A 70,457-nucleotide genomic window follows, 5' to 3' on the forward strand; every position below is an offset into this window, starting at 1 on the left:
TAAAGTTATTAATAAATGAAAATTGACCAATCTAAGCTGTTGGTTCAGTATTCATTTATTTAATTACTTTTTTTCTGACACATAATAACGTGTCAAGGGCTAATTGGCCGGTGTATTTTTAACTTCAAATGGCGGGTTCATTCTCCGCGCGCCACGTACCCCTGCCTTGAAAAGTAGAAAAAATAGGCATCGTACAAAGCGCTTTGCACGTATCTGTGTGCTTGTACTGGCGTGCCCCAATCACAAATCGCCAAGTCATCAACCGTGTGTGCACTGTGTATGCACTGCACGGGAGGTGAACTTACTGTTAGGAGAGAATTCTCTAGAATTTTACAGAAAAGTCCCTCATTAAATATGTGCACGCATATGGACGCCGCCCAAAAGTATATATGTACATGCCCCTGTCGCTTTCTCTCTCCTCCATATTTCCATATAAAATTATAAAAAATCCTTATTAAATTCACTAAAACCCTGAAACTATTTTATTTGTGTCTTTACACCTACATACAAGACTGAGAGCTGTTTTAAAGGCATAATTGCAACAAAATTTTAAGAAAAATCCCTCCCACTTTAGCAATTTCTTTAAAACCCATATTTTCCTTATAAATATATCCTTTTCTGCTTAAAAATTCATTTTCCCTTGGATAAATTACCACAAATTCCAATAAAAAATCAGAAAATTATAAAAAATTCAGTAATTCGTCCCCACATTAATTGACATCAAAATTAAATTTCAAACCTGCCATTTTCATTTAAACAGAATTATTCCAAGCTTCAATAAATTGCATAAAATTCATAAATTAACATAAAATTGGGGGAAAATCAGAATTCACTTGGAAAAATTAATTAACATGAAATATATGATAAAACCCTATTTAAAACTATTTAAACACATAAAACTGTGATTATTGCTTAAAATAAATTCCAAATTTAGGGTGTTATCAGTATTTATATACTTCCCTTTTTTAGAGCACAAAAGTATAGAGTGAGAAAGGGGTCAATCCATAGTGGAGAGTAGACATAAAATCTTAAGTATGATTTATGATGTGTAAGAATGAGAAGGAAGATATGAAATAATAAATAAAAATTAAGCTCCCTAAACCTTATCCTGAAGACTTAGGTCACTAGAGGGATGAATGGGAATGGTAATGGGTCCTTCTGGCTTGATCCTTCTAGAAGGATCAAGACCTAAGGGAAGGATAAGAGGGATGGACTTCCTAAGCATACTTCATCTCTCTCCTCCCCTGGGAAGGGTGACATCTGAAGGGGAAATGTATAGAAAAATCCGACGGGTAAAAATCACTATCTCAAGTCTAAAACATGGTTCTAGACATGGAGAAAAGGATTAATTATTTTTTATATTTTTTATATGTAATATTCAGTGTGTTTATGATCTCTCTAAATACTCTCTCTGAGAGTACTCATATTTCTTCAATGATCAGCATTTCTGCAACAAACTAGAAGAGAATCAAGAAGGGAAGAATAAACTCACCAGAACTAGATAAGGAATACCATAAAATTTTACTTCAAATTTTTTTATGTCCTTCCTGGCCAACTAAAGTTGGGCCATGACCATTCATGAAATCTAAATTTATTTAATCCAACCCAATCATAACTTATCCGTGTGCACTTATTTCACAAAAGGAATCATTATTTACTGTGGGCCGCGTAGCCCACTCTAATTTTAAAATTAAATGTGACTCGGGTTAATTGATATATTATAACACACATTTTTAGTAGGTTAATCTGATAATATTTACGTAATTATTTGCATGAAATAAATTTTATGTGTGCTTTCAAGCTTAAATTAATAAAATCCATTTTTAGACTGAGATTTTGAATATGATGAATTTTAAACTATTTTTAATGGTTTAATGACATCAAACTCTGAAATACAATAATTTTTTGTGTAGGAATATAATTTTTTTCTAAATTTTTATGCATCATATATGTAGAGATATGATTTTTCTAAGTCAAAGTGCATATTTATTTATACTTTTTTGGGCTTACATTTAATTTAATATGAATTTTGGAATATTTTTTAATCATTTATTTCTGCAATGCCATGTTTCATTGTTTGATGCGTCAAATGACCAAACAATGATTAATATTGGTGATTGGCGACATCCAATCAGTATACTTCGTTAGTGATAGGTTGCAGCCAATCAGTAATCACAGACCATTATGGAATTGCGATTAGCGATGTTGTAATGGAATTTATTAACTTTTTAATTTCAAGGTAACATGTCTCAATCAAAAAAAGGAACCCTTTTTTGAAATAAATGAAACACAAAGACCAAGGCTCAATGACTTAATATAATGATTTTCTCCCTTTTTGACCAGTCAAAAATGAGGGTTGCGTCCCACCGTGACACCTAGCGCCACGTGTACACATGGCGTGTAACTTATTTGTATACCTTTAAAGCCACCGCACTAACAAGCCTCTAGGCCAGATGTAACATACTTATTCATAGGTATATTTTAATATTAAACATTTATCATATTTTTTTATATTTTTCTAGAAGCAACACGTGGCATGACGAGAGCTGTTGATCGAGAATGACGTAGGATGATCTCAGCCGATGATTGTGACAATGAGACAAAATTCTAACAGAACCATATGGGGGCACTGATGAAAAGAAGAAAAAAGAATCTTTTGGTTAAATCAATGGCTAGGAACTGCCCAACTTCCAAGCTTGATATCTGGTGATCCAAAAATTTGATTGAGATGAAATTTTAAGGGTAGCTTCATCTTATGTCCTCTATCCATCCATATGGTTGGATCTATAATTGAGAAAATTTATCTTCGTAAAAAATTCTTCAAGCTCACGTCCTCATAGAATCTCAGATTAAAAGAAATTGAAGTATTGAAGGTCCATCAAGTATGTTCTTGGTGTTCTAAGTGCTTAGGGAGAATCAACAGAGAAGTGGGAAGGCTAATCTGCATCAAGAAGATCCCTTGATCTCAGTGGAACATAGGGATCTAAGGTTAGCCTCTTGCCTTACATTGGTCATTCTTTAACTCGTTTAGGTAGATCATCTATCACTCTTATCCATCGTCAGTATCCATTCCCATCCATTCTCATCCCTCATCATCCCTATCAATCGTTATCTACTGTCCACCTCACTTACCACCTTCGTCATCACGATCTTGTCACGTGTCCCCTCTAATTTTGTCTAAGAAAACCTAAAACACTATCTCCCGCCATTGCAATCATCACTCTACACCTATTTCACTACCTTCATTACCATGTCCCACACCATCATCTTCATTCTGTCTCGCCTTCACACCCACTTAATTTTAGTAAACCCTAAAATATAAAATCCTATTCAGATACTTCTTATCAGTGATTATCATCTTGTCTCACTATCACCGCTTCACGTCTTCTTACTCTCTAGTTTCACTCTGATCACAACCGTCACTTGTGTATTATGCATCTCATTCTCCTTAAATAGTAATTATCTTTATCTCTGATCACTGCCGTCATTCTCGCCATTTTTAGTTCACCATATAGAGAGAGCTATCTCCCTAAGATCTGTTCCCTATGGAGAGGACCTTTGCTCATCGCTAATTAATGCAATTATTTTATGAATAAAGGTTTATAAATATTATTGATTAAACTCCAACTCACACTGATGTAATTTTATCCTAATTTAAGGTTATCAATCTCCCCCTGCCATATGTATGTGTGCGATTTCAAGAACACACTATTGGTTAAAACTAAATATGGTTGCCTCATTATTGGTCATTAAGGACCCACGAGGTCAAAACTACGTGGCACGTAATGCTAAAGTATACCAATCATTGGTTAAATGAACTACACAATCAATGATGCATGTTAAAATAACATTTTAGTCCCATTTAACTCATATAATTTATTAAATATTTAAATTAAAAAATAAATATTATTTCCAACTAAAAAAATTATTGATTAGTGAATTAATTGTCAGAAAATTTTAGAAAAATATGGGGAAAACCCTAAAACCAATAAGTTCAGTTAACAATTCGTAGAAATTATTCTATATATCTTGGAGTTACTTATGGCATGGATATAATATCATAATAATTGTTAAAAATACCAAAAAATTCTAGAAAAAGCATAAATTCAAATTGAGGGATATTTTTTATTAATATTAAACATATTAACAAGAAAAAATGGACATTTTGATGCATATAGTTTTATGATGCGTGATATTTATATGCATGTTATCAAAGGAATTTAACTGAATAACCATTCTATATTATATTCCGCATATACCTGGTTACATTGATACAGGGTAATCAATTTCTAAATTAAATTAATGATTTTCTAGAATTTAGATTAACTTAGTATCACTCAAATTAATAAAAGTCTCAGTTTTTGAAAAATTCTGCCTAATTAACCCTGCCCACAACGTACTACATAAACTTACTCTATCACATGAGCTTTGATTTAAAAATAGTGTTTCATTATAGTTAACTATAAGGTATTTTGATTGTTTTACCAATTTTTACTTTGATTTGGTTCTTCCAGTTTTTTTACTAATTAATGAAAATTAAAAGAAAATTGTTATTAATAAATATCAAAGGACTAAAAATATATACCTAATTATTAATTCACCTTTTATTTAGGTTCTAAGTGATAATTATGAATCACATTATTATGATAGATTAATTTATGTGTAATGAACAATAGTATTGGGATTCATCAATAATAAATCTATCCGTAAAGTCAATATATTTATGTGGTCTATTGATGATTCTTAATTTTTATCATCGAGGGTGACTACATAACCTTAAAATAAGTATATGTTGTCATTCACCTGCAAGTATTTCAAAAAAAAAATGTGCTACATTGGACTAAAAAGCCAATGTTCATTTTCATTAATATCATTTGTAGTAGACATAATTGGCAATCATGATAAATGATACATGATTAAACAATTTCTCAACTATCAGTGAGAAACCGATGTGTTATATATAATCTTGATAGTGTTAAACTATTCTTTAAAATTATAATTCTATATTGCTATAAAATTTTGATACATAACAGAATACCAAGATAATGAAAGCACATATTTTAACACAAGGGTTGTTAGTTTATGTTTTGTCATCAAGAAGTTGATTGACTTTCTTTTCATCATAAAAATATCATATGGTTTTATAACCTTTGATTAGATTATCAAAAACTCAAAATTTACTCTAAATTTTAAATTAAGGGGTTTGGATCCATCTCAAGCTGCAGTCCACAGTCAATCTCAAATATTAGTCTTAATTTTAGATTATAATGTAAACCAAACAATATTATCCGTTATCATTCTTTTTTCTGGACTTTTTCAAATACTGGAATCATTTGGATGTTTGGCTCTAGCTTATTGCTAGCTCTATGGATTAGTAAAGCTAATTCCTAGTGGAGTGAAACTACACGCGTAATAGTATTTTAGAAAATAATGCATATTTTATAGAAAATTAAGTGTCTTATGCATAAAACTATTTGTATAAATAAAGTGTAGTAAATAAAATTAAGTGTCTTAGTCATCGGGGTGAAAGATGAATTAGAAGACGTCTAGTTACAGGTAAGCACTCCAAATCTAATCATACTATCTTTAAACTTGATTTTAGAATATGTCCTATATAAAGTATGAATATAAAGTATTCATGAATGTTATGCGCATCAAAATATTATGGATTTAAGCATGAAAATTTGTGAAAAACGATATTTAGGGATTTGTCAGGCACTCTATACAGTGATTTGTTATTTTTTTTCTAGTCTTCTTACAATCAGATATGCTTCCCCAAGCACACTAAAAACTTAGGCTCATTGTGTTTTTCATGGACTTCATCATGATCATATTTCTGTGTATCATCCTGAATAGACTTGATTATTACATTGAAGGATGATTTTGCGAGTATTTCCTAGTTCTTCTGACATATTGAGGAGGTTGAAAATTTAAGATCTGAAACCATGGATTTTAATAACTTAATGTGTCGAATATATCATCCAAGTTTGTCAAAATTTTATGGCCCAAGTCTTAATGATATGACACATTAATGTACGTATTGAAGGGTAAGCTTCTCATGAGACCATTGTGCATATTACACGAGTCTTGGCATTGTTGTGGCATGGGTAGAGAAACTTAGTATAACCAGAGTCTTATGTGATATCAAGTTGTTCATGCAAGTACTAGTATTTAAGCTTTTCCCAGTAACAAGCCCAGTTACAACAGTAGAAAGCTAGGGACGCAGAGAAGCATCTCCCCCAAGTTACAATATACAAGATAGGAAAGAAGCAAAAGAATATATTCATCAAACTTGTTTGATATGGCAAGTTACCATCACTCCATTCAAGTGACAAGAATCTACCAAAAATCATTGGCAACACCTAACTTAATATAAAGCAGATATGTTATGTTCTGTCAGCTATGCTCAAGATTGCACTTGCTAGTTGATCTATGTTTTGCTGTCGAAGGCAAGGGCTGGGTTGGCTTGGGAGTTAGTGCATTGCTGAATGTATTTCTGATCATTGCATACTTTGGAAGTGCTTGTAAGAACAAGGAAGCAGCATTCCATTTGTGGCTAATCTAGGGGATTCACCTCAATGAATACCTACGTCAAAATTCCATTCTCCCTGGCGCCGTCAATTGATAGGCGCTACTTCCACTGAGTTGTAGTTGTAAATTGTGCTTTGTAAATCATTATATTCTCGATCGGTTGACCAAAGAACACCTGCTTGGTCACTATAAACTCTACAATGGTTATTACCTAGAAAAATAAATCAACACCATAATAATGACACGAAAAGTTTTCCGAGTTAAATCAACAAAAATCAGATACGTCACTCATTAAATCAATTCAACCTCCTTTATTGCGGTGTTAAATAACTTGAACCATACCCCCAAAATCACACAGCAATAAAGTGCAGTGCGTTTGGTGAAAAATGTGCCGTAGTACTTGGTATGATCTAGGGGGCACAAGTGAAGCAACTAACGCACCCCAGTTCAAGTTCCTCCTGTTGTTGTCTTTTAAGTTTTTGTTTAATGATAAATGATTCATTATTAATGACTCATGATTCATATGTTACGTTCTGGGGGTCACTTATATATGGTGTTTATTGCTAAGAACTATCCACACATCCCACAGAAGGAAAAGAAGAAAAAAGAAAGAAGCACAGAACCATACCTCCAAGCCAAATTCTTCTTACTCGTGGGCAAGAGCCACTCCTAAACTGGACTAATGATAAATATGCTCCCGCAGATCAATCAAATCCTGCTGCAATCTTTGGGGCCCGTGCTGAGATCATGTACAGAATGGTGGTGGTCTCGTTCAGCCTCCACTGAAAACAATGTAAACTCACTTCAAAAATAAGATTCCGGTAACCCAACTTAAGTAATGATGAAGATTCATGTTATGAAGTAATTGAATGACTTTTAGGCAGTACATTCAAGGGAAAAATTCAATAAATCTTCAGATGCATGTTACAAAGCCTGTGAAGGTTATCAAATAGATCAAAGCTATCCAACAGATAAGTAAATCGAATTGATGATTCATCAGCAGCGAGCATAATGCACACAATCATTCTACAGAACACAAGGAGAAAGGATTAAGGATTAACCCGATGTAACATTGAACAGTAACCCCTTAAGAACCTTTTCCCTTGCTTGATTCTCGAGGTTCGTCATCGACAAGAGGAGGAGAGCCTGCATTCTTGGCCATGGTGCTTTCAACCTCCTGATTTTTCTCGTCACCTTTGGAGGTCAGGAACCGGCCGCCGGATCCCCTTGCCCTCTTGGTGGCATGGAGGTGGCGAGATTCATGGAGATAAGGCTGCAGGGCGAAGAAGATGATGATTAGGGTTTTGGGTCTAGGGTTTAAGGTTATCGATTGAAACATATCGATGATGAGTAAGGAGACCTTGCGGGCCTTAAGAAGCTTGTTCTCCAATTCAGCCTTGGCTCGAGATTGCCTGCGTCGAAGAATGCCATGGTACTGCTTGGCATTGACATAGATCAGACCTTCCATGGCATCTCCTGATGGATGCGCCCCCGCAGGATGGATCCCAATCAGATGAGGAACCATCTGAAGCCATGAAAGAGATCAGGTAATGAGATCTGATCAGGAGGGGTTCATCGGACATACCATAGCTTGTCCTCCATATCCACTGACCGCTGCTCCATGATAGGGATCCAGGTATGGATAGGCCGTGTGAACCTTGCAGGAAAAGGAAGAAGCAAAACTTGGGGTCAGATTCGGCTGAAATTTGTTTTAAACTTAATGATTCTTGCACAGGTATTCATCAGATCCCAGAACAGATTATGATCATGAATCATCTATTGATTATTGTCCAGGAGCACTACTTCTTCCACCTTACATTACATCCAGATGCCCAGGATGGTTTGGTATTCACTACGATAATCGGAAATTAAATAATGCCACATGATTAAAAGATTGTACCATGGATTGCCCCGCATCAAGATAAGACTGGGTCATCACATAATCTGTAGGATGGGGAGCAATAGACGGGGGATGAGGGGGATTGGATTGCCCTTGCTTGTGAGATTCTTCTGATCCACTGTCATCTGTTTCAACACCATTGGGAAGATGTTATTTTCTTTTTGTCGAAGTTCCGGTGATGGAAGTTGCATTGATATGTATAAGAGAAAAATAAGAATTTACTGGAACCGTTTGGCGCTGAAGATGTCATCATGCACTAAATGCTCTTTTTTGAGAACTCTGATATCGTTAAGCAGGTGAGCAAGTTTATCTCAGAGGATCAAAGAATCGACTCCGCTCGATAATTTTTCATGGGCTTGTATTAATTTCCCTAGTAAGGAAAATTCCCTTCTTTTGGATGTAGCCAAATGATACTGCAGGTTTTTCGGCACAAACATAAGGCGAAACTTGCCATTGAAATTTTGATCAGATTTCTAGAATCCACAGTGAAACAGTAAATAATTAAGGAATTGATTTTCTAAAATTGACATCGCTGGTTGAAACCGATGTTCACGTCAACTTGATGAATCGCAAAACTAACCGCAGAGTTGCCCAACAGAGAAGCGATTTATTTTCAAGCAAGACGCAGAAACATTCTCAAGCAATGTATCTAGATTCTATGGTACGAAGATCATCTCATTTCAATCGGCGATGATAGAGAACGAAATTATCTTACCGAGACTAAACTTAGTTTTAAAAGCAGCACAGTTCATCTTGAGCATCACCCAGTGAATGGAGCCGGGGAAAGAACTATTTATGGGCAAATCAAACACGATTGTTCACAACCGCTTACATTTTTTTTTAATATTAAAAAAATGGAGGAATCGTTCACAATTTTCACGAAATCCCCATTCCCCACGAATCGTTCACTATGGGGCGGAAGTAGGAGAGAATATAGAGGGGAACCAAACACTTCCTAATGTCGTTGTCATCAAGCATAAAAAAAAATGTTCGAGGATAACATGAAAAAATCTGACGCCGGATAAATCTTTTAGCACACGAAGTGTCTCACGATACTTAAAATCAAAAACGAAAAGAGAGTAAAACATTTCCGACTTCAGACATCAATGTAGACTCGTAGAGCAACATCATTCCGATAAAGAAAAGGAATTTGCGCCAAACAAGACCAAAGCATGCACTGATCCAACAGTCCAATTTAAATAAGCATTCGAAAGTAAACATCATTTATAAACCCAAGATGAAGCAGTTTCACCACAAGAATTTGAACCGAACCCATTTTCAAAAGGATCAAAACGAATGGCTTCATAACTCAAGATTAAAACTTTCTTTCCGGGGAAGCTTAATTCCAGGTGGGATAAATTATTAGCATTCATCAGGGACATTTTAGCCAGATAAGTTGAGCACCCGAAGGAAAGATAAGATGGGCAGGAAACGAGCATGGTTGTCGGCAAGAAACACCTTAAACCATCTTGAACAAATCACTGAGAATAGGAACTCCACGAAGAACCCAGTAAAAACCCAGAATCGGGGAAGAGCAAAAACATCCAGGGACCGCAAATCTACCAAATCCATCAAGATCCATAACACATCGAAGAGAACAGATCAAACCCAAACACAAACAACGCAAAACGAAGAAACCCATCAAACAATTCGCGTCGACAAATATCCGTTTGCTGCCATTTACCTGGGCCGACCAAGAACCTTTCGATTGGCTGGACAATGAATCGCGTACCCCGATTGGCCGTAAAGAACGCGACAGATACCTTCGATTTTCCGTAAAGGGCTTCGGCAAAGAGAGAGAGATAGAGAGAGAGAGAGAAGAGAGAGAGAGTGTGTGTGTTCCTTCGCAACGAGGCAAGCTCGAGCCGATCTGCAAATACCCAATTGGGATAAATTTTTAAAATACCCAAATTAGATGTCCTGCCACGTGTCCGAACCCCGTCCAGAAACTTCCCCTTTCTGTAAAACGAGCGGCGAAAACCGACCGTCCAGAAGCTTCCACGACGCGAACAGATCTGTAACGCCCGTGGTTCCACCGTATCAGATCCGGCGGTTGGTATTTCTCCACGTGGCAGACAGAGTAGTGTGGTTTGCTCGAGCGATGATAGAGCATCATCCGTTCCGTTCATATCCGACACCCTTTATTGTCGTTCTGTTTGGTTCTTTTTGTGTGAATTTGTGCGATTATTCTTCTGTTTGGTTTTTCGAACGGAACAAAAAACGAATTCGTACATAACATCGCACAGGCCCGTGTGTGGTTCTTTTGTTCGCTTTGTGCGAATTTTTTTAGTTTTGTTCTAATGTACGAATTTGGTTCGAATGTGCGAATTTATGTTCATTTTTAAATAAAAAAGAACAGAACAAAGAACAAGGCCCTATGCGGTTCTTTTGTGCAAATTTTTTGTTTGTTTTAAACGAACAGAACCGAACAACCATGTCTACTGTCCGGTATAGTTCGTGGATCGTGCGGAACATGGATGATGGATGGGCGGAACGAAGATAGTCCCGTTTCGTCTGAAATCAGTGCAGGGACACGGACAGGATGGTTTTTTCATCCCGGGATGAAAAAATCGTCCCATCCGCGTCACGACTTTGCCCGGTTCATTCCGTCCGAAGAAAACCCATCCCCTCGTCCAGGACAACAAAAATCACGTTCTAAAATTTTAAAATACTTTTCTAAGTTTTTTAAAGAAATATGGAGGAGAGAGAGCCGATTGAGAACACCTCAGCCCTTGGGTGTGAGGCCCTTCTTGTTTGGAAGCGCTACCTCAAGCTCGTTCACTCAGCGTTAAGCAAAACCCTTATTTTTACTAGGACTAGTTCAGCATTTAGTCAGAGGGACATATGTACAAATATTTTTGGACAGCCGTCAGTTTGCACGCGCAAAAAAAAGGTATTTTGATGCAAAATGTCAAGGAATTGATTAAGTGATGCCACGTGGCAAGATCTCAACCGTCGGAAGCTAATCCGATGGATTTTTGTGCATCCCTTACCGTCTATCGTCTGAGACCTCTAGAAGGGACAATTTTTTTGTCCTACAATAGGAAAACCGTCCCATTCGTTCATCTTGAGATAAATTTCCATCCCGGTTTTCCAATCTCGCAAACCGGACAATTTTTTCGTCCTGGGATGAGAAAATTGTCCCATCTGGTTCCCTGTTCTATACTGTCCGGACTAGGGTTTGACAATCCCGGTCTGTTCCATAGTTTTTAGCAAGGACCTAAACCTTACCTTAGGATCGGTCCGGTTCCAGTCCAGTCTCATCGTCCTTGGTCCAGTCATGTTGACTAGTCAAAGAACAAAAAGTCAAGACAAAAATGGTTTGGACTTCTCATCAAATAGAAAATTTATTACAAAGTCACTTGTAAAGCCCATCTTGAAAAATGAAAAGAATAATAAAATATAAAAGAGGAAAAGAAAAGAAGATTGATAGAAGAATAATTGAAAAATAATAGAAGTTTTAAAGAAGAAGAAAGGAAGATGAAACGGAAGAAGGTAAAGAAACATAATGAGAAATAAGAAAATCAGGAGAAAGAAGAAGAAGCAAAATAGTAGGAAAAAGGTAATGAAGAAGAAAATGTAAAAAAGACTAGAAAAGGAGAAGACTCAGAGAGTGGGAAAGAGAGAGAATGGGAGAGAGAGAACGGGAGAGAGAGAAGAGAGCGAGAGAGAGAGAGAGAGAACGAGAGAGAGAAGAGAGCATGGGCAAGAGGGAGAAGGGAGAGAGAGAGAGAGTGTGTGTGTGTGTGTGCGAGAAAACGAGAACGAGAGATAGAGAAGAGAGTGCGCGAGAGAGGCAGAACGGGAGAGAGAGAGCGTGCGAGAGAGCAAGAACGGGAGATAGAGAAGAAAGTGTGCGAGAGAGGGAGAACGGGAGGGAGAGAGTCAGCAAGAGAGTGAGAATGGGAGATAGAGAAGAGAGCGTGAAAGAGAGGGAGAACGTGAGAGAGAGAGCATGCGAGAGCGAGAATGGGATATAGAGAAGAGAGCGTGAGAGAGAGAGAGAGAGAACAAGAGAGAGAGAGAGAGAACAGGAGAGAGAGGGAAGAGATCTGGAGAGAGAGAAGAGAGTGTGTGTGAGAGAGAGAGCATGCAAGAGAGAACAAGTACGAGAGAGAGAGAGAGGGAGAGAGCATGAGAGAACAAGAAAGAGAGCACGAGAGAGAGCGAGAGAGAGAGAGAGCACGAGAGAGAAAGTGAGAAGGGAGGGAGAGAAAAAGCAATGGAGCCAGAGGGAGAGCGAGGGGGGAGACGCGGTCGGTGAGAAGGGGGAGCAAGACCAGGCAAGGGGGGAAGAGGGGAAGCACGATCAGTGAGGAGGCGGAGCACAACCGAGGAAGGGGGGGGGAGGGGAGCACAACCAGGGTGAGGGGGAAGAGGGGATAAAAAATAATGCATTTTTTATTTATTATTTAATCCGGTCCCGTTCTGGTTTGACCATCAGACCGGATCCAGCACGACCAACCGGTCCACCCTAAATTGGTCGATGGGCAGTCCCGATTTGGTCCAGTTTGACCGTTCCCCGATCTCAAATGTCAAAGCCTAGTCCGGACTGATGGACGAATGATTGATTACGAAAATGGCGAATAGGATGACTGTCACGTAGGGAAAATTCAAAAATTAAATTAAATTTGAATAATTATACTGTCAAATACATATTCTGAAATATGTTTTAAATATTGAAATGAAAACTGATGTGATCTACAAAAAATAGTCATAGGATGAGGACTGACTATGACGAAGGAGCCATGACTAACACTCTGACAGCAGCATCATTGGTGGGTGGAGGGGGGGTGACTGTCATTGATGACAACAATAACTGCCATTGAGGGTGAGTGGTTTTGACGAGGTCCATGACTATCATTTTTGAGGAAAACTATCATTGATGAGCATGACAACCGTCGTTGACGATGGTGATGACTACCGGTGACTAGAATGATTACGGTTGTTGGTAAGGACGCCGATGCTCGTTGTTGGTAAGTTTTTGGTTTTCCACAACACATTCATCATGCCACATGTTTAAATCACAAATGAAATCACATGACAAATGCAATATAACACAATTATACTTCCAAATTCTAGAAAAGAAACATGACTTTCATGCTTTCAAATTCAAGAAATAATTTTTTAAACACTTTTAATAATTTATGGAATTTTATTGAAGACCAAAAAAAATTAACTCTTAAATTATTTCATTTAACAAATCCTGAATCATATTTTTCATAATTTTATCAACCTCAAATAGCTTTTATTTTGATATATTTAAGTTAATTTTCTTAAAATTAAGAACTATTTTCTTAAAATTTTCTAGAATTTTCTGGAATTTATTTCCCCTTTAAATAATTTATTTCTAAATTATTTAAATTAATAAATTACTAAGGAAGTAATTAAATAGAATATATCTATAAATAATAATAAGAACATATCGGTGGCGCAGCAACAGGGCCACCCTCTCTCACGAGAACGAACTACGCGAGCCGGGTTCAAATCCCAGCTCTCGTATTTTTTAAAAAATATTCATTTTAGGGGAATTCGACCCGACCCTATCCAATTGGATCGGATCGGATCGAATATGATCCCTTGGGGATCGTATCTCGGTTGCCACCCGACCCTGATCCGATCTGTTGACCTAGTTGACCTGATCGACCTGGGTCCAAACCGATTCCTACCCACTTTCGGACTAGTTGACCCGATCCAATTTCGGAGGCTTTTCAAAGCCACCGAAACCTAATCGGGTTCGAATCGGTCTGGGTCCAAACCTGATCGGATTGGGCGTTGCTGGCGGTTGCTAACTGGTGCCGTAGGTTGCACGTGGCGACCACGGGCATGTGGGCGATTGTGGTCGGGCGCGCGGGCCCGTAGGCCTACGAGTGGCCGTTATAGTCGTGGGCCCATTAGGTCGCGCTTGGGCGGCGGCGGGCCTCCTTGGACACCCTTGAGGGGTTGGAAAATGTCCTTTGGGACGTCCAAAATCCAAATTTTGAATGTCCTTTTGGACGATTTTCAATTCCCTTTGAAACAAGGCACTCGTATCATGGCTCTAATATCAATGTTGGGTTCTGTGCTTTGATTCGTCCATGGAAAACATGATTCATAATCGATATTTAAAATCATACATCGAATGTACCTTGTGGGGAACTTGTTCCACCCTTTGGCTTTGTCGTTCTAAGGTTGTTCCGAACCCATTCACCCGTTTTGCCTCTAGAAGTATCTATGCGATCACTCGGCGCTTGGATCTCCACATCTTCTTTTTCAACTCTTCTTGAAAATCTTAAAGATCTTCTCACCATGAAGACACTCTCTTTGGTTGAGTGGAGAAGAGAGTGGAGAAAGGGAGTGCCTCTAAAATCTGGCTTGCTTGGGTGCTTGAAATGAGTGCCCCTTCTCTATTTATATTTTACTAAAGTTTTTCTCAAAAATTTTACAAAGTAAAATATATCCACCAATGTCTTTAAGACCTTAGGCGTGTGATCCTCTAGGCCCATGTATCATTCTAGTAAATAACTTTAGTGGCCCAATAAAAATTATTGGTTAACTTTATTAATTAACTATATCGACGTATGGATTAATTAAATCACGATTGATTTAACCCAATCGATAGGTTAAGTTTCCAGCCCTTGGGGTGCCAAACTATACGTCGTGCTCTAGAAGATATCGAGTAGTCTCAAACTCTCTCATGGAACCTTTACCGTCATAGGTTATCGTATGTGTAATCCATCATCCGTGCGAAACTCTCGAATGACTTAGGGTATGATTTTTCGTCAAACCCTAATTCGTCATTCGACTAGTACTGATGTGTAACGGGGATCATTGGACAACACCTTCACCAATATCCTCACTACCCTGGCCAGAATTTTTTTGCATCCTCTTATACCAAGGGCGGATGGCCCCGTCTTGACCACTCAATCATCTCTATAAGCTTTTTACTACATCTGATCTATGACTTGTTCGAATTTCATGATTAGATGCTCGTAAGTCATAGTAAAAATAAAGTCGTTCATTCACGATATGTCTTTAGTGTCTCAAGTCAATAGATCACTTATACAACCATGACATGAATCAACCTAATTGACATTTAGGTATAATACCATTCATGGATTCGTATGGATCAGTTTAGTGACTCTTTCTCCAAGGGACACCAACTATCTGTCCTTAGTTTCGTCACACTAATAGCCACATGATAAGCTTGTGCTATTATATTTGGATGATTTGATGTCCATCTCTAATATCCATCGAATAGAAATATTTAGAATACATGCTTATAGACTAATGATCATTGTAGTATGATCTCATCATAATTCATTAAGTCATTGCACGTATTTATGGACTTCATTTTAAACATCACACCGGAATAATAAAGAACATAAAAATATTTAATTCAATGAACTTAAATAAACATGGTGGTATGATTGGTTTGATGGCTATATATTATCCACCATGATGTTGATGAGGACAACTAATGTTGTTAACAAAGATGATCACTACTCATAACAAGGATGACTGTCGATGACAAGGGTGACAACTACAACTACTGTCATCAGTGGGGACCACAAAGTTGTTGTCAACGGAGAAGAAGACCATTACAATCACTGTTATCAGAGACTAAGACCACAGCAGGAGAAGTCGATGAGGATGACTTTCGTCCAGGGGACCGTCAACCACAATAATCATCATCAATGGGGACAATAACCATGATGATTGTCATTATGGATGACGTGATGACGATTAGTGCAGTTGTCATTGACGGGTATGATTGTCAGCAATGGGGACGACCACTGTCATTGTGGTTGATGATGGCCATGACTGACTGTCGTAGACGGGGGTGACGACCATGAAGATTGTTGTCAACAGATTCTAGCTCGCTCTCTCCCTCGTTTTTCTCTCTCCCTCGCTGTCTATTTAACTCAACATAACTAGAATAAATATGTTTAAGCTTGAGACTAAAACCCGTGAAAGTAGTGAAAAACAAAAAATCGAGACATCCTACAAACCACAAATTAATTAAAACGAAAAGCGTCACTGTGTCGCAGATACACTCTTGACTCGAATTAATATACAGCATAGCAAATAAAAAAGATTAAATCCACACCCCAGAATTCAAGAAGCTCCTCTTCTCTCCACGGTCAACCCCCAAAGTCAACTACTAGTCAAGATCGCTGACCACCAATTGACCCACATCAGTCAACACATTAGAATTCCCGTCCTTTGTAATTCATATCCTAGAAAAGACACAAGAGACCAATTCGAAGTTATATAACAACGTCAAAAAATAAAATTGGGTTTGTTTGAGGGGACTCACTTGGGTGTATCCTGGCATGTAGATGACCGGCCGAGGCTGACCCATAATCACCTGCTGCCCATACTGAAAAAGAAGATTTTTAAAAATATAAAAATGATATGATAGACGAGGGCGGCATGGACGGAGTCGAGGATGGCACGACATAAGTTCCTTAAAAGGAGGAAAATAGAGCTGAGAAACAATGAGGAAAATATAGTACCATCGAAGCAGTAGGGTTGATGTACCCCTGAGCAGACTGCATCTGTAGACCCTGCGGAGTGTACACGACGGCCTGTTGACCAGAGAATGTGGGCCCCATCTGCAGGAACAACCTCCGATTGTTAATCCATCTCGTCAAATAAAATATATAAAAAATATTTTGTTGGAACATGAAAAATATTAGAAATATGAATGAAAATTCAAGGGAACTCACGCTGACGGCGACAGGCAAGCCATGCATTTGGGAGAGTGTGGGATTCTGAGGATAATAGAAGCTGCTCTCGGTCGCCGCTGCCGGAGGCCGGGCAGAAGATACCGGAACGAAGCTCTTGGCATTGGGATTGAGCTTAAATTCCTGAAAACAGTGCACAGCAGGGAAAAATTTTTAAATTTAAAATTAAATTGAGAAAAATAAAACAGTAGAGCACGGAGAAAACCTTTGCATGAGGATTTAGCGTTGACTTTTCTGAGGCTATGGATCCAACGGACGAGCTCAGAGGGGCATTCGGGCCGCCACTAGACGTTGAAGTTTCGACAGATTTTTCCGATGTGGACGACGTCGAACTGCTGGGCCTGAGTAACGGTGCCACGTGTGGGTTTGTGGCCGCAGGATCTTTCTTAATGTGAATCAACGATGGAGAATAAGCCACGGCTCTGGCAGATAATGCCCCTTTTTCAGAGGAGCATTTATCGACAGGGACATCTGCAGACGGACACGACTTGTTAGACATAGAGAAAAATCACCAGAGACAAAGGCGCATTATATCAGTGATCTCATTCATAACTAGGGTTTGCCGTAAATTTTCTAAATTTAATTTTAAAATCAAATTCAGCATGACGATGACAATTTTCCAGTAAAAAGTGGATGACGACGGCAATTTTCTCAATTTCATTACAGAAAATCACAGTCATCGTGAGAAGAGAGCATGACGATGGCAATGACAATTTTCAAGTAAAAACTGGATGACAAGTGGACAAAAAAAGAAGTGATAAGAAGGTGAAAAAGACCATGACACAACAATCCCGTCGGAGCTCCCAACTGCCGCTCTCACAGAGTGCAGGTGCGGGCGGCAGCGGAAATCCGTCGTACGGGGGCAGGAACCCCCGACAGACAACCCCGGGGGCTGGAAACCCTAGTTCCGCCCCGGAGGAACTCCTCTCACCGGGAGCCAGCCGCTCGGGAGAACTTCCGGCGACATCCTTGTAAGGGTAAGCACGTGCCATCCCGACGAGAGGCCCAAGGGGTCGGAAACCCTAGGCTAGGCCCCCCTCTGAGAAGGCTCCTCCGTCGGGGTTCCGGAACTGGGACAGAGGCTTCAAGAGGGGCTGTTCAGGGGGCTGGACACCCTGGGTCTAGCCCCCCCCTGGCATGGCCTCCCGCGCCACGGACCGACTGACCGGGCAGTCCAGAGGCAGAATGCAGGCAGGGTGCGGGGTCGGAGGCCGACGCTGGCAAACGGGATACATTTGCAGACATACTACGAGGAGCGCCGCGTGGTGCTGGCTCTGGCGCGCACCTTTCGACAGCCTGATGCGCCCAGCGAGAAGAGCATCCCACACAACAGAAGCAGCGTTTTGGACGAATCAATGAGAACTGCTGTTTCCGTTGCTTGGGTCGCGGACATTTGGCAAAAGAATGCAGAGATCCAGTAATCTGCCGCCGATGCCGACGCACAGGTCACCGTCAATTCGCGTGCCCCATGAATCTAAAGCGGGGGGGGTCTCACTGAATCGAGAAGTCTCACGGAGTTCAGAGTCACCTCCCTCATCGGAGAGGTCCAAAGAGGTGCTCCGACATTGGAAGCAGTTCATGAAGGTTTGGCGGAGCATTATGCCCCGCTGTTCCAGGCGGAATTACAAGTTGTGGACGAGAGACACTTCCTACTCAGACGACTGCCTCGGGCAGCAAGAGAGAACATTTGCGGATGGCACCAACAAATCCCGGCGCAAGGAACAGTCAAATGGCGGGGAGTCAAAAAGACAGACGGGGGATGCAAGATAAAGAACTGTACGATCTTGGTGGAGGCTCATGGCATCCCTTTCGGATATCGCTCGGTGGATCACGCAGCCCATATGGTGCGAAAATTTGCCCGCCTTCGCCGGATTGTATCCACCGGGCTGGAGAGCGGAGACCCTCTGATCACAGTGCTGGAAGTGGAACCTCATAACGTCGGCATGTTTCCTCGATCAGTCTAATGCGAGGCGGCCCCAGGGGCCCCCCCTGTCCAGCTCTTGGTGGTCCCACCGCCTCCTCCTCTTCCTCGGTCGGCCGACTTTGTGATGGTTGGGAACCCCCCCACACGCACCGAAGGGGACGGACGGTCTACCAGGGGAAGCTCAGGGCCTCGGGCAAGCCGAACAATGTGGAGGCGAAAGTCTGCGGCGGTGTCCACGGTCGGCCCCGAGAGCGCCTTGTCGCTCAATCAAATATTGGAGCGGAATCCTCCAGCATTGCGCAATGCAGCTCCCGAGCAATCGGCCAAGAGCGACTCTTTGGAGGGGATAGAAGCATGGACTCGGGCGACAAGGGAGGGTGTCTTAACAGACGAAGGGGCCATTTCTCCAGCTGCCTCTGTCGCTGCTGAGGCCAACGTCCAGGCGACAGCACCAGACCGAAATGGGCATCCCAAGACGGGAATGATTGCGGAGGCAGCAGGAGCTTTGATGGATTCAACAGCCAAGGGTGACACGGTAGCCTCCCCATGAAGTGTCTTTCATGGAACGTGCGAGGCCTACGCGACGAGCGAAGGCGAAGGGTAGTGGGAAGATATATCAATGAATGGGGGGCAAAGGTTGTTTGCATCCAAGAGACTATGTTAGAGCAGGATCTTCCCCAAGTGTGGGGCGCCCTCGGCCGGGGGGTGATGGAGCACACATAACCGGTGACGCAATTGGCCGATCGGGGGGTATTGCAGTGGCTTGGAGGGCGGAGGATTTTGACAAGCTGGAGGAGTGGAAAGGGCGGCATGTGGTTGCGGCCCGGTTTTCCAACCGTGAGGACGAGCGGATATGGGTGGTGGCATCTGCCTACGGACCACCGGTCTCTCGAAGAGGGGAGTTGTGGGAAGATATTTACGCCCTTACTCACAAATTCCAGGCGCTCCCGATTCTCATCGATGGGGATTTCAATGTGACTGTGGAGGCAGACGACAGGCCAAATGGCCTGGGGGGGGGGCGGACCCAGGGTCGGCGGAGTTCAGGAACCTACTGGCCAATTGCGGGCTTCAAGAAATGGGGCCCTCGGACCGACGATTCACCTGGCGAACCGCAGCAGGCCCTCTGGCGCTCTCTCGGCTAGATCGGTTCCTATGCTCCATCGCGCTGCTGGAGATGTTTCCGCTCGCAGAGGTCACGTCCCGACCCCGCCCTATCTCTGACCATACTCCTATTTTCTGGCAGGCACAAATGGGAATTGCCAAGCCTCCTTATTTCAAGCTAGATCGCTCCTGGTTACGAGAGGAGGGGTTCAAGGAGCGGGTTGCCGAGTGGTGGGGCACCGTTCCTGCTTTCGGATCAGCGTCAGCACGGCTGGCTACTAAACTGACAGGGCTCTGGCGACACCTCATCGACTTCCGCCGGAAGATTCGCGAGGATCGGAACCAAACCAGGGACGCTGCTCTAGCTGAGATACAACGATGGGACACAGAAGAGGACAGCCGCCCTTTGTCAGCGGAGGAATTGGCGACGCGTAGGGCCCGTTGGGACGCGGTGGCGGAGGTGGATTTAAAGACTGAAATGGACTGGCGACAGCGGTCACGGCAGCTTTGGCTGGCGGCAGGGGATGCAAATACCCGCTTCTTCCATCAAGCAGCAAGTGGAAGACGACGAATGAACAGGATCAACCATTTACGGGTGGAGGGGACAGTGTTCAACGGCCAGACGGAGGTTGGACGTGCACTGGCTATCCACTTTTGGGCTTTCTACCGTCGGGGGCCGCGTAACAAATGGAAGTGGTCTGGGGCGAGCGCCCCCAGGCTCTCGGAAGCGCAACGAACACAGCTTGTCGAGCCTTTCTCGACAGAAGAGGTTCAGTTGGCCACCCACGGGCTGAATGCTGAAGGGGCTCCGGGACCGGACGATATGCCAGTTTTCTTTTACAAGGAGTGCTGGGATATGGTGGGTCCGGAGGTCATGGCGACTTTGGAAGAATTTCGTAATGGTACCTGCGAGATAGACCGGCTGAACAAAGCTTATATTGTGCTTATCCCGAAGTGTCCGGGAGCGGAACAAGTTGGAGAGTTCAGGCCCATCTCTCTCTCGAATTCGATATATCTGATCATCGCCAAGGTACTCGCCAACAGACTCCGCAAGGTAATCGGCAACTTAGTGAGCCCCCTACAGTCTGCTTTTGTCCCGGGTAGACACATGGAGGAGAGTGTGGTTGTGGCAGAGGAAATCCTGGCGGCCTGGAGGCGGACAGGCACCACTGGATTTATGTGGAAAGTGGACTTTGCTAAGGCATATGATACACTCGACTGGCGATATCTCTGGAATGTGCTGCGCAGGCGTGGTTTCCCTGAGGTTTGGGTGCGGTGGGTGAAGCTCTGTGTAGCGACCAGCACTTTTGCAGTCCTAGTCAATGGCCGGCCTCCCGGGGGCTGGATCCACCCCCAAAGGGGAATCCGACAAGGGTGTCCATTGGCACCGCTTTTATTTATATTGGCGGCGGACACTTTGACGCGGTGCACGGAACGGCTGTGTGCAAGGGGGCTGCTCAGAGGCTTCCACACCCCTGGCTGGCCAAGCGGGATCCCACTTCTTCAGTATGCCGACGACACTACTTTTTTCATCGAGGGATCGGTGGAGGAGGCTGAGAATCTCTCGATCTTGCTGGAAATCTTCTCAGATTTCTCCGGACTCAAACTGAATAGGGCCAAGTCTACACTCGTCGGTATCGGGCTACCTCCAGATGATTTGAGTCAGTGCTCCCAAATTCTATCTACGCCGATTGGCTCCCTGCCCATTCGGTACTTGGGCTTGCCTCTCACTGATGGCCGAGTTGGAGCGCGGGAATGGCAACCGGTGGTGGATAGCGTTGAACAGCGGCTGGGAGGCTGGCGGGGTCGTCTTCTGTCTCGAGGAGGGAGACTGGTCTTGGCGAAGGCTGTGCTAGCCGCGATTCCTCTACATTTCATGTCAGTCTTCAGGATGCCGGTGAGCGTTCGTAGACGGCTTGAAAGCTGCATGCGGCGATTCTTTTGGAGCGGGCCTAGTCAAGGGGAATCGAGGGGCGTGGCCCTCGTCGATTGGAACACTGTATGTCTCCCCACGTCACAGGGAGGCCTCGGTGTCAGGCACCTTCAGCACACCAACATGGCTCTGCTGATCAAATGGGTACGTCGACTGATGCAGTCTCCATCAGATCAGGTCACGGCGGTCCTGCACGACAGCTACGGAAGGGGAATGGACTGGGAGCAATGGGCTACACCCCTCCGAGGGGATCCCGCTTTCATCAGGGGGATGAGGGGGGTCTTTGCCAAGGTTCATCCTCTCTTTCGGCCGAAGCTAGGGGATGGGACCAGCCTCAGATTCTGGTTGGATGATTGGACCGGTCTTGGGCCCCTGCAAGACCTATTCCCTCGCTTATATGGTCTCTCGCCCGCCCCCAGTGCCCCGGTTCGGGTGATGTGGGACAACACGTGGTGTCCAACATTACCTGCCCAGCTTTCCGAGCAACGAATGGAAGACTTCCTCCAGTTACAGCAGCTGATTGCCCCTTTGCAGCCGCAAGAAGGGGCGCGGGACACCTGGGAATGGCGGGGAGCCAGTTTTTCGGCCAAAGCTGCATACCGCATTCTGCGGGGACAGGGAAGTCCAACAGGTCGCTCCATCATACCCCGAAGTCAACTATTGTGGAGGCGGCGAATCCCGCTGAAGGTGAAAATCTTCGGTTGGCTTCTCCTGCGGCGAAGACTGGTGACGCGACAGCTCCGACAACGCTGGTACCCGGGGAATACCGCCGAATGTGTCTTATGCTCCGGGGCGGTGGAAGACTGTGGCCACCTGTTCTTCCGATGCCCGACGGCCCAGGCTGTGTGGCAGGCGGCCGGGGTGGGTAGCGTTGACCCCGCTACTGAAGAGGCTTTTTGGAATTCCATCAGCGGTGGGCTGTTCCGCCGGGAGTCGGAGTGGCAATGGATCTTCGCCCACCTGTGGGCGATCTGGCTACACCGAAATGAAGTCACCTTCAAGGGGAGGCCTCCTTCCGTCGATGCTATTTTGCACGACGCTAGGGGACTGGCAAATTTTTGGCAGAGAGGTGGCTGTGGCACCTTGATTTCGTTCCCCTTGTAATGCATGACTTGTATTCTAAGTCATTATTTCAATGGCAACGGGGGGTCCCTTTTCTGGGTGACCCTCTTTATTTTTCTCAAAAAAAAAAGTGGACAAAAAAATAGGCAAAAAAAATTTGAGAGAGAGAGATGCATAGAAATAGAGTTTATGTGACTCCAGACTCCAGTTGGAATGTATAGAGAGGCAGAGAGAGAGTGGAGCCTAGAGTACGATGATAGGATGATGACTAGGATAATGATGATGATTTCATCATCAGTGTCCTAATGATAATGGCCTCATCATAATCATTATCACCCCAGCACAAATGAATGAAAGACAATGACGACTCATCGTCATTAGGACGGCAAAACGTATCATTACAAAGTAATATGCAGCATGCCATTTTTCATTTGTAAAAAACCTAACCCAGAGGTAAAACATTGAAGACAACGGACGATTAGTCTGTTACGCTAAAACTACAATCGTAAAAAGAAATCAAAAACACTTAAAATTTTAAAATAAATTCTAAGCCGCTAATGACACAATATGAGAGGATGAATGAGAGCAAGAGAGATTGAACTCACCGCCGAATTTCAATAGCTCTGTATCCTGAATAACCTGAGAGAGAGATAAATAGCACAGGCCATGGTTATAAGCATATGTCAGCGTAAACAACCTTAAAGTAGATGTTGTGCCCCTTCAACTTACAGCTATCTCATTTTGTTCATCCTCGGGATTCCTACCATTGTGATGCTCAAGTTGTTTCCCATCCAAACTGAAAATATCCATAAAGATTTATAGGAAACATTTATTAACTCAAAGCAAGGATAGAAGACAGGTTAGTACCAAGATAACACTGACCTCTCAAAATCGATATTCTTCAGAGGAACATTTGCCTGCAGCGATTTCACGTGACTTGCATTAGACCGGGGGAATCCCTTGATCACGTCGTCCGAGGAATGTGATTCTCCTTCCTCCTGTGCACGTCAGAGACCAAATTGGAAGGTTATTCCTTCTTCAACTAAATAAATTCGAAATTTTGATAAAAGAATCTTAGCTTCACTTAGCTTTTATTCCCACCTGACTGACTTGAAGTTAGTAATGCGCATATTTGAGTCATCATTTTACAATTAGATCACTTCACATTAACATGAATTCAAGTTCCAATTCATTTTGACAAAGATTTGGTTCGTCCATTCCAGATGGTGCAGAACACTACGTGCACGAACAAATTAAATATTAAAGATTGCAGCATATGAATACAGAAGCGGGCCAGTTTCAAATATAGATATCAATAGTCCCCCAAAATTTCTCCAATTTATAGATGAAAATCCGATTTAATCCCTTGACATAATGTTAGTTTGTCACCACCGAGCTAATTCAGCCATCCACCGCTAGTAATGCAATGCAGTTGTCTTCCAAAGACAAAAGGACATCGTTAATTAGACACACTCTCTTTCCCTTCCCTCTTCTCTCTGTAATGAGGCATTTATTTAAACAATCCCTGGCCCAATGAAAACTGTTTGCTGAAGTGGACTTCTATCTCTACTTATATTTTTGTGTTCTTCTCATGTCCCGTAAAGGACTCATATGTTCTTTTATTTTCTTACGTAGGGCCTGTTAAAATAGGCCCACTAATATGTAGCCGCACTACTATCCACGTATATATGGGGTACACGAGGAGCAGACTGAGTGGGAAGATTTCTCGTTTTTCCTCTCCACCCATTGGGTTTCGTTGTTCCAACTGTAACAAAAAGTATCATTTGCCCTAGCTGACACAGGACACGTCTGCAGGAATCCCCGGGAGATTGCAGGAGAGGGGCCAAGTCTTTCTAAATTCTGATAGGCATGATATTCCAATTCCAAGTGTGTAACATGAAAGAGAGATGGGGATGAGAATGGATGTTCGCTACAAGAGCCTTATTAGAAAACTAAACTAACATAATTTTCAATCTTCCAAATCGGTGGCCGCCTCCAATGAGGGCTATATCAATTTAAAGGTCCTTTAAAAAAAAAACAGTTGAAAGCGAATGCAGTGAAAGGCAAATGATGTTAATGCTCACAGGTGCGAAGGGAGATTGTATCACCAGGCCTGAGACGGGCCATAATACCCTAGGGTTTTACCGACTAAAAAAGTCATTCACAAACTCTGGAAGGCCCAGAGACATAACAGGTCACATTAGAGGGGTTTTAAAAAATAATACATCCAGAGAGAGGGATATAAGGTAAGGAATAAAGCACTACCTGACACATTTTTATCAGTAGCGTTTCTAAAATACTCAAAAGAAGAAAATGTAGCAAGACAAGGAAATCATATAGGAAATAAGAAGTTGCTGAAATGCATACCCTAGAAGAGCTGCTTGAAGTGGGTTGAGGTGTGAAATCATCTTTTACCCTTCTTGTCTCCCCGACAATTCCCCTGAATACAGATGAAAACCTAGCCTCCTCATCAAAATCTAAGTCTTCATCCAGATGAATGCCCCTTTCCTGTCACATAATTGACATGACAAGGTTTCAGTTACAAATTTTAGAGCTCAAACGAGATGATTTTTTAGATATGAATATTACATCTGCAAGATGAGCATCTCTGGTGTCCTCCCCCTCTATTTCTTTTGCTATTCTCATAGCCTCCCTTTCCCGGTCTCGCATCTGAGGACCTTTTTCGAGTTTGGTTGTGTAAAGTTCTTCATCAAAAGTGCTCTTTACCCCAAAAAGAGCCTCGTTTGCCTCAAATTGATTCCAGTTCCTGCTTGAAAATGCAATAAGCTCAGATAATATTAAATATAACATTCACAGGGAAATAAAATAATTATACAGAAGAATATACAACGCAATTCATAGGTAAAATAGAGTAAGAAAAGAAACCTTCTTAAAACAACATGGAAAATAAAAAGAAAACAGATGGAAGTATGATTACACATTGAACTCTGCAAAACTAACCTATGCCATTGCCTATCAAAAATATTCTCCAGCTCAGGCTGTCGAGGGTCATCTTCATCCGGCGTCCATCTTTGAAGCTCCCTGTCAACATCCACATGTCGGGATTGAGAGATTGCTGAGTCTGTCATGAAGTCCTGGTGCTTTTCAAGGGCATTCCCGCTTGAGATAGCATCATTTGTCAAAGATATATCCTGACGTTGGTTCAGTCAATAAAAAGACAAATCAATTCAGGTCCTTTCGTACAACAGGGCGATAACTTTCAAGTAGTATACTCCATTTATGATTAAAATATTGTGCCCTTTCATGCATTGAAAATCAATTATCATAGTTGGTTAAGATTGCCTCTTTCCCCAATCTTCTTTTTACAACAATATGTTCCATAATCCTTGCAATTAGGTCGACAATAATATATTTTGATAAGATAATATCTCATGCCAATAATGCAACCTAAACCAAAAAAACTATGAGAAGAGTCATTTTGGATAGCTCTGTCATTTAATGGATCATTGAGTCCATCAAAGAACTTAACCTTTGCAATTCAGAAATGTCAAGGATCATTAAAACTTTTGAAAGGTTTCGAGAATATTCTTGCATTTGACATGAAAGAAACAAATAAACTAGATATATAATTATTATAAAAACAATTTTGAATAATAAAATGAAAAGGACCTTCGCAATAACTTGCACAAGTTCCCTAGCTGGAATAATCATTGTCTGGGGCCTCTTGACGGTTTCAGACAAGTGATTGGGACCTTTAGCAGCACAATCCTTTGTTATGCGGGCCATCTTCAGAACAAGCCCTGCATAGAACGAAATAATAAGAGGAAATAAAATAATTAAAGAGCGGATTACTGAATGAAGACGAACAATAAAAGCCACACACGCACCAAAATCCTTCTCGACATTAATCGTATGAAATATCCCTGACAGCACCGATCCATTTTTCACATGAACCTCCACAATATGCCCAATAAGACAAGTAGAAACAAAAATCAACCGATCACGCGAAGGGGTCTCGAGTTCTCCTGTATTAGCACCATTTGAAAGGCCTGCCCAAGTTTTTGTAAATGTGAGCACAGATATTACCATAAGATATCAATTAGCACAGTACAGAAACTACCATAAGATGATTTAGCCATCTGAGGTCTACCGTCAGTCCGTAATGTCATCTCTTTATCCATTCGCCGAGGAAAAAAACCATTTGCCGAGGACTTGGACTGGGGAGATGGCGGCAGATTCATTCCGTGAATCTGCAGATTCTAAAAAACAGAGATGACATAAGACGGGAGATGCAGAATCTCTAAATATATTTCATCGGCACAAAATACGATCAATATTTTTGGAGATTCCGATCAATACTTTTGAGGTATCACTTACTGTTACTACAGAAAGAAAGTATTGAACACTGATTTCGGATAAGTTTCTAAAAAGATAAGGCAATTCCACAACTTCAAAAGCAAAAGACGAGACTCAGTCATATAGCATAAGAAGCAGAAAAGATAAATAAATAAATAAGCAGATGATACAAAAGACATGTCCAGCGATATGTCATGATAATCAAAGAGTTGAACGAAGAGCGAACATTCATGATCAGATGTATTCTACTGAACAACCAAACATAAACTATCCTAAAACAACTAAACAGAAGAACGAATTTTCAAGCATTTCGTTTACAAAAGACCTTTTCCCCTACAGGGGAAAAAAATACTGCTTTTCAATTTATGAATGGAATCGGATTCAGCAATTAAAGGTATTCGAATAATCGATGTGATTCAAAAAATTATAAAACTTTCACAAGCCACAAGAACCTATTAAATTAAAAACCACATAACCACGAACAAGTGAGAATTCTTCGAAATTAAACAACCAAAAGTAGAGTTTAAAGGGAAAACGCATAATCAGTCCTTTTTGTTTTTTATTTCAGATATCCCGGGATCAGAATGCATGTCCCATCACTAGCGACGAAAAACTGCCATAAACATGGTGTGAGATCAATACAAAGCATCAAAAGAAAATAGTCATTAAAACCGATTCTAATTAAAGAAATTAGCCAACACAAAGGGTAATTAATACATGTCATCCTGAAATTGCGGAAACGGAACGACACCTTCACTAGATAACGGAAAATAGAGGTAAAAGAGTGGAAATGCGAAGGGAACGGAGGGATGGCCATTACTTCTCTCCCCCAATCTCAAATTATGGAAAAATAGTTCCAAATGTTTTTAACCAAATCAAGGAAATGATATCATCACTGAATGATCTCTGAGATGACACGCGGTTAGAGAAACTTCAGCTCCAAACAGATATCCAACCGTCGATCAACGTCTTTACTTTCATTAAAGCGACAAAGCAACATATACGACACAATTCCAGAAAAGTTCCACGAGTCATAAAGCATTCGATTTTCGACCTAGCTGTAGAGCCACATACGAGACAGGGCAAGATCCTCCGAAGAGCGCAGCGTCATTAAATGAACCAAAAGGACAACAAAAAAGAGAGAAGAAGAGAGATCTAAGAAGAAATTAAACGCAGAAAAAAAAGGAAGCAAGATATCGTCGAGGGCATCACGAACAAAAACGAAATTTACCGCGCGAAAAAGAAGATCAGACGCGGAATCTGAGGCCGAATACTGAAGACGAGGAGGATCGACGCCCCCGATCGATCTCCTTCCCTGGGGACGGAGAAGCGATCCAACGAACAGCAGCCGAAGAGAGAGCCGAAGCGCAACCAGCCTACTCCGAGCAAAATGGGGGAAAAAGTATAGCATTAGGCAGGCGATGAGTCATATATGCCCACGTGGATGACGAACTTTGAATGACGGGACGGGACGGCATTGCCGTACTTATCCGTCCGTTGCCAGATGGTGGACGGGAAGGATGGCGAAATTTGGCGGGACGAACGGGACGGAAACGGATGATGTATCTATATCTACTATTAGTGAATGCCCAACCGACATCAGTCCGTTATTTGATATCGGACAACCAATAACCGATATCCGGGAAAAAGTGGGACGGTGCCGGATATCGGATATCGGACGATATCCGTCTCTGAGGGTTAGACAGATATCGGTACCAGATACCATAGGTAAAAGGACGAGACGGATACCCAATATCGGATATCGGTATCCAATATCCGGATATCAAAATACATATGAATCTCATTACGCGCGCCCGCAGATGCTACGTTCTGAAAAAATTAGATATGTCCTTTTCACGAATTGTTGTCATATGTCGAAATTCATAGGTAAAAAATGCAACATATATGTGGGCCTTAATTAATGTTAGAACAAAATTAATATAATGGAATCTTAAGAAAATAAAACTGCATAATATAATTAATTCTTTAAATAGATAATAGAAATAGTTAGTAAGAGGAATAATAAATCTGAAGGAGTGAAGGTATAATAATAAGGGGAGAGTTTAAGATATTAGTGGAATGGGTTATTTTAGACTTAAAATTAATGTTTTAACAAAATTAATATAATGTAATTATATGAAAATAAAACTGCACAGTAAAATTAATATTTTTAATAGATAGTAGAAATAGTTAGTAAGAGGAATAATAATATGACGGTTTAACAAGAAGGGGAGATTGTAAGATATTAGTGGAAAGGCTATTTTAGACTTACAATAAATGTATTAAAGAAATAAATATAATGTAATTCTAAGAAAATAAAACTGCATAAAATAATTAATACTTTTAATAGATTATAGAAAAGTTAGAAAGAGGAATAATAAATCTGACGGTTTATTAATAAGGGAACAATGTAAGATATTAGTGGAATGTGTTTTTTTAGACTTACAATTAAGGTTAGAACGAAATTAATAATTAATATTTTTAATAATTTAATTTTAAGAAAATAAAACTGCATAATATAATTAATATTTTTAATAGATAATAGAAATAGTTAGTAAGATGAATAATAAATCTGACGGTTTAATAATACGGGGAGAGTAAGATATTAGTTGAATTGGTTATTTTAGACTTACAACTTATGTTTTAACAAAATTAATGCACGGTAATTTTAAGAAAATAAAATTGCATAATATAATTAATACTTTTAGTGGATAAGAGAAGTAGTTAGTAAGAGGAATAATAGATCTGAGGGTTTAATAATAAGGGGACAGTGTAAGATATTAGTGGAATGTGTTTTTTTAGACTTACAGTTAATTTTTTAACTAATTTAATGTAAAGTAATTTTTAAGAAAATAAAATTCCATAATATAAATAATACCTTTAATAGATAATAGAAATAGTTAGTAAGAGGAATACTAAAACTGACGGTTTAATAATAAGGGGAGACCGTAAAATATTTGTGGACATACAATTAATTTTTTTAAAAATTTAGCGTAAAGTAATTTTAAGAAAATAAAATTCCATAATATAAATAATACCTTTAATAGATAATAGAAATAGTTAGTAAGATTAATAATAAAACTGACGGTTAATAATAAGGGGAGACTGTAAAATATTTGTGGAAGTATTTTTTTAGACTTACAATTAATTTTTTAACGAAATTAATGAAACGTAATTTTAAGAAAATAAAATTTCATAATATAAATTATACCTTTAATAGATAATAGAAATAGTTAGTAAGATTAATAATAAAACTGACGGTTAATAATAAGGGGAGACTGTAAAATATTTGTGGAAGTATTTTTTTAGACTTACAATTAATTTTTTAACGAAATTAATGAAATGTAATTTTAAGAAAATAAAATTTCATAATATAATTAATACCTTTAATAGATAGTAGAAATAATAAACCTTACGTAAGAGGAATAATACATCTGATGGTTAATGATAAGGGGGGAGTGTAAGATATTAGTGGAATGGGTTATTTTAGACTTACAACTAATATCTTAACGAAATTAAGATTATGGAATTTTAGGAAAATAAAAGTGCATACTATAATTAACACTTTGAATAGATAATAGAAGTAGTTAGTAAGAGGAATAATAAATCTGACGATTTAATAATAAGGGAGAGTGGGAATTTTTACGTGTACAAACACTTTTGAATTAAGTGTTTTACTTGGACAGTTAAATGTGAATTTTTAATTTTTGAAAATAGAAGAACCTTTTCCAAAAATGTTGGAAAAATATCTAATAAACTCTCCCCCACTTTGTGGTACTTTTACATGGTTGGTGGAACCCATATGTATAATACTAAAACAAGTGCACATTTGAACTAAGTACGACACATGTTTGACTAGGTGGGAATTTTTAATTTGGTGAAAGTCAACATTTTTTCATGAGATTGTTGCAAAACTCAATAGAAAAATATATAAAAGCATATACATGAACAATTCTTAATGTTTAACAAAATTCACTACTTATTTAGGACATCGGTGCAAAGTCCTAAACAAAGGAGGACATGTCAAAAACATGCTCTTCCCTTGGGTATTAGAGCACGGATCTGTCAGAGGTTTGTATTTACTTGGTCGTCACCTGCGTAGCGAAAGTTAAGAAATAAAAAACAATGATTACGTTAAAAATGGGAAACATGTAGTTCATGAACTTGATGTGTACCTCTAGCACATGTGACCACGCCATGTTGGTCATCATCGCCATCTGAATCCAGCTCAACGTCAGTGTACGATCGTTTGTTGTCCGCACGGAGCCAACACTTCATAGTGATTAGTGTTTCGATGCTTATCGGCGACAGACATGATCTCTTGTACGTGACAATAGCGTTTCCGACCGAGAACATGTGCTCGGTAGGACCGCTTGTCGCACACACAGACAACAACTCCCTCGCAACGGCTTCAAGTAAGGGGAAACGCTTCGTGCCTGTGCTGGCCCACCAGGATAGTGGAGTGAACACTCCCTCATCAGGCACGACCTCCGTCAGGTATTGGTTGAACTCGTCCCACGCCGACCTTGTTGCCGCACGTGCCGGTTGGACTTTCCGCATAATGCTTTCAAGCCAAGTGTCCAACTCTTTACCTCTTGCGGGCCCCTCTTCAGCGACCTCTCTCGGCCCACGAGGCGGTGAGTCACACGGTAACAAGAACCACACGTATGCAATGGTTGCCTCTTGAACGCCCGGCCGGAGCATTGCCCCTTTGTGGAATGGATCCGGCCGGAGCATTGCCTCATTCATCCACAAGATCTCGGCGTACTGTGCAAGCTTCCAATGCATCACCTTACACGCTTGTGCCATGTTCGAATGATCAATTTCATGCAATCGTCGTACGCCTATGAAGAAATCACCATCTTCAATTTGTTGGATCACTTCCTCCATTTGTTCTTTGAGGCCGTCTATGAGGTATTGTACATCGCATATCACCGGCGTCGCTATGCTGAAAACATGGTCTGTGGGTACGGCAAAACGACGAAGGATGCGACAAAACTCTTTCACTAACTCCCACTCCTCCTTTGACATCTTTGTCGCCATCCCCTTTTGGCCAAAAGCCTTTGACACTTCATCAATTACATCCCGCTTCTTCACGGCGGCCGCTAGCATAGCGTAGGTGCTGCTCCATCGGGTCGGACAGTTAAGACGACCATGTTGGAGTCCTCAACTTCGGGGTCGTCTTCACATGCCTTCACATAAAATTCTCTCAGTTGCATAGAGCTTAGAATATTGTGCAACAGTGTCTGCACCTTTGCAACTGCATCACCCAAGCATAACGGCTGGCATGCTCCATCATAGTCGTCGGATGCTAAGAAGATATCTCCAAGCTTGTTGTCCTGGTTGCTATCGTAGTGCTCTGCTGTCCTCGTCACGTCACCATCTTTGGGCTCTACAACTTGGGCCGAAGGAATGCTGAAGCTTTTTATTGCTGCTTGAACGACAATGTTCAGAATGTGCACGACACAAGGGACGTGCCTTCTAGTGTAGTTAGGGTTAACGATCTTTATCTTCCTCGCCATCAAGGCCAACATCCTCTTGTTCGCCGTGACATTGTCAGTAGTCACGGCGTAGACCTGCGTAAATATCGGTCACATCTGAAGTTACAAAGTTAGTTAATAAGATAAAGTTTACCGTTGAATGCTGTCCTTCGGCCGCAGACAAAATTCTTCTAGAGCTTGCAGAACGATGGCTGCCATGTTTTCTCCATCGTGCTTGCCGACGATTTCTCATATGGCAAGAACCCACTCTCGGTACACCCATTTATCGTCCACCCAATAGACGGTGATGCCCAATAGTTCAGTACCGTTCTCGGCGGTCCACGCATCTACGGTGAGTGAGATGCGTCCACATTCTCCCATAGCTTCTTCACATCTTGTCTCATGCGACCATGCATTTGGATGGTCAACTGCTTGATGACCTTTGCACTTGGAGGATCCAAGTCGAGAAGTGTCGCATAACGCCACATGTCCTTGAAGGCAACATTCTGAAAAATGCTCCATAGTGAATTAGTCATGCATACGAATCGTGCAATGACATTCTTTGTTTCCTCCGGCTTATGCCCCCTAATCAGCCCTCGTCGGCCTGGGTCTCCCTGATGTCTACTTTGCAATCTGTCCGATGTACGTGGCTGATCAGGGTCTTCCGACACCTCGCCCTTAAGCTCCATGTGAGGAGCTGGATGGCAAGCTTTGAAATGTCGCCAAAATACGTTGGTGCTTTTGTCGGCCTGGCGCTTTATCGCTTTTCTCTTATTGTGAGGGTTCATCTCCCGGCACAGTAAGCATGCTTAGTATCCATCTTCCATGCGTTCAAAGTAGTCAAGGATGACTGAACGATTTGAAAGAGGGTGACTTTGTACGAAACGAGAAGTTCCCGCGTCCGTACGTTCAGGACCTATAGCTCCCGACCCAGATCTGTCTTGGGTTGGGCCACTCCCTCCGGGTGGGTTCATGTTTCTGAAGGCATAATTCGATAAGCTGGATACTATGAATATAACGAATAAAATAAAAGAGCACTTAGGTAGAAAGACAGAAGCGTGGAATTCACTGGCACAGAATAACAAATAGGTGAATTCAAGAGGAGTTATCTGGAGTCAGTGAGAAAAAGAGAATGGGTGGAACATGGAGAGGTAGAGTGTAATAGAGGGTGAGAGAGAATTAGGGGTAATTAGAGAGCAGGAGATAATGAGAGGAACTGCGAAAATTAGAGAGTGGGGGAGAGTGAAAGGAGATAGGCAGGGTTAGTGAGTAAGGAAAAATGATAGTAGGGAGGGAGAATGAGTGAGGGAGAGGGAGAATTTCAGTAAGTTAGAAGGAGCGAGGGAGGAGAGAGCATGGTAGAGTAAGGGAGAATGAGAGAGAGAAGATAAGGGAGAGGGAGAATTGGGGACTAATAGAGGGTGAGAGAGGAGAAGGAGAGATGGAACTACGAGTCAGAAAATTAGACTGTAAGAGAGGTCTAATGAGAGTAGAGAGCTAGAACTGGATTGCAACAGAAAATGGGAGAGGGAGAGGCAGATTTAAAGAGTAAGTTAGGATGAGTGAGAGAGGGAGATTTATAGAGTAAGGGAGGGTGAAAGAGAATTAGGTAGATGTTGAGGTGAAAAGGTAAAAACGATGCAGAGTGTGGGGGAGAATGAGAGAGAGAGAGATTAGTAGAGTGTAAGAGAGAATAAGTGAGGGAGAGAGAAAATCATCGAGTAAGTTAGAAGGAGTGAGGGAGAAGAGAGAATAGTGGAGTAAGGGAGAATGAGAGAGAGGGAAGAGAGGAGAGGGAGAATTTGGGACTAATAGAGGGTGAGAGAGGAGGAGAGATGGAACTGTGAGTCAGAAATTAGATTGTAAGATAGGTAGAATGAGAGTAGAGAGATAGAACTGGATTGTAACAGAATATGAGAGAGGGTGAGGCAGATTTATAGAGTGAGATAGAATGAGTGAGAGAGGGATATTTATAGAGTAAGGGAGGGTGAGAGAGAATCAGGGAAAATTTGAGGTAAAAAGATGAAAATGTTGCAGAGCGTGGGGGAGATTGAGAGAGAGATATATAAATAGAGTGTAACAGAGAATGACAGAGAGTGAGAATTATAGAGTAAATTAGAAGAGCGAGGAGAAGTGAGAATAATAGAGTAAGGGAGAATGAGAGAGGGGGAGGAGAGGACAGAGGGAGAATTTGGGACTAATAGAGGGTGAGAGAGGAGAAGGAGAGATGGAACTGCGAGTCGTAAAATTAGATTGTAAGAGAGGTAGAATGAGAGTAGATAGATAGAATTGGATTGTAAGAGAGATAGAATGAGAGAGAGAGAGATAGAATTACGTTGTAAGATAAAATGGGAGAGGGAGACGGAGATTTGTAGAGTAAGGGAGAATGAACGAGGGAGAATAGATAATTATAGAGTAAGAGAGGGTGAGAGAGAATGAGGGAGATTTTGAGGTGAAAAGATTAGAATGATACAGAGCTTGAGCGAGAATGAGAGAGATAGAATTAGATTGTAAGAGGAAATGAAGAGGGTGAGGGAGAATAATAGGATAAGTTAGAATGAGAGAGAGCGAGAGAAGAGAGAATAATAGAGTAAGGGAGAATTAGAGAGGGAGAGGAGAGGAGAGAGGGTCAATTAGAGAGTAATAGAGGGAGAGAAAATGGAAGGAGACATGGAACTGTAAGTTTAAAATTTTCATAGCAGGAGGGAGAATGAGAGAGAGAGAGAGATAGAATTAGATTGTAAGAGAAATTGAGCGGAGGGGGAGAATTATAGAGTCAGTTATAATGAGAAAGAGAGAAGAGAGGACTAAGGGATAATTAGAGAGTAATATGGGTTGAGAGATGAGAGGGAGAATGATTGAGATTGAGATTGTAAGGGAGAGAGAATGAGAGACAGAGCGTGAGAGAGAATGAGTGATAGATGAAGAATTAGATTGTAAGAGAGACAAAGAGAAGGAAAGGGAGATTTATAGAGTAAGGGAGAATGACAAAGAGAGAAGAGAGGGGCGATGGAGAATTGGACACTGGAGTGTAAGAGAGAACGAGAGGAGAGAAGGGGACTTAGAGGTACAACAGTGAAAACGAATCAGACAATTAGAATTAGAGATAAAAAATCGTACAAGAATCAGGGAAAATAAATACACAAATAACTTCTTTAATGCTATGCAAATAACATCTTTTAATTTCATTGTAGCATTGGGATGCAATGCTATAATTATTTTAGCTACAGAAGTGAGAATCAGCGGATAAATTAGGAACAAAAAATGGCATAGTCTAAGATTAAAACCGACGAAAAAAATAGTTTTAAACGGACGAAAACGCTGGAACTTACCCGCGTAGAGTTCGCTCAACAACTCCGCCGATGCCGCCGTCCACCTATTCTGCCGCTGATGCCGCCGTCCACCTTCCTCCGACCGCTGTCTGCCTATTCCGCCGTCGCCCAAAATTAGATTAAAACCGTTCAGCTGATCAGCTAAGTTTCCCTCTTTTGTGTATTTTTTATTCAAAATTTTCGAATAAAAAATACACGAAAATCATTAGCTAATTAATTTAATGAAATTCGATGTGGATATCAAAAGCCGATATCCACGTCCGATATCCGGTACCGTCATCCTTCCCCTGAGACAGAGATGGATGCCGACATCAAGCCAAATGTCGGTATTGGATATCGACACTATAGTAATCGATAGCCGATATTGATATCCGATATCTGGATACCAAAAAAACGGTTACCGGAAAGTCCTTTTCCGGTATCTGATACAGCATCCATCCCGATACCGGCATCCGGTACTGGTATCGGGACGGGCGAACACTATCTACTATAATAGGAATACATGTGGGCTTCTGGCCTCTGATTGGCTGAAGAGAGAGTGAGAGAGAAGAGAGAGAGTGAGAGAGAAAAGAGAGCGAGATGAGCGGTCAAAAAAACAGTTACAACAGCGGAAAAAGTTTATCCATCCCTTCGTCGCTCCCTCTTTTTATCTCTCTCTCTCTCCCTTCATCTCTCCCTCTTTTTCTCTCCTTCTCTTTCTCTCGCTCTCTCTTCCCTTCTCTTTTTCTCAGACTCTCTTTCTCACGCTCTGTCTCTATCTGTGTGTGTCTCTCTCTCTCTTGCTCTTGCTCTTGCTCTCTCTCTCTCTATCCCTCTTGCTCTCTCTCTCCCTCTCACGCTCTCTCTCTCCCTTTGTCACTCCCTCTTTCTATCTCTCTCTCTCCTTTCGTCTCCCCTCTTCTTCTCTCCTCTTCCTCTTGCTCTCTCCCTCTCCGTCTCTTTCTCTCTCACTCTCTCTTTCTTGCTCTGTCTCTATCTATATCTTTCTTTCTCTTGCTCTTCCTCTCTCTCTCTCTCTCTGTCCCTCTTGCGTTCTCTCTCTCCCTCTCGCGCTCTCTCTCTTCCTTCATCACTCTCCCTTTCTATATCTCTCTCTCTCCCTCTCTCTTCGTCTCTCCCTCTTTTTTTCTCCTTCTCTTTCTCTCGCTCTCTCTCCCTTCTCTCTCTTTCTCTCTCACTCTCTTTCTCGCTCTGTCTCTATCTGTCTCTCTTTCTGTCGTTCATGCTCTCTCTTTCTCTTTGTCCCTCTCGTGCGCTCTCTCTCTTCGTCTCTCCCTCTTTCTATCTCTCTCTCCCTTCGCCTCTCCCTCTTTTTCTCTCCTTCTCTTTCTCTCGCTCTCTGTCCCCCTTGTAAACCCGCGAGTGTAGCTTGAAAGAAAAGAGAAGAGAGGACAAGGGAGAAGAAGAGAGATAGAGATGGAGAGAAGGAAGAGACACAGACGTAAGCCTACAATTTCAAGATCTTTGTTATTTTTGCGTTGTTACATTGGTGCGTATTATATAGCATATGGTATAGGCTAAAAATAGTAAGATTTGAAAACTGAAAGCCGTTATAACATTATTATAACGGCTATAGATCGAACGGTTTAGATCGTTCGATCCGTTTTAATCATAGCCGTTATAACTGGTATAACGACTATGTCTTGATTAAGTTGTAGCCATTAGATCCTATCTATGTGTGCCCTTTCTATATTTCATCCTATCTATCTTTAACCTTATATTTTCCTATTTCTCTAATCTCTAACAAGTATATGTTACGTACTTCTTTTATTATTTGCTAATCTTTATTAACATCCCTATAAGCTGGTTGGCGAGTTTCCATTGTCACTCTATCTGCTTCGTCTTCACCCCTCTCCCTCTTTTTGTCTCACTCTCTGTCTTGCGCTATTGCTCTCTCCCCCCCTCTCCCTCTTTCTGTCTCACTCTCTCTCTTACGCTATCGCTCTCTCTCTCCCTCTCTCTCGGTTTCTGTCTCCCTCTCTGGCTCTTTCTCTTTCTCTCCCCCTCTCTCCCTCTTTATCTCTCTCCTCTTGCTCTCTCTCTCGCCCATCTTGCTCTCTCTCTCTCTCTCTCTCTCTCTCCCTCTCGTGCTCTCCCTCTCCCTTCGTAGCAAGAGAGAGAGTGAGAGAGAGAGAGAGGGAGAGAGGGAGAAGGAGAGGGAGAGGGAGAGAGCGATAAAGAGAAAGCGAGAGGGAGAGAGAGAGGAAGAGAGCGATAGTGAGAAAGCGAGAGGGAGAGAGGGAGAGTGACGTAGTGCGTGTGACGCATAGGTCGCATACGACGAGAATTATGACTCTCCGTGGGGGCCATACCAGTTGGTAAACCCCATGCTTAGTAGGTTAAAATATTTATGGCTCATGTTCTTTAAATGTCTCTTGTAATGGAGATGAACACAGTTTTTTTGGGTTGTTGAATGAGTGTGTTTCTTCCTTCTAGCGTTCTTCTCCTCTTTCTCTAGCGTTCTTCTAGCGTCTCTGTCTCTTGTTCAATCTTCACGATCGCTGTGCCGACAGGCTGCCAAGGACTGATCTAAGCAACAAAGGAGCCGTGGGTTTTCTCGGAGAAGCTCCTCTCCTTGTGAGTTACCGCCCTCCAAGTGACATTCAGCTCAAGGTAATATATATATTCTCGTCGATTTCATTGTGGGTTCACATAAAGTGGTATCGGAGCCGCAGCATGTCAGGAGATAGAGGTGATACACGAGGGTTTCAACCCATATTTACCCTACACTCCGGAATGCCTTATCAACCTCCAGAAACATCAAATAACTCAGCGCCGACAACATCGCCCTTCACTGCGACGGCGGCTGAAGAAGCTGTAACGCCTTGGGCCCAAACGCTGCAACAAGTTATGACATAGGGGTACATGCATATGGGAGATCGATTGACGGTATTTGAAGAACAGCGCCCCCTATCACCGCATCAGTCTGACTATGAAGAAGAAGAGGATATTCCCCCTCGTGGACCACGAGAATCTGATCACCAAGGCCGTCCACCGACATGACATGAAGACGTTGGGCGAGATTACCAAAACGTCAAGGTCGATATTCCAACATTCGATGGTGAACATGGCCCCAAGGAATACAATGACTGAGAGGACGCTATGGATGCCTATTTCGGCTGGGTGGAGTTGTCTGAATCCCAGAAGCTGAAGCTACTCAATATCAAACTACGTGGACCTGCCAAAGTGTTCTGGAAAAATCTGCTAGAGACTGTGGCCCAACGACGTGATTGACCTATTACTTCCTGGGAAGCAGCTAAAAGGAAGCTTAGAGAAAAATACGTTACTGAGGGCTATCATTCTCGCATCGTGGACAGATGGCAACGGGTTTATTAAGGCAACAGAAACTCTAGAGATTATATCAAAGAATTTGATGCGTTGATACTTGGGTGTGGACTTAATGAAGATCCAACGCTAACACTATCACATTTTTGCACTGGTTTAAAAATGCCAATCCGAAGAGAAGTGGGACTTCGGTGGGTACGGACTCTAGAGGAGGCTTACTGTACGGCGCTAGAATATGATGAATTCTTAGCCGAACAACCATCAGGAACTACAATGGAATCTCAGGGGATGGATTCTCGACGCCCCTATGTGTATCACCCTGGGGAAGGAATGTTTCGTTATGTGAAAGGTGTTCTGGATAATCCGCCGGACTATCAAGTAGCAGGAGCTGGGGTGGGGGACAAAGGCACCACTCCTGGAATGAAGGCCATAGCTGTCGCTCTTCCTGGCAGGCCACCGCCTGAGACTCGGAGACTACTAGAAGCACCACTGGGTCCCTGTGCGCCACCCGCAACGTTGAATCGCCATTGTTTCTCTTGTGGGGGATACAACTTTTCAGGAAGCTGCCCCAACCAAATCGTCGCTATTACACAAGAGGAAGTAGCAGGAGAAGCACCCGGAGAACAGGCTCCTGTGGCACAGCATGGCATTGAAGAAGAAGAGTACGAGATGGACCCTAATTTCATAGCCCCCGAAGAAGAATCAAGAGAATTGCATTTATTGCAACCTCTATATCATCAAGCACAGATCACGGACCCATTACGCACCTCTATCTTAAGCACTTATGTCTGCATTGGAGGACAGCATTACAAGATCATTATCGACAACGGAAGTAGTGTCAATGCTATCTCCCACGAAGCTGTCCAGAAAATGTAACTACCTCTCTAGAAGCATCCGTCGCCATATCAAGTAGCATGGGTAAACTCGCAATCTATTCCTGTAACTCATCGATGTTTGTTCAACTTACAGATCATATCAAGATCACGTATGGATGGATGTACTACCCATGAAAGTCAGCAGTATGCTCCTTGGTCGGCCATGGCTGTATGATACTGACGCAACTTTACACGGGCGAAGTAACATCTGCACCCTTGTCCACGCCAACAAGAAGGTAGTAATCAAGCCTTTTCAACCACGACAAAAGACAGTTGCGCCATCACCAGCCGTCGGTCTCCAATTGCAAATCATCCCTTTGCATATTATACTCCGTCAAGTTTGTAAGAAGGCGACGCCCCTCTTTCTAGCATACCCCACGCTGGTTGTTGCTGAAGATAAACCCACATTCAGTGGGCTGCAAGAGCAACAACTGAAGAATGAGTTCTTGGACATTTTTTTGAACTCAGACCCTCCATCACTGCCACCCCTCAGAGATATACAGCATATTATTGACCTCTACTCGGGAGCTCAATTACCTAATATGCCTCACTACCGCTTCGCTCCAGCAGAACATCAAGAATTACGACGACAAGTCCAGGACCTTCTTGATCGGGGTTTTATCAAAGAAAGTATCAGTCCTTGTGCAGTACCGGCCTTACTAGCATTGAAGAAAGATGGCTCCAAGCAGATGTGTATCGATTGTCGCGCAATCAACAAAATTACGGTCAAGTATCGATTCCCAATCCCTCGGCTGGATGACATGATTGATATGATGACCATAGCTCGAGTGTTTTCTAAAATTGATCTGCGGAGTGGGCATCATCAAGTTCGAATTCAGTCTGGGGACGAGTGGAAGACATGCTTCAAAACCAAGGATGGACTCTATGAATGGCTGGTGATGCCTTTGGGCTGTCAAATGCGCCCAGCACTTTCATGAGGATCATGACTCATACGTTCCACGAGCAATTGGGGAAGTTTGTGGTCATGTATTTCGATGATATCCAAGTCTATAGTTCTACCATTGATGAGCATCTAGAGCACCTTCGCATCGTCTGTCGCCTTCTGCAGTCGCATCAGTTTATTGCTAATCTTAAAAAATGCATTTTGATTCAAGAATAGGTTCTGTTCTTGGGTTTCATCATTTCAACAGAAGGGATCTCCGTCGACCCTGCGAAGGTACGCGCCATCGTTGACTGGCCTGTTCCTTTAAATACTCATGATGTACGCAGCTTTCACGGACTTGCTATGTTCTATTAGAGATTCATTAAAAATTTCAGCACTATTATGGCCCCTATCACCAACTACCTCCGCAAAGGAGAATTTTCCTGGAATGCGGGAGCTCAAGGTGCTTTCAAACAGATAAAGAATCTGATGGCCAGTGCCCCTATACTACAACTCCCAAACTTTGAGGTACTGTTTGATGTCTCGTGTGATGCCTCTGGCACCGGACTGGATGGTGTTCTTAGTCAAGGTGGTCACCTTGTTGCCTTCCATACTGAAAAGTTAAACGAATCCAGACAGAAGTACTCTACTTATGAGAAGGAGCTCTATGCAGTGGTGCAAGTCTTGAAACACTGGCGGCATTATCTCATCTCACGGGGGTTTGTGTTATTTTCCAACCACGAAACCTTGAAGTATCTCCACACTCAACGCCATCTCCATCCGAAGCATGCAAAATGGGTAGAATATCTGCAGCCTTTCCAATTCTGTCTTCAACATAAGCCCGGTCTAGATAACAAAGTTGCAAATACTCTTAGTCACTGTCGACATCTACTATCTGCTATCTCTACGCAGCTCGTGGGATTTGACGGTATCCCTGACCTCTACCAAAGCTGTCCTGACTTTTCCAAGACTTATGCCGACCTCCAAGCAACCCCAAGGCGCCACGTTGATTCCTTCAATGTAACTAATGGATTTCTCTTTAAGGATCAACATTTATGCATTCCGCGCACGTCTATGCGAGACTTTCTTAATTGGGAGGTGCACCAAGGAGGGCTCTCAGGTCACGTAGGGAGAACCAAGACTTATGAGACCATTCAGGAGAAATTTTATTGGCCAGGGATGGGACACCACGTCAACAAAACACTAGAATGTTGCCGCACCTGTGTTGAAGGAAAGTCTGTCCGTACCAAGCAAGGTTTGTATCAACCTTTGCCTGTGCTGGAACGACCATGGGAGGACGTGAGCATGAACTTCGTCCTAGGACTTCCTCCAACCTGCGATAAATCCGATTCTATTTGCATCGTCGTGAATCGATTCTCAAAGATGGCTCATTTCGTAGCTTGTCGGAAAACTTATGATGCGTCCCATATAACCAAATTATTCTTCAACGAGATTGTCAGGCTTCATGGAATCCCCAAGACAATCGTCTCGGATCTGGATCCAAAATTTATGTGTTATTTTTGGAAGACCTTATGGCATCATATGGGCACAAAATTGCAATTTTCATCAGCATTTCATCCACAAACTGATGGGCAAACGGAGGTTGTGAATCACAGCCTGGGTAATCTATTGAGATGTCTCGTGATCAATACGCCAATTCCTTGGGATCAGCTACTACCTCGTGTAGAATTTGCTTTCAACAACACTAGTAATTGGTCTACCGGTCGGAGCCCATTCATGATCGTATATGGTCACCAACCCCGCAAGCCTATTGACTTAACCCCTCTAAAGCAGCTGGACAGACCATCGTTTATCGCGGAATCATTAGCGGAGCGCATCCAGCCTCTCCACAACGAGGTCACACACATAATTGCTTTGTCTAATCTGATGGATATTATGTGGCCGTCAAGACAATCACACAACCGTGTATATTTAAGTTCATTGAATAAATTATTTGCATTCATTATTATTCCGTGTGATGTTTATAATGAAGTCCACGAATACGTGCAATGACAAAGTGAATTATGATGAGATCATAATACAGTGATCACTAGTCTTTAAACATGTATTCTAAATATTCCTATTCGAGGATAGTCGAGACGGACATCGAATTATTCGGATAGAATAGCACTAGCTGATCCTACTTATTCGATAAGTATAGCTGATCCTATGGCTATTAGTGTGGAGACACTAAGGACAGATAGTGGGTGCTCTTTGGAGAAAGAGTTCACTGAATTGATCCGTATGAATCCCTGAATGGTATTATACCTAAACGTCAATCAGGTTGATTCAAGTCACGGTTGTATAAGTGATCCACTGACCTGAGACACCAAGGACATCTCGTAAGTGGACGACTACATTTTGACTGTGATATATGAGTCTCTAATCATGGGATTCAAATAAGTTATAGATTGGATGTAGTAAGAAGCTTACGGAGATGATTGAGTGGTCAAGATGGGATCATCCGCCCTCGGTATAAGAGGAGATTGACTCGAGGAAGACGATGCAAGGAAATCCATGGCCAGGCTAGTGAGGATATTGGATAAGGCATTCTCCAATGATCCCCCTTACGCATTAGTACTAATCGAATGACGGATTAGAGTTTGACGATAAACCATGCTCTAAGTTATTTGAGAGTCTCGCGCAGATGCTGGATTATACATATACGGTAACCGATGACGGTAAAGGTTCCATGAGAGAGTTCGAGACTACTCGGTATCCTCTAGAGCACGAGGTGTAGCTTGGCACCCCACGGGCTGGAAACTTAACCTGTCGATTGGGTTAAATCGATCCTTATTTAATTAATCTATATGTTGATATAGTTAATTAATAAGGTTGGTCAATAAATGTTATTGGGCCATTTAAGTTATTAACTAGAACGATACATGGGCCTAGAGGGTCACACGCACAAGGTCATAAGGGCATTGGTGGATATATTTTTCTTGGGAGGGTTTTTGAGAAAAACCTTAAGTGAAATATAAAGAGGGAAAGGGGTCTCATTTTAGACACCCATGCAAGTTTCATTTGAGAGCCCCTCCCCTCTCCACTCTCTTCTACACTTCCAAGGAAGAGAGTCTTCATGGTGAGGAGATCTTCAAGGTTCTCAAGAAGAAGTGAAGAAGAAGAGGTGGAGATCCAAGCTCCGAGTGATCGCGTGGATACTTCTAGAGGCCGGACGTGTGAACGGCTTCAGAACGATCTCGGAACAACAAAGTCAAGGGTGGAATGTGTCACCCAAAAGGTACTACAATATTTTGTTTAATAGATCGATTGAGAATCGATCGACCACACTTCTGCATCTATGGAATGTATTTTTCATGGATGAATCAAACCACAGAACCCAACATAATCAAATGTTCAAAACCCTTGCGGATGCTCATCGCCGTCACGTGGAATTCTGCAAAGGAGATCAAGTTATGGTTCGAATGAATCCGGCTCGGTATACATCAGCACACAACAAAAGTCACAAAAGAAGTATGGGGCCGTTCAAGATTATTAAGAAACTGGGTCCTAACGCCTATGTGTTAGACATCCCGGCACACTAGCATATCAGCTCTACATTCAACATCGCCGATCTTACACGTTATCATGGCGAACCCTCGATTCCCCTTAGCCCGACGGATTCAGGGCCCCTTCTGCATCCTGAATGGCCAATCATTGACTCGCTGCCAGACCCCGTAGATGATGCTCCTCCGCCTATCAAAATCCAGACCTCACCCAACAGACCAGGAGTCTATCGAAGTACTAGTACACTGGCAGGGACTGCCTACCTAGGAAGCCTCCTGGATTTCCCTAACAGATGTTTTAACACTTGCTCCACATTTGTGGGATGAGTATTTTGCAGGTACATAGGAGTCGCCGGCTCAACCCGTAGCTATGCCTCGATCGTCAACAACACTCCTGCATCACGCCGAGTCACGCGAGAAGTCCCTGCGTCGCAGTCAACACATTCCGCGCCAAAATGTTCGTCTGCTCCTCCAACACCTGGCCTATCGTCATCCAAATGAAGACCCCATCATCATTATCTCGGACTCATATTCCGACATTCTGAAGCCTCCCTCGATGCCACTGACTGAATATTTGCTTACGGCCACCATAGTTCTGCTCCCACGTTGGACTCCCCGCCAGCACGCGCTAACCATGGAAAGTACCCACCGCATTCTCTTCTGCTTACAGCCCTTGCTTTGCGGAGTACCGGATCCCCCTCAGCAGGTACCCCAAAATTGCTTTAAGGATACACCTTTTTGGGAAAAACATGCCTTTTCGCAGGAGATGATTGTCCAAGTACGAGCTATAGTCGCCCAACCCTTTTGCGACGCCCACGTCATCACGGGTTCGCACCAAACACCATCCCTCTTGGCGGATCACAGTGGCAACAGATGCTAGTCGAATAACAACCGTGACATGTTCAGAACACAGCTGCGCTGAAGCCACTCTGTGCTTCAACGGAGTTGAATCTTCTGAACCCTGTGGGAGTTGACGTAGTGCATGTGACGCATAGGTCGCATACGGCGAGAGTTATGACTCTCCGTGGGGGCCATACCCGTTGGTAAACCCCATGCTTAGTAGGTTAAAATATTTATGACTCATGTTCTTTAAATGTCTCCTGTAATGGAGATGAACACAGTTTTTTTGGGTTGTTGAATGAGTGTGTTTCTTCCTTCTAGCGTTCTTCTCCTCTTTCTCTAGCGTTCTTCTCCTCTTTCTCTAGCGTTCTTCTAGCGTCTCTGTCTCTTGTTCAATATTCACGATTGCTGTGCCGACAGGCTGCCAAGGACTGATCTAAGCAACAAAGGAGCCGTGGGTTTTCTCGGAGAAGCTCCTCTCCTTGTGAGTTATCGCCCTCCAAGTGACATTCAGCTCAAGGTAATCTATTAATTCTTGTCGATTTCATTGTGTGTTCACATAAGAGAGGGAGAGGGAGAGAGGGAGAGAGCGATAGTGAGAAAGTGAGAGGGAGAGAGGGAGAGAGGGAGAGAGGGAGAGAGCGATAGTGAGAAAGTGAGAAAGTGAGAGGGAGAGAGGGAGAGAGGGAGAGAGCGATAGTGAGAAAGTGAGAGGGAGAGAGGGAGCGAGAGAGAGAGAGAGGGAAAGGAGAGAGGGAGAAGCAAAGGGAGAGAGAGAAGGGAAAGTGGGAGAGAGAAGGACGTATATTTACCAATTTGATTGAAGAAAACAGATGATGTTCATCCTGGCCTCTGATTGGCTGTACCTTCCTTCGCCGGTGAAAGAGAAGGAAGGTAATCGTTTTCATTCATGGGTTTCCCATCAGAAATGCTCTTTTACAAAAAATGGTTACGATGTTCATCCTGGAACGCACGTTCATCAGAAAACGGGGTTCAACTGCAGGGACTCCAATGTTCTCCAGCGTTGTTCTCCAACATCATCCACGTCGGCAGCATTGTCCTCGAAGCCCCCTGGATTTCCTCTCCGGCAATGCCTGCATGTTTCATTTCCTCTCTTTCTCCCCTATTTCTCTCTCTCTCTCGATCTATATCTCTCTGGTTCGCTCTCTCTTCACCTATATAACTCTATCTCTATCTATATCTCTCTCTATCTCTCTCAATTGTATAGATCTCACTCAGTCTCTCTCAAATCGTATCTATCTCCCTCTTTCTGTATCTGTCTCGCTCATCTCTCCATCTCTATCTCATTCTATCTACATCTATCTCGCTCATCTCTCCATCTCTATCTCTATCTATCTCTCTCTATCTCACTCTATCTCTCTCTATCTCTATCTATCTCTATCTATCTATCTATCTATTTCCCTCTCTCTCTCCATCTCTATCTTTCTATCTTGCTCTACTCTCTATCTCGCTCTATCTCTCTCTATCTATCTCGCTCTATCTCTCTCTCTATCTATCTCGCTCTATCTCGCTCTATCTCTATCTATCTCTCTCTATCTCTCCCTATCTCTCTCTATCTACATCTATGGTCGCATGGACGCCAACACATCGACACCAGACGCGCCACCACCGTCAACCAAAGTCAACGTCTCTGCTACGGACACACCACCACAGTCAATCGAAGTCAACGCCTCCGCCATGGTCACGCCACAACCACCATCGGACAACTTCAACATACCGGCGTTACGCACGTCTCCACGCACGCACACTCCTTCACGCATCATGACACGTCACCAGCGGCAGATCCACAACTGCCCCCTGGCATGAATGAAGCACGTCTTGCGTCTTTAATTTCTCGTATTTAATTTCTCGTCTTTAAGTTGTATTTTCTCTTTCCTCCAAGGCCTATAAGTATAGGCCATTATTTCAAGAAACAGTTAGGCAGTCATTATTCAGGAATTGAGTTTGTTTAACTCTTCTTGGAGGACTGCCCTGCCTCCCCTATCCCATCTCTGCTCCGACTGCCGTCGTCGCCACCGCCGCCGCCGCCGTCGCCGCCGCCGCCGCCATTGTCGTCGTCGCCGGCCACCATCCCTATCGTCTCTTCCCTCCCTTCATTCTCTCCCTCACTCTCGCTCCCTCTCTCTGTCGATCTCTCTCTCTCTCTCTATCGCCCTCCCTGGGTTACCCTAGGGCAGCCTGAAACTGCCGCCCCAAGCCACCCCCAGGCTGCCGCCCAAGGCAGCCCAAGGCCGCCGCCCCAGGCTGTCGCCCAAGGCAGCCCAAGGCCGCCGCCCTAGGCCATCCCAGGCTGCCGCCCAAGGCAGCCTAAGGCCGCCGCCCTAGGCCCCCTCCAGGCTACCGCCCAAGGCAGCCCCAGGCTGCCGCCCAAGGCAGCCCCAAGCTGCCGCCCAAGGCAGCCGCCCCAGGCTGCCGCCCAAGGCAGCCCTAGGCCGCTGCCCCAGGCCGCCCCAGGCTCTCGCCCAAGGCCGCCGCCCTAGGCTGCCCTAGGATGCCGACCAAGGCAGCCCTAGGCTGTCACCCAAGACAGCCCAAGGCCGCCACCTAGGCCACCCCAGGCTGCCAACCAGCGCTGCGCACGGTTGTGCCACCGACGCCGGTCGTCGTCGACGCCGTCCAAAGCTTCAAACCGCGCGCTCTCCGCGCGCTCCGAGTGCGCTGCACGCCCTCCGCGCTCTCCGCGCGCGCTCAACGCCCACACGTGCTGCTCCGTGCGCTCCATGCGCTCTGCGCACCCTGCGCGCGCTTGGCGCGCGCGAGTATTCGCCTACGCCTGAATCTGTGACAATGACATCAACTCACTACCAGGGCCGTTCAATGCCCGGAACGCCCAGAATCTTTCTTGTCTAGTGGGCCACTCAACGCCCGGATTCGCCGAGCTTTGCCACGCTCAGAATTCCCCGCAGCCTCTTCACGTACCACGGTGCCGAGGTACACCTGAAATCTTTGGTATCGTCGTGTTCTTCATCCAGTATTCCGAGAGAAGTCTCCACCGCCGTCAGATTTGATTTGATTTGAATTTTCCTACAATCCTCTTCGAGAGTTTCTTTCGTGACGTGAAATCGTGTATTGAATTTGGTGCTTCGGCATCATCACGGTGGGTGAAGACAGTACTCCCGCCCTCGACGAGGATCGGAGCTGCACCACCAGTATTTCATTGGTTTTAAACTCTGAATTCGATCGTGTGGATTTCTGTGGTCTGTTTTATCCAACCCATCCAAACATGTCCCGCATTTCCTCCGTCCTATCCAATCCATCCCTACAGTCGCCCTTCCCTCTAGCTGTCCTACATCTATCTATCTATCTATCTATCTATCTCTCTCTCTCTCTATCTCTATCTATCTATTTCGCTCTATCTCCTTATCTCTCTTTCTCTCTCTCTCTCTCTCTCTCTCTCTCTCTTTTTGTTTATGTGTTTTTCTGTCACTCTCTGTCCCCAGGTTTCTACTTCCTATCTCTTTCTCTTTCAGCTTCTGTCGAAACTCTTTTTTCTCTCTCCTACAAATGGACGGAATCATTCAGGTCTACGTACAGGCTTCTTTCTATCTCTTCATCTCTATTTGTACGAAACCCCAAAATTCTCTCCTGAAAGTTGAAAACCTCAGGCCTACGTGCAGTCTTCTTTCTCTCTCTCTCCAACTCTCTCACTCCCTCTCTTACCATATCTCTCTCACTCACTCTTACTCTCTCTCTCTCTCACTCTCACTCTCTCACTATCACTCACTCTCTCTCTCTTACTCTCTTTCTTTCTCTCTCTCACACACTCTCCCTTACTCTCCCACACTCTCTCCTACTCTCTCCCACTCTCTCTTACTTTTCTCTCACTCTCTCTCTTACACTCTCTCACTCTCTCCCTCTTTCTCTCTCACACACACTTTTTCTCTTTTTCTCTCTCACTCTCTTACTCTCGCTCACACTCTCTCTCTTACTTTCTCTCTCTTTCTCTCTCTCACTTTTTCTCTTTTCTCTCTCACTCTCTTACTCTCGCTCACACTCTCTCTCTTACTCTCTTCCTCTTACTCTCTCTGTCTCACTCTCTCTCTCTTACTCTATTTCTCCTCTTATTCTCTCTCTCTCTCACTCTCTTCTCTTATTAAACTCTTTCTCACTATCTCTCTTAGTTGCTTACTCTCTCTTTCTCTTACTGTCTCTCTCTCTCTCCCTCCCCTTCAATTTCTATCTCTTTCTCTTTGTACCACTATCGAAACCCTTATTTTTCTCACTCCTACTGTTTGAAGAATCTCTTGATTTAATTCATGGGTCGATTAATCACGCCATCTCTACAATAGTGAATAATTTATTTAGTTCTCAGTTATTAAACTATCTCTTGATCTAATTCATGGGTTGAATTCTTACCTGTAAAATATCGTTCTAAAATGATTGTTTATGCATAGATTCCGATGGGATGTTTTTAGGCGTCCTTTCATCCTTGCCTGTTCCCAAACTTAAATCGATTGCTATTGTCCTTATAAATTCTTATACTCTATTTCAAATTATTCTTCTTAATGTAGCAGCCGGATAATTCTCTTGGTGGATCTGAATTACGGAATTTCATTGGCGGCGACGAAGGAGAGAAGCTTCAATGCAAAGAATGAATGGGCGAAATTGTGGCATAGGGACCAAGTGAGGTCTGCTCCGCCACCCGTCATCTATGCTACCGCTGACATGTTATCCAATCAAAGTAGCCTTCTTTTTTTCCTTCTCATTCATCTGTCTACAAGCTTTAGATCTGTGTGGTTCATCTGAGTGGCCGAAGATGGGATTTTTTAATTCTCCCAGAATGAGTATGGGCCTGCTTTCTATCTCTTCTCTCTCCACCCAAAGAGAGCATTGCGAGTGGGCCCTACTAGCCTATACTACTATAATATATCCTACTATAATAGGGTAGTTTAAATAATACATTCTACTAGAAAAAATTATAGTACATTATTTCATCTACACTACTATAATAGGAATACATGTGCGCTTCTGGCCTCTGACTGGCTGACAAAATAGTGAGAGAGAAGAGGGAGAGTGTGAGAGAAGAGAGAAAGAGATAAGCGGTTACAAAAAAACAGTTGCAGCAGGGGAGAAAATTTATCCGTCCCTTCGTCGTTCCCTCTTGTTATCTCTCCCTCTTTTTCTCGCCTTCTCTTTCTCTCGCTCTCTCTCCCCCTCCATCTCTTTTTCTCTCACTCTCTCTCTCGTGCTCTGTCTCTATCTGTGTCTCTCTCTCTCATGCTCTTGCTCTCTCTCTCTGTCCCTCTTGCTCTGTCTCTCCCTCTCGCGCTCTCACTCTCCCTTCGTCGCTCCCTCTCTATCTCTCTCTCTCCCTTCGTCTCTCCCTCTTTTACTCTCCTTCTCTTTCTCTCGCTCTCCCTCCCCTCTGTCTCTTTCTCTCTCACTCTCTCTTTCTCGCTCTGTCTCTATCTGTCTCTTTCTTTCTCTTGCTGTTCCTCTCCCTCACTCTCTCTCTCTCCCCCTCGCACTCTCTCTCTTCCTTCATCGTTCCCCCTTTCTATCTCGCTCTCTCCCTTCGACTCTCCCTCTTTTTTTCTCCTTCTCTCTCTCTCTCTCTCTCTTTCTCTCTCACTCTCTGTCTCTATCTGTCTCTCTCTTGCTGTTGCTCATGCTCTCTCTTTCTCTCTGTCCCTCTCGCGCTCTCTCTCTCTTCGCCTCTCTCTCTTTCTATCTCTCTCTCCCTTCGTCTCTCCCTCTTTTTCTCTCCTTCTCTCTCTCGCTCTCTCTCCCCCTCTTTCTGTCTCTCTCTCTCTCTCTCTTGCACTATCGCTCTCTCCCCCCCTCTCCCTCTTTCTGTCTCACTCGCTCACTTGCGCTATCGCTCTCTCCCCCCCTCTCCTTCTTTCTGTCTCACTCTCTCTCTTTCGCTATCGCTCTCTCTCTCCCTCTCCCTCTCGCTTTCTCTCTCCCTCTCTGGCTCTTTCTCTCTCTCCCCCTCTCTCCCTCTCTCCCTCTTTATCTCTCTCCTCTTGCTCTCTCTCTCCCCCTCTCGCGCTCTCCCTCTCCCTTTGTCTCGAGAGAGAGAGAGAGAGAGGGAGAGGGAGAGAGGGAGAGAGGGATAGAGTGAGAGGGAGAGGGAGAGAGCGATAGTGAGAAAGCGAGAGGGAGAGAGAGAGGTAGAGGGAGAAGGAGAGAGGGAGAGAGCGATAGTGAGAAAGCGAGAGGGAGAAAGGGAGAGGGAGAAAGGGAGAGGGAGAGAGAGAGAGAGAGCGATAGTGAGAAACCGAGAGGGAGAAGGGGAGAGGGAGAGAGAGGGAGAGAGCGATAGTGAGAAAGCGAGAGGGAGAGAGGGAGCAAGAGAGAGAGAGGGAGAGAGGGAGAGGGAAAGTGGGAGAGAGAGGGACGTATATTTACCAATTTGATTGAAGAAAACAGACGTATGATGTTCATCCTCACATCTGATTGGCTGTACCTTCCTTCAACGGTGAAAGAGAAGGAAGGTTATCGTTTTCGTTCATGGGTTTCCCATCAGAAATGCTCTTTTACAGAAAACGGTTACAGAAATGGAGGGCAGCGGGGTCAACTGGAGCGCACGTTCATCAGAAAACGGGGTTCAACTGCAGTGACTCCGATGTTCTCCAGCATCATCCATGCCGTCGGCAACGTCCTCGAAGTCCCCCTGGATTTCCTCTCCGGCAACGCCTGCAGGTTTCATTTCCCTCTTCCTCCCCTGTTCTCTCTCTCTCGATCTCGATCTCTATCTCTCTCTCCATCTCTCTGGTTCGCTCTCTCTTCACCTATGTCCCTCAATCTCTATCTATCTCTCTCTCTCTCTCTATCTCTCTCTATTGTATAGATCTCGCTCAATCTCTCTCAAATCGTATCTATCTCCCTCTTTTTGTATCTGTCTCGCTCTATCTCGCTCTATCTGTATCTTTCTCGCTCTATCTTTCTCTATCTCTCTCTCTATCTCCCTCTATATCGCTTTACCTATCTCTATCTCTATTTATCTCTCTATCTATCTATCTATGTATCTATCCATCTGTCTATCTCGCTCCATCTATCTCTTTATCTCTATCTATCTCTCGCTCTGTCTCTCTCTATCTCTATCTCGATCTATCTATCTCGCTCTATTTCTCTCTACCTCTATCAATCTATCTCGCTCTATTTCCATCTATCTCTCTCTCTATCTCTATCTATCTACCTCGCTCTATCTCCCTACCTCTCTTTTTTTGTCTCTCTCTCTCTCTCTCTCTCTTTGTTTATGTTTTTTTTTTCTCTCGCTCTTTCTGTCCCTAGGTTTCTACTTCAATTTCTATCTCTTTCTCTCTCTGCTTCTCTCGAAACCCGTTTTTCTCTCTCCTGCAAATTGATGAAAACGTTCAGGTCTACGTACAGGCTTCTCTCACTATCTCTCTCTATTGGTATCAGTCTCACTCAGTCTCTCTCAAATCGTATCTATCTCTCTCTCTCTCTGTATCTGTCTCGCTCTATCTGTAACTATTTTGCTCTATCTCTCCATCTTTATCTATCTCTATCTATCTCTCTCTATCTCACTCCATATCTCTCTATCTCTCTCTATCTCTATCTATCTATCTATTTTGCTCTATCTCTCTCTATTTCTATCTATGTATCTCGCTCTATCTCTCTCAACCTCTATCTATCTATCTCGCTTTATCTCGCTTTATCTCGCTTTATCCCTCTTTATCTCTCTCTATCTCTATCTCTATCTCTATCTCTATCTATCTACCTCGCACTATCTCCCTCTCTCTTTTTCTCTCTCTGTCTATCTTTGTTTATGTGTTTTTTCTCTCACTCTCTATCCCCAGGTTTCTAATTCAATTCCTATCTCTTTCTCTCTCTGCTTCTCTTGAAACATTTTTTCTCTCTCCTACAAATTGACGGAATAATTCAGGTCTACGTACAGGCTTCTTTCTATCTCTTTCTCTTTATTTGTACGAAACCGACCAATATTCTCTCCTCTATCTCTCTCTCTCACTCACTCTCACTCTCTCTCTCACACACTCTCACTCTCTCTCTCTCACTATCATTCTCTCTCTCTCTCTCTATTACTCTCTCTTTATTAGTCTCTCTCTCTCTCACTCTCTCTTACTCTCTCTCACTCTCTCCTACTCTCTCTTACTCTCTCTCACTCTCTCCTACTCTCTCTAGCTATCTCACTCTTACGCTCTCTCATACTCTCTCTTTCTCTCTCACTCTCTCTTACTCTCTGTCACTCTCTCACTCTCTCTTTTTATCTCTCACTCTCTTTTGCTCACAGTCTCTCTCTTACTCTCTCCCTCTTACTCTCTCTGTCACTTTCTCCCTCTTTCTCTCTCTCTCTCACGTTTTCTCTTTTTCTCTCTCACTCTCTTTCGCTCACACACTCTCTCTTACCCTCTCCCTCTTACTCTCTCTCTCTCTCACGCTCTCTCTTACTCTATTCCTCCTCTTAGTCTCTCTCTCTCTCTCTCTCTCTCTCTCTCTCTTTCTTCTCTTACTAATCTCTTTTCACTATCTCTCTTAGTATCTTACTCTCTCTTTCTCTTACTGTCTTTCACTCTCTATCTCTCTCTCTCTCTCTTTCAAATTCTATCTCTTTCTCTCTGTAACACTATCGAAACCTTTATTTTTCTCACTTCTACTGTTTGACGAATCCCTTCAGACCTAGATTTGCAATCAATATCCTGGGTTTCCATATCCAAACGAGCAATGCACCTTCACTTTTTTTGATTTCTGAGGGTTCTAGGGACGGATGTCTGCATTGTTGATTCATGAATCAACAATTCGTTTTAGAACGATATTCTAGATTTTTTTGTTGTTTGTATGGGAAATAAATTCCGCTTTCATCGTTATTATCGATATCTGCGATCAAGATTGTTTTTTCCCCTCACTAAGTATCCGATCAATTAGGATTTTTTTTCAAGTTGTTTTTCAAATCGAGTAAACTATCTCTCTCACAGTCTCTGATGAAATTCGTAGATCGATTGGTCACGCTATATGTCCAATAATCATATTTTTCTTAGATTTTCAAATATATTAAACAATTTCTCAATCTAATTCATGGGTACATTAGGCACACCATCTGTCCAATTATGAATTTATTTAGTTTTCAAGTAGATTAAACTATCCCTTGATCGAATTCATGGGTCGATTAATCACACCATCTGTACAACAGTCAATAATTTATTTAGTTCTAAAATATGAAACTATCTCTTGATCTAATTCATGGGTTGATTACTCACACCTGTTAAATATCATTCTAAAATGATTGTTTATGCACATATTTCTGCATTGTTGGTGTTGCACGTAGCCGATGGGATGGTTTTTAGGCGCCCTTTCATCCTTGCCTTGCTACCAAACTTAAATCGATTGCTATTGTCCTTATAAATTCTTATACTCTACTTAATTATACTCTACTTTATTTCAAATTATTCTTCTTAATGTAGCAGCCAGATAATTCTTTTGGCGGATCTGAATTACGGAATTTCGTTGGCGGCAACGGAGGAGAGAAGCTTCGAAGCAAAGAATGAATGGGCAAAATTGTCACATAGGGACCAAGAGAGGTCTGCTCCGCCACCCGTCATCTATGCTATCCCCGGCATGTTATCCAAACGAAGTAGCCTTATTTTTTTTCCTTCTCATTCATCTGTCTACAAGCTTGATGGAGGACAATACCATCAAACGTGCCCCGACTCGCCATCAACCGTGTCGAGCAGCCCGCCCCGATGAGAAAGACCCGGACTTCCACTACCAGGTTTGAAGAAAAAAAAAGAGAACCACGTCCGTGTCGTGATGTTTTCCCACGTTCGTGCTGTTTTATCATCGTATGGGGTTCAGTCCCGCGTGGCATAGGGGATGTCACCGTGACCGAAAAACGCTGCCGCCTCTCTCAAGATATCTACTCAAGATTCTTCTTTTTAACTCTTCTTTAATATATAACACAAATAAACATGTATTTGAGTAAAATTTAGTGCTTTGTGGTATTTAGAGTTAAATTAGAAAATAACCCTTTTTCATTAATAATTATATGATAACATGCATTTATTTCATTAATTTTCACTATAAATCATCATTAAATATCATTCATTTTGCATTTTATCAGTGATGCTCCCAAACCCTAATCCCACTTTGCCATGCCATATGTTTTTCCAAGTCTCAGCATGTTGCAAGTGACACCAAGATGAGGAGAGAATGTATGAAACTCACCTTTTGATGAAGACAACAAGCTTAAAATGGACCTCTGATGAACTTGAATTTGGGTGTTTATTTAGATCGTTGTTGTGATTCGAGTGTCAAGCAATAGGTAATGAAAGAGAGATGAAAGAGAAATAACTATGATTATAAGAATTTGGTTTTAGGTGAGAAATGGAGAATTATGGAAGATTAGATGATGACAGAGGATATAGAGACAGTTTTAATATATATTTAGTTATATGTGGAGTTATGTTTAGGGTTTTTGTTGAGAGATTAAAGATAGGAACAAGAAATGAAAGAGAGATGAAATAGAAATGATTTTTTATGTGTTTTTGAGTTGAAATGATGAAATCAAACTAACTAAAACTCAAACAACAACTAGAGTATGAAATGGAATAAGAAACAAGGTTGGAATAACTCAAATCGTCGCACAAATCCTGTTTTCTTGCGCCAATCCTAGGCCGGGCGATGCTAGACTTGCTACGGTCGCTTCCTTGCTTGAGCTTGCTTCCAAAATCACACCCAAGCATGAAACAATGGTGGGAATGGGCTCTTGCACCTCTCTTATCCCTTCTGGTAGCCTGGTGCTGAGAAGAGAGCAAAGCACGAAGAGAGAGAAAATATAGGCATTTATAGGGGCTACTTAGGGTTAAGAGGGGTATTTTGGTAATTATATATTTCATAAAATATTTTCTAATTCAAATTTAAGATCCAACTGTACCAAATGATTTATAATGTTTTAAGGAAACTCCCATCAAACTTTTATTTAATTCCGACTTGTAGATTAAAAGATATTAAGTTTTTACTTTGGATTAATATTAGCCGTTCGATCGGTAGATATCCCAGGTGATTGGACACGTGTCGCCCTCTGATTGGGCGCGACGATCACCCTCTGATCGCCCCTTTTTAGAAGTAGATTGCCGGCTTTAATGTGGACCGTCCGATCGCGTTGATCGCGATCGGAGGGTCCATACTCATTATATTCAAAGTTTACTAAGTTTGAACTATGAGGAGAGACCGCATTTATCCTGGCCGTCCGATCGCGATCATTGCGATAGGATGGCCTGACGATCTGACGTGCATCAGGTGTCAGATAGAGAGAGAGAAGAGAGAGGAGAGAGAAGAGAGAGGAAATCGAGGAGAGAGAGAAGAGAGAAGAGAAAGGAGAGAGAGAAGGTCCTCTCGTCTGACGCATGTCAGACAAGAGGAGAGAGAAAAGGTGGGCGGCCCTCACAATCTCTTACTTGCACCACACATGTGCCACATGGGCGCCAAGTGTTCCCTGCGCGTGCGCCATATGTGCGTTTACTTGGCAGTATTTTTCTATTGGCCATTTTCATTATATTAATTAAATTACACATAACCCATAAAGTTATATATATTTGAGAAATACCCCATTTTCATTAAAATTGCAGGAAAATTATCGAAAACCCCCTCGTTATTAGTATTTCCATATCTCTCTCATTTTAGATCATTTTAACCCCCAAATTTCTTCCATTGGATAACGAATTTCATCCTCTATCTGTCTAAACCCTCAAATACCAAATCTAATGCATATAATTAGGGTTTAACACAATAAGAACTCAACCCTAAATTTAGGGTAGACTCCGTCCTTGGATAAACGAGAGGGATTTGACTGGTTGACTTCTTAAATGTTTGGATCATCCTAACAGAGTTGGATGATACTTTAAAGATTTAATAACCTGAATGGTTATGCTCCAAAGTCAACGACGTGTCCGGTCCTCTCTCGGCGCCATTGTCGCATCTATACTGCGGTCAATTCCTAACCCGTGCATCCAAATTCTCATTGAAAGTGTGAGAATAAACCATTTGACTTCAGAGAAGTCAAATGGGGTTAGTTTGTCACAATAAACACACAAATATGCATAAATGATGCATCTAGGGATTGAAAGACTTAATTCACATAAATGCGGTATTTCATGTTAAGATAGGCATAAATGCATATTCTAATGAAAAATTATGATCTGAGAATAGCATTTTAATGCATGTATGTGACGACAAATTCATGCTTACCAACCTCCAAGGTCTTGTTTCACAGGGATTGATCTAGGGCAAGGAGACAAATGAAGTACTAATTTTTGGTCCTATAAACCCCTATTTACAGTGGCAACGGGTCACAAAGAAGATTGTGGAGATAGGAAACTACCAAAAAAATTCAGCCAGAAACTTTCACGGGGAAGGGAGTTATGGCACATGTAAAGTGCCTCAATTTATTTTTTGTTAGGAATTTTCCTGAAATTTTTGAAAATTTTTAAGCCATTTGATCAACTTTGATTATTTCATTAGCCTTCCGATCTTCGATTCATCAACTATGAGTCAATATTGAGCCATTGTATTCACTTCATCAAGTGCGGTTGACGATCGACTGTCATAGTGCCTTCAATCTGATTACCACATGCCACCTTCCTTCCTGCAGAAAATTGCATAATAGATAAGAAGTTACCTCGATTGGGATCTGAGAGCTCGTGTGATGCCACATCTCTCTCAACCAAGAATTCACATTTTGTCCCACATGGACTAAACGCGCACATATTCTTCCTATAAAAGTGGAGCACAAATGGACTATTGAAAAATGGGCTTATGTACCCCCTACATCCCTATTCATGTACGCGCAAACACACATGCACGCGTATGGGTCCACATGCATGCACACGTCTGCACCTTCCACTCCTCCACGACACACCATGTAAGTGCATTTGCCTAGTAGGCTTACCACATCAGCACTATGGATTATGTGCCCTTTTTTGCATTTTAACCTGAAAAATACTTAGAAAATATCAAATAAAATCAGAAAATTATATGAACTTCAAAATTAAACATCTTCGAATCTACAACTCTTTTTTGGACAAAAATTTCACAAAATAATTCTTTTTAAATCCAATATCCCCCTAAGTCATACTAACCCACAAAATATACTAAATTAATGTAAAAATAAGTATTTAGAATTATCTATGTTGGGTGATAATTAAATAAGAACCATGATAACATGTGCATAGGTGATTGAATTGTGCTTTAAAATGCATGATTAAGCATGAGCTAACATGCCTAAATACTTTGGCAAAAAATTTCATTAGTTGATCCTATGAGTCAAGCATGAGCTAACATGTGCATAAGCATGAGCTAGCTGTGCTTTAAAATGCATGATTAAGCATGAGCTAACATACTTTGGCAAAACGTTTCATTAGTTGATCCTATGAGTCAACAATTGACCATCTAAATCATTAGTCACACCATCTATTGTTCATGAGAGTGTAACTCTGATAAGACAATTTTAGATAGAGTAATCTAGTCATTACAAAATCATACTTATGCAATAAAATTTGTAAGAACTCCTTTGAAATCACTATCTTAAACAAATTTAGTGATGAGAAAGGGTGTCAGTCCACAGGGAGGATAGCTCAATAGAGATAATTAGGGTTTTTAGAATAAATATAGATATAAGAAAAGATGAGAGGTGAGAGATGGAAGAGAGATCAAATTTAGGGTTTTAGAAAAGACACACACTCCCCTAATTCTTCTTTCGAAGATTAGGGTTATGTGTTAAACACTAACTAGAGTTAAGAAAAGAGATAAGTGATAGAGAAACACTAACCTAATGCTAACTATTTACACTAGATATATCAAAAACTCATACCTTCCTTTAAAGCCTTCTTGTAACGACACCCTTTCCCGCGCGCACCCATATATTTCGCCCGGGCTTTGGCGTGCCTTAATCAGACACGAGAATAGGATAGAAGAGAGGTAGAGGGAACTTTCTCAAGAAGGAAATTTTTTTATGTGAAACACAAGGCACTTGTTTCACTATGACTAGCCAATGCTAGGATTTTACACTTGGTGATGGAAATATATGTGGTCGGCAAGCCAATCACACATTCCACATCTCGTTCCATATTCATTAATAGAACATATTCATTATAGTGCACGTGTGATGCGTATAATGAAGTCCATGAATACATGATCGGACTTAGTGAATTATGATGAGATCGTAATACGGAGATCACTAGTCTTTAAGCATGTGTTCTAAACATTCCTATTCAAAGGATAGGCGAGAAGGACATCGAAGTATCCAGATAGAATAGCACTATCTAGCCTCCCTCATATGATCAGTATGGTTGGTCCCGTAGCCATTAGTGTGGCGACACTAAGGATAGATAGTGGTTGCTCTTTAGTGGAAAGAGTTCACTGAATTGATCCGTATGAATCCCTGAATGGTATTATACCGAACTGTCAATCAGGTTGATTCACGTCACGGTTGTGTAAGTGGTCCTTAGACCTGAGACACCAAAGGCGTCTTGTGGACGGACGGTTGTACTTTAGCTATGGCCAACGAGTCTCTAATCATGGGATTCTAAACGGTCTTAGTTCGGGTGCATCAAGAAGTACACGAAGGCGATTGAGTGGTCAAGATGGGATCGTCCACCCTTGGTATAAGAGGTGACAGCTCAAGGAAGACGATGCAATGAAGTCCTTGGCGAAGGCAGTAAAATATCGGAGAAGAGTTCTCTGATGATTTCCGAATGCATCAGTACTTACTCGGATGATCAATTAGGGTTTGACAGTTGACCATACTCTAAGTCATCCAAGGAGCGTCAAGCGGATGAGGGATTATACATACACGGTAGCTGATGAAGAACAAGTTCCATGAGTGAGTCGATACACACTCCTTTGTATCTTCTAGGACACGAGGTGTAGCTTGGCACCCCACGTGTCGGAGTCTCGACCTATCGATTGGGTTAAATCGATCTGATATTGTTAATTAATTTTGAAGGCCAATAAAGGTTATTGGGCCGCTGGAGTCGTTAATTAGACTGATACATGGGCCTAGAGGATCACACGCAAATGGTCTTTTGGACATTGGAAGATATACTTAAGTTTTGGGGGTTTTTATGAAAAATACTCACTTAGTATAAATAGGGGAAGGCCCTGAACGAAATTCACCCAGGCCAGAATTATTCAGGGGCCTTTACCCTTCTTCTCCACTCTCCCCACACCCCCTCTCCATCCCTGATGTGATCGGGACGGCGTAACGACGCTGACGGAGAAAGAATGGGGCTCGTCAACGAGAAGGAGGAGATCCGACGTGCCGAGGACCGTGTGGATACATCTAGAGGCTGCACACTTGAGCAGCTCGACTCGTCTCGCTCCGGGATTGAAGAAATCATGAATGAGATTCATGCAAAGGTACTTCGTTTAATGTTTTTGTCGATGCTATTTGATTCGTAAAAGTCTTCTATTGCGCATCGTTGATTTATTCATCCAGATCTAGGCCTCAAGAACCCAACACTTGCAACTTAAATTTCTCTAAGAATTCTATCCCACTTCTCAACGTGTAGAGGAAGATGTAAGGAATCAACGGTTAAAATTTGAAGTCGGACAGACGCCTCTATGAAAAGTTATGGCGTTTTCCGTTTGGAGCATTTCTAGCCGTCCGTTTAGTGGTCTTGGAGCGAATGGACAGCCCAGATGGGGCACGTGGCGCCGTTTAGTCTTCTTCAACCGTTGGCTTTATCGAGGGCCGTCGGATCATCTTCAGAAGATCAGGTGGATCTTGGGCCGTTGGATCTTCAGGTGAATCGACGATTAAGTCATGGACGTTGGATTCTGATGTGATAAGTGAATTGTCCGATGGCTGCCACATACCCCATCTACATAAAAGGTAATAAAAGGTTAGTTTAATACATCATTTATTTACCTTTTAATAACCGTTCGATCACTGACGTGACGCGTAAGTGACTCCATGGATGGGCGCCACATACCCCCTGCGAATAAATTAAATAAAAGTAGATTAGATATAAATGGACTAACCTTTTATTGCGACATATTGTCACGATTAGGTAAGTCCCACATGGACTTTATAAAAAACATTTATGGGGATATAGTTTCAGTCTGATTCAATGGACTGAAACGCGCTTAATGCGCCACCTAAGCCCACTCTCTCATACGCATGTACGTGCACACACGTGCACGCACACATGTGCACATGTGTGCGCCCAATCAGCGCCTACTTGTGCACCTAGTCAGCCCCGCCGCTCCACTTGGCAATGCCACGTCAATTGCGCGAAAGTGGAGCCCCTTTTTTTGCTCTTTTATTTTAAGATAAATACTTAGAAAAATTCAGAAAATTAAAACTTGAATAACTCCTTCATTTCAACTCTTTTTAACATGAAATTTGTTCCTAAATTCTTCTTTTCAACTCTTCTTCAATATAAAACACAAATAAACATGTATTTGTGTAAAATTTAGTTCTCTAGGTATTTAGAGTTAAAATTAGAAAATAACCCTTTTTCATGTATAATTATATGATAACATGCATTTATTTCATTAATTTTCAACATAAATCATCATTAAATATCATTCATTTTGCATGTTATCATATACCCCCCAACTCAAATCATTTCTAGTCCATTAGCAATGTTCTAAGGTCTATGTTTAGAATTTTCTTGAATTATTTGGAGTGGTCATGTCACTTTTCAATCATAGAAGTATGGAAGGTAATACTATAGCACCCACACATCCTATCTAGCATTAAGAACACCCTTAGGATCTAGTTTCCCTAATAAAGCCTAGGTCTCCCTCTTTAGAGCGCTGATTTGGGAAGTGCTCAACAGGTAATGCCCGGATCCATAGGTTCCAATTGTTATCGAAGTTGAGTCTATAGGTGGTCCCCTTGCTACGATATCCTTACTCTCTCATGAGTGGGTCTAACACCTCACCCCTCATCACTCAAGAATTTCTCTCATTTTTCGAGGCTACTTAGTGAGTTTAAGATCCCCCCAACTTGCTTCCTCCAAGAGTGCATCGCAAGGGTGTGTCCTATTCGTATAATTTGATGAATAAGGAAGCCGAATAAAAGTAATTAACTGCTTTGGATTCTAAAGGTTTCCTATAATAATGAAGTAGAATTAAAGAATGTGTAGAACTTTAAAATCAAGCAAGGGTACCATTCATGAGTTCTTACTCTCCCCTAAATTATGCATGCGTAGAGCGTGAGATGGAATGAAAGGAATGGACTGGAAGGTGTATGGGTGGACTTTAGGGTTTGCTTTTGCTCCTCTTTAAACTTTGAAAATGCCTTGTTTCTCTTTCTCCCCCCCTTCTATACTTCTTTTCTTGTTTCTTCTCTGCTTCTCTCTTTCTCTTTTTTTAAGAGAGAGAGAGAGAGAGAGAGAGAGAGCATATGCCGGTCTTCTTCTTCTAGTAGCTTGCATGATTTAAATTTGGACATGCTTTGATGAAGTAGAATTTCATCTTGTTTTCATGCATACTTCTTCTTGAGGAGACGATGTTTGAGGCATTTTGGTTTTGGAGAAGTAGAAATAGGGTAGAGGCTTCTTTGAAGTGCTTTGATAACTGAAGTTTTGACAGCAAGGATAGGGTTTATTTTGGAGGAAAAGGCAATTGTGTTAGGTGAGTGTAGTGGAGTTGCGTGGAGTAGTTGGACTTGTTGAGGTAAGAGGTGGAGGTTTGCATGCATAATTCTAGAAAAGTAATCATATCATGAATGAATCTCAAAATATGAGTTACTACATTTTCATTAAAGGATGTTCCTACAGGTAAAACATTCTACATAGGTTTCATCAAATAAAAGACTCAATGCACCCTTAAAGCGGAAGACAAACGACGAGAATCTTTTGCACTAAGTAGGTTCGTCTGACTTAGGTAAGGGCACTGGATTCCTCACTTGCACTCTATCAATATCACGCATTTTTCCATAGCACAACGACCGGTGATTTCTCATACCTTCGGTGCTTTATTAGATTCCCACCCCGAAGAGGTCTACTTTACCTAATTGGGAAATCTAGCCTACATGGTCTCCTTAGCTACTAAATACGATGATGGTTACTTATACTCTTACCCCTTTACTCACAATGACCTCAAGTGACAAGTACTCCATTTATTTTTCAGAAAATTCTAAATATACGCATGATTTGAATTATTTTAAATTATGATATTGATCTTTGAAGTGTTTCTCCCCCCTTCTAATTCATGCATAGTCCCTATGTATGAGTATGCAAGAAAAGAAAACACTTTGAATTCAAGAATGGCAAAAATCGTTCTTTTGGAGGTCCTGGAGTTGAAATGTGTCCCTTGTGATGCTCTATGGTGTGCCTCTCCACCATGTGATACTCCTTCAAAACAAAACTAAAACAACAAAAACATAAAAATGCACAAAATTAACAAAATATATGGGATGCCTCCCATTAGCGCTAAGTTTAACATCTTGAGCCAGACGAATATGAGTACCTAGGGTGTCCGAAATGAGTCTACTAGGGATTTAGGGATCCATAGTTCTTTAGGGGACAATGTTTTAAATTGACTCACTATAGACTTTGGAATCCATATTTGGTTGTTTGGCTTTAGGTGTTGACTAAGTTTTGCTCTAGACGGTGTATGTTGTTTCGGGACCCATCGCCAATGCTCATTGTTTACCTGATTTCCTAGATACTCATTTTTCCTACATGTACTCATGCCCTTGGACTTATTTTTCTTTCTTCTCTTCATTTTTTTTGCTTGGCATGATTATAGGAATATCTGCAATCTTCTCACTTACTGAAGCTTTAGGGCCATTTTTAATGATAGAAGGTGATCCTACTGTTCTTTATTATCAATCAAAATTTTCTTAGGGCTATTAACCTTGAAGTACATACTTCGAGTATGGGCAAGGCTGGCTACTCTAAATACTATTTTTTTATCATGATATCTTAGGATCACATTCTCTTCCTCATAATCAATAATGGCCCTAGCTTCTTTGAGGAATGATCTTCCTAAAATTAAGCGTGATTCTTTAGAATTTCCTTCAAGTATAAAAAAATCAGTCTTGAATCTACAACCTTCAATATTAACCCATAGATCATTTATCATTCCATGAGCCGGTATTTGGACTCCATCATTGAATAAAACCTTTTGTGATGAGGGTGTTCCTTTGCCTATAGGATAGCTATCTAACATATGCGATGGAATCATGCTCGTGTTAGAAGCTAAATCTATAATTACTTCATGAAATTCTTTACCTCCTATCTCACAAGATATTTTACAATTTTTGGAGTCTTTTATGGGCTTCTTTTTCTCTGTATCCCTAGAAGGTTTTTGGTCCTCATGGTTCTGGGAAGATGATTCAATGGAAGATATAGTACTCACCCTATTTTCTTCATCTAGACTTATTAAGGAAAGGTCTCTCTCTGTGCCATTAGGACTTTTTAAATCAGAAGAAATAGGTAACTGAATAATTCTCCCTCCCACCCTAAGTAAGATTTTCCCTCATTCCAATCCGTAGTGGCTTTTGCGGTTGCTAGAAAACGCCGTCCTAAAATGATAGGTGCATTACTAAATTTTCCTGTGATCTTCATATCAACTATGACAAAATCTACAGGGAAAGGGCACTTCTCTATTGTTATAATCACATTTTCAAGTCTCAATAATATGCTGCAGAAAGTCTGCGCAACATATAAGTTATGGGCGTCCTTCGCCTCTTTGAGCGTTCGACCTTTCAAAGGTTGCCTACCTCCTATAAAAAATGAAGCCCCATCATCAACGGGCTCATCTAGCTTTTGTTTTGAAATAGTAATGCCCTTCAGTGTATCACATTCCTTTGGATGGCTCAAGAATATGTTGTACAAACGTGAGTTGGGCACTTAACTTTCACATGCTTTGTCGCATTCCTTGCTTGACGAAGTTCACACGTATACGTGGATTGCCCAATTAAATTTACTTTGTACGTGCACCTCTGATGCCTCAATTATCTGCTCTTCTTCTCATTCCTCTATAAGACATTCTGATCCAATTCATTCTCCGCCGTCGACATGGCAGGTGGAACATAACTTTATGAAATCAAATAGTTTAGTCAATTTAAATAACATAAATTAAGCTTAATATATAAAATTAAATAAAAAAATTAATTTAAGTATTATTCATAACAAAAATTAGTTTAACTTAAATAAATTAAATGAAACGAATTTTAGATAAAAAATTAACAAAAACAAAATTTTATTTAAATATAGAAAATTAAATTAAAATAAAATTTAAAATAAAAAAATTAAAATAACACAATTTAATTTAAACAAAAAAGTAAATAAAAACTAAAAAATTTTGAAAATCAAATAACATAAACTAATTTAGAATAATTATAGGACAAACAAATAAAATCATTTCATTTGCTTAAATCGAATATAATTAATTTTAATATTTTTAAAATAGTAATTAATTTAAATCAAAAAAAATTAATGAAATTTTATTGTCTGAAAATAATTAATTGTAAACGAGTTAAATAAATATCAATAAAATAATAGAATTTAATTTAAAAAATATTAAATAAAAAATAAAAAATAACATAATTTTAGTTTAAATTAAAAATAAATGAAATGAAGAGTTAAAATAATCAAATGTAAGAACTGAATTTAATTTAATAAAAAATTATATAAATATTAAATATTTATAAAAATGAGATAATAGAAACTAATTAAAAATAATTGTGATACAAATAATTGTAATCATTACAAATAATTAAATCACATATAATTCATTTAATTATTTTTTACACTGTAATTAATATAAATAAAACAAATTTAATGTCGGTTTTGTTCTGGATAACGTATGCATCATATTAAATTATCTGGTACCCACATGAGTTCTTGGATATCAGTTTTATGAACCTAGGGTAACAATTACGAAGTGGGGAAAAACCTATCTCGTATCCGTTATTCGAAGCCCAGTTTCAGGTCTGGTATCCAAACGATCTAACCCTAGTCCAACCGACCAAACAGGGGCAGGCGATCAATCAGCTCACCCCCGTTGACCTCTGCTGGCGGCAAATACTGGCAAAAAAAGATATTTGCTCCTCTCATCATCCCTCTCATTAAAAAAAGATAGAGATCATATTCTTTCCCTTCTTTCTATAAATGAATATGTGAAAAGAGTATACTTTTTGGCGTGAATAGCTTATTGTCATATAGTATAAAGATTATTTGATATGTTATTGTCACACAATATATTATTTAATATATAATTAAAGGACAAGGGGTGTTACGTTATTATGTCTATCATATAATCTGAAGTTTGACCAAGCTCAAACATACCGTACACCAGACTTAAAAGAGGACGACAAACTTCGGACTCCGAGCCCTAGATTTTATGTAGGACTAATATTGTTACATTTTTATCTTAGCTATATTTTTGGGATATGCGATGAAACTCTTCAGCAAAAACTAACATTATTTTCTGAAAGATCACTCTAGAGAGCAGCTTGTGCGTCACCATAACTCCTAAGGTGTTGTTTGTTAGAATCCTCCTTGAGATGTGCATCAATTTTATTCACTCTCTGCTAGATCATTTTATTTACGCTTAGCTGAAGAAATCTCTTCACTGTCGATATGAACTTCACAAAATCAGTAATAATAAACTCTTGTGGCACTAGACACTTCAAGGTCTAGCTTTCGTCACTACGTCATTTAGTTTCCAGAGAACACATCTCTAAAAGTTGTATAAATACAAGTGATATCTATGAGTAATGTTTAATGAGAAATGCATCAATTTTAAGGAGTATTTAAGGTGGAGTGAAAGAAATGAGAATATTTTTCTTGAACAAATAAGTCACTCTTGCCTGGTTTGATGGGCCATCAAATGATTGGGTTGGGGCTAACATGAGGATGCATGTTGCAACAAATGGAAGAAGGTGAGTATGAAATGACCATGAATAGCATGAAAAAATAAAAAGGTAAAACACACCATAAAAGCACAACTTTTCGAATTTGTTCTCATTTCAGACGATTTTTTTTGTTCACCAAAAAATCAAGTTTTTGATGAGGATAGATGCTTAGGAAACTCTGTCTCTCTCTCACGCACTCAAATGGCCGGACCTATGTGTCATCGGTCCTTTCTGCGACGATAAAAATATCAAACTTCGAAGGAAATTGCATCCCGTCTGTTTTACTTAGAAACAATGGTCTGGACGTTTCTGTGAGAAGCCCCTTGGATGAGGTTAGATGTATTGGAAACTCTCTCTCTCTCTCACTCTCTCTCTCTCTCTCTCTATCACCAGCAAACGTGCCTGATTTCTCTCTGTCCTTTCCGCGATAACCGAAAACATGCAACTACGTACAACGGAAATTGCGTCCTTTCTATTCTCCGATTTGTCTTAGAAAGAGCGGTCTCGAATTTTAGCAAGGATAAGGCGTCGCGTTTCCTAAAAGAAAACCCTGCAAGGACAGTTTTGTTCACCTTCTCGCTTTCCTTCTCGCTTCTGTTCTTCCTTCTTCTTCTTCCGCTTTATCTTGCTGGAATGCGTTTTTGCGGGTTTCGTCCATCGCTTCGAGGATTCTTCTCCTCCAAAGGCCGCACTCCGAGCCAACATCACGCTCAGTTCGGCTCTGAGTCAACTAGAGACACTACTGTAAGGGGGAACTTCTTGAAGGGTGCGTTCCTCCTCCATCCATGGCGGAGCGAGGAGGAAGAACGCCACCAGCGGAGCTCGGCGGAGCTTCGCCATCTTCTCCAACGGGCGGAGGTGGAGCGCCGCCACCAGGAGCGTAAAAGGCCGCCAGATATCTCGGCAGCGGAGTTGGTCCTGCCGACCACTCTGCCTCTTCTTTTTTTAATCAAAACATCTCGTGTGCTAGAAGATGCGGTAAACCAGTAAAACATCTTTCTCCCTTGCTATCTGTCGCTCGTTGACTAAAAACTATCACCTTTCTATTAGCAGGTGGCGCAGAAAACTGCGACGACCTCGGGAGAAAGACAGGGAAAGCAAATAAAACCGCTTGAAATTATCAAGAGGTTTTTCAGAGGAAAGTCAAAAGAACGTAGTCATCTTGACGACACCTGTCCCCGGGAGGCCCGTGTTCTATCTGTTAGCTCCCAAGATCCCCGCACGGTGACTAGCTCCGTAGTTACCGGCGGCCACGAGTTTGATATCGTCGTGGTGAGCATCTCTTGTTATTTTGCTGTGGAGGTGTTTTCTTCATTTATCTTATTTCATTACCAAAACTAAGATACTATACTTTTATGCAGGAGGCTGGAGGACAAGCCAGGGTCTCTTTGGAAATGTTGTTGGCTATGGAAGACTTATCGCCTGAGGGTACATGTGGGAGAGATGAGTTAGGAGAGTGGGCCGGGGATTCGGTTCCTGATGCTATAGTCCCTCTCTGTTCTAGCCCTCTCTCCTCTACGTTTTCTCTCTCTTCGCGCTTTATGCACCTCGGAGAGTGTCAGCCAGAGAGCGGTTCCACTATGAACGCTGTCCAGGTAAGACCTCGTTTTGTCGATTCCTTTGTCATGTCTCCTTCTGTTTTTCTCTCAAATAAAAGTTAAGCTTTGCGTGAATGCAGGATATTTAAAATCTAAATGAGGGCAAAGATAAAAAGGCCTTCGATTATTCTCATGGTTATTCTTATGATGAAGACCAATGGGCATGTGCGAATACGAGAAGGGCAGAACGAAACAAATCGAAGGTACAGTAACCGTGCGATTATTTTTCTTAACCTCTATTGCCTTTTTTCCCTTCATCCCAACTAACGAGACATGTTTACTTACTTTGTTTAGGAAAGGGTGAAGTTGCAACAGGAGTTGTTTCGGGTACAAGAGATGATTGACGAGCTGGAGAATGAACTGGGATCCAGGGGCTGCGGTGTTTCCGGAGAGCCCAACTGTTCATCTTCCTCTTGTCAGGGAAGAACTACCGTTGATCCAAAATACGGACAGGTGATTCCGTTCTCCTCATATCCCCTCCTATCATTCTCTTAAATTAAAGCTATATTTTATGTGAATGCAGGATATTCTGAATCTTGATAGGGGCAAAGAGAAAAAGGGCATAGTTTTAACTTCCGGTGGTCATTCTTCTGACGAAAAGCAAATGACAGCTGCCAAGATGAGCAAGGCAGAAAAATACGAATCAAAGGTATATTTGTTGTGCGATATTTTACATATATTGCTTTTTTTGCTCGATATGAATTGACCACATCGGTTTACTTTGTTCAGAGACGGTTGAAGGGGGAGGAAAAGTTTTCCGTTGAGGAGATAGAGAATGAATTAGGAGCCACACATCGCGTTTCCGGACAGATGAATTGTTCGCCTTCACATTCTCAGGATAGGAATACAGTCCAACCATCATCCGGGTCTCCTTTTTTTGCGCGCTTTGACTCCAAGTTATTCTCGTCCTCCATTCTCTCTCTCTTCTGTATCTCCCTTTACCCTACCTTCTCACTTCATCACGTGGACCTGTTTATCGTGGTTCTTGCGGTGGTGGCTGGGGTGATTAACAATGCAGTAAAAGCTGTTGAGGCTGAAAATGGGACAGGAGATTCTCGTCAAGGAGAGGGAATGGAAGATTGCATTCCTGATGCTACGCTCCCAGTTCGTTCCAGCCCCATGTCCCGTGGATTATCTCTATCAAGCTTTATATGCAGTGGAGAGTCCTTGTACTCCAAGACAACTTGGCTGTTCTAGACTCACTTTATGTAAAAACTGCTATCCTGCCCATGCATGTCGGTTGGACTCATTTCTTCCCATGTGTATAAGTTATTTCGGTTACTTAAAAATTTTATTTATTTAGGAGCTTCCTGCTGTGTATATTCGTGGGTAGTTTGATGT

General features: G+C 41.9%; 5 protein-coding genes across 13 annotated transcripts; 2 read left to right on the forward strand and 3 right to left on the reverse strand.

The window, feature by feature from the left end:
* Positions 1-6,280: 6,280 nt before the first annotated feature.
* Positions 6,281-10,291, reverse strand: LOC144701010 (nuclear transcription factor Y subunit A-7-like). Of its 5 annotated transcripts, XR_013580905.1 has the most exons (8): positions 10,116-10,291; positions 8,654-8,844; positions 8,432-8,556; positions 8,117-8,188; positions 7,892-8,056; positions 7,593-7,804; positions 7,160-7,313; positions 6,281-6,717 (listed from the first exon to the last, which is right to left on the reverse strand). XR_013580905.1 is itself a non-coding variant. In XM_078572655.1 (7 exons), exons 2-6 carry the CDS (start codon positions 8,682-8,684, stop codon positions 7,619-7,621), a joined length of 573 nt encoding a protein of 190 aa, XP_078428781.1. In that variant the 5' UTR covers positions 8,685-8,844; positions 10,116-10,291; the 3' UTR covers positions 7,072-7,313; positions 7,593-7,618. The 5 variants fall into 5 exon arrangements, 4 of the variants coding, with proteins under 4 accessions (XP_078428781.1, XP_078428778.1, XP_078428780.1 ...); XM_078572655.1 differs by lacking the exon at positions 6,281-6,717 and having other exon boundaries at positions 7,072-7,313; positions 8,660-8,844; XM_078572652.1 differs by lacking the exon at positions 6,281-6,717 and having other exon boundaries at positions 7,072-7,313.
* A 6,121-nt stretch (positions 10,292-16,412) lies between these two features.
* CID4 (CTC-interacting domain 4) lies at positions 16,413-28,923 on the reverse strand. Of its 4 annotated transcripts, none has more exons than XM_078572659.1 (15): positions 28,729-28,923; positions 27,292-27,391; positions 27,029-27,190; positions 26,811-26,941; positions 26,142-26,332; positions 25,770-25,947; positions 25,548-25,688; positions 24,063-24,178; positions 23,910-23,976; positions 23,786-23,819; positions 17,366-17,631; positions 17,143-17,283; positions 16,930-17,028; positions 16,731-16,793; positions 16,413-16,650 (listed from the first exon to the last, which is right to left on the reverse strand). In XM_078572659.1, the coding sequence occupies exons 1-15, from the start codon at positions 28,906-28,908 to the stop codon at positions 16,621-16,623; spliced, it is 1,899 nt and encodes a 632-aa protein (XP_078428785.1). In that variant the 5' UTR covers positions 28,909-28,923; the 3' UTR covers positions 16,413-16,620. The 4 variants fall into 4 exon arrangements, with proteins under 4 accessions (XP_078428785.1, XP_078428783.1, XP_078428784.1 ...); XM_078572657.1 differs by having other exon boundaries at positions 27,262-27,391; XM_078572658.1 differs by having other exon boundaries at positions 27,292-27,400.
* Positions 28,924-31,408: 2,485 nt separating this feature from the next.
* On the reverse strand, positions 31,409-36,423 carry LOC144701012 (uncharacterized). The gene is made up of 4 exons (XM_078572661.1): positions 36,310-36,423; positions 33,132-33,955; positions 31,673-33,073; positions 31,409-31,591 (listed from the first exon to the last, which is right to left on the reverse strand). The coding sequence occupies exons 3-4, from the start codon at positions 32,607-32,609 to the stop codon at positions 31,563-31,565; spliced, it is 966 nt and encodes a 321-aa protein (XP_078428787.1). The 5' UTR covers positions 32,610-33,073; positions 33,132-33,955; positions 36,310-36,423; the 3' UTR covers positions 31,409-31,562.
* A 15,267-nt stretch (positions 36,424-51,690) lies between these two features.
* On the forward strand, positions 51,691-55,628 carry LOC144700409 (uncharacterized). 2 transcript variants are annotated; one of them, XM_078571831.1, is made up of 3 exons: positions 51,691-52,367; positions 55,112-55,225; positions 55,320-55,628. In XM_078571831.1, the coding sequence occupies exons 1-3, from the start codon at positions 52,099-52,101 to the stop codon at positions 55,420-55,422; spliced, it is 486 nt and encodes a 161-aa protein (XP_078427957.1). In that variant the 5' UTR covers positions 51,691-52,098; the 3' UTR covers positions 55,423-55,628. The 2 variants fall into 2 exon arrangements, with proteins under 2 accessions (XP_078427957.1, XP_078427956.1); XM_078571830.1 differs by having other exon boundaries at positions 51,694-52,367; positions 55,109-55,225.
* Positions 55,629-69,422: 13,794 nt separating this feature from the next.
* On the forward strand, positions 69,423-70,361 carry LOC144700410 (uncharacterized). The gene is made up of 3 exons (XM_078571833.1): positions 69,423-69,569; positions 69,640-69,765; positions 69,846-70,361. Exons 1-3 carry the CDS (start codon positions 69,453-69,455, stop codon positions 70,311-70,313), a joined length of 711 nt encoding a protein of 236 aa, XP_078427959.1. The 5' UTR covers positions 69,423-69,452; the 3' UTR covers positions 70,314-70,361.
* Positions 70,362-70,457: the final 96 nt, after the last annotated feature.

Source organism: Wolffia australiana, chromosome 3 (genome assembly GCF_029677425.1).
Source record: "Wolffia australiana isolate 7733 chromosome 3, ASM2967742v1".
Lineage (NCBI taxonomy): Eukaryota > Viridiplantae > Streptophyta > Magnoliopsida > Alismatales > Araceae > Wolffia > Wolffia australiana.

Bases quoted from the DNA above. Each gene is read 5' to 3' on its own strand.
- LOC144701010 (XM_078572652.1), bottom strand. From the start codon at position 8,684: ATGATGACATCTTCAGCGCCAAACGGTTCCA. The intron at 8,189-8,431 runs GTACAATCTTTT...TTTTCCTGCAAG, and splicing joins TTGATGCGGGGCAATCCATG to GTTCACACGGCCTATCCATA. The intron at 8,057-8,116 runs GTATGTCCGATG...TCATGGCTTCAG, and splicing joins GATATGGAGGACAAGCTATG to ATGGTTCCTCATCTGATTGG.
- LOC144701012 (XM_078572661.1), bottom strand. From the start codon at position 32,609: ATGCTAGCGGCCGCCGTGAAGAAGCGGGATGTAATTGATGAAGTGTCA. The intron at 31,592-31,672 runs GTACACATCAAG...TTCGCTACGCAG, and splicing joins CGTGGTCACATGTGCTAGAG to GTGACGACCAAGTAAATACA.
- LOC144700409 (XM_078571830.1), top strand. From the start codon at position 52,099: ATGATGTTCATCCTCACATCTGATTGGCTGTACCTTCCTTCAACGGTG. The intron at 52,368-55,108 runs GTTTCATTTCCC...TTCTTAATGTAG, and splicing joins CTCTCCGGCAACGCCTGCAG to CAGCCAGATAATTCTTTTGG. The intron at 55,226-55,319 runs GTCTGCTCCGCC...TCTGTCTACAAG, and splicing joins TCACATAGGGACCAAGAGAG to CTTGATGGAGGACAATACCA.
- CID4 (XM_078572656.1), bottom strand. From the start codon at position 28,908: ATGCTATACTTTTTCCCCCATTTTGCTCGGAGTAGGCTGGTTGCGCTT. The intron at 27,401-28,728 runs GTAAATTTCGTT...TCTGTTTTTTAG, and splicing joins CTGATCTTCTTTTTCGCGCG to AATCTGCAGATTCACGGAAT. The intron at 16,794-16,929 runs GTACTATATTTT...CTTCTTTTTCAG, and splicing joins TCAACCCTACTGCTTCGATG to TATGGGCAGCAGGTGATTAT.
- LOC144700410 (XM_078571833.1), top strand. From the start codon at position 69,453: ATGATTGACGAGCTGGAGAATGAACTGGGATCCAGGGGCTGCGGTGTT. The intron at 69,570-69,639 runs GTGATTCCGTTC...ATGTGAATGCAG, and splicing joins TTGATCCAAAATACGGACAG to GATATTCTGAATCTTGATAG. The intron at 69,766-69,845 runs GTATATTTGTTG...TACTTTGTTCAG, and splicing joins CAGAAAAATACGAATCAAAG to AGACGGTTGAAGGGGGAGGA.